The sequence below is a fragment of the Castanea sativa genome, chromosome 12 (assembly GCF_040712315.1).
Source record: "Castanea sativa cultivar Marrone di Chiusa Pesio chromosome 12, ASM4071231v1".
NCBI classification, from domain to species: Eukaryota; Viridiplantae; Streptophyta; class Magnoliopsida; order Fagales; family Fagaceae; genus Castanea; species Castanea sativa.
The window spans coordinates 930,332-1,001,917 of record NC_134024.1 but is presented as its reverse complement, the minus strand read 5'-3'; the positions used below and the strand labels follow the sequence as shown (position 1 = coordinate 1,001,917).

At 34.4% G+C, this 71,586-nt stretch overlaps 2 protein-coding genes, 2 long non-coding RNA genes and 1 pseudogene across 7 annotated transcripts; all 5 read left to right on the top strand.

Moving 5' to 3' along the window:
* Window positions 1-7,309: 7,309 nt before the first annotated feature.
* Window positions 7,310-16,010, top strand: LOC142618514 (TMV resistance protein N-like; annotated as a pseudogene).
* Window positions 16,011-30,787: 14,777 nt separating this feature from the next.
* On the top strand, window positions 30,788-34,875 carry LOC142618516 (uncharacterized). 4 transcript variants are annotated; one of them, XR_012841303.1, is made up of 6 exons: window positions 30,788-30,919; window positions 31,754-32,082; window positions 32,478-32,550; window positions 32,657-32,837; window positions 33,448-33,639; window positions 33,851-34,875. It is a non-coding gene; the product is annotated as an uncharacterized LOC142618516 (long non-coding RNA). The 4 variants fall into 4 exon arrangements; XR_012841302.1 differs by having other exon boundaries at window positions 32,657-32,746; window positions 33,851-34,872; XR_012841304.1 differs by lacking the exon at window positions 32,478-32,550 and having other exon boundaries at window positions 32,657-32,746; window positions 33,851-34,871.
* A 1,874-nt stretch (window positions 34,876-36,749) lies between these two features.
* Window positions 36,750-54,655, top strand: LOC142618512 (TMV resistance protein N-like). The gene is made up of 6 exons (XM_075791457.1): window positions 36,750-37,476; window positions 37,828-38,926; window positions 39,022-39,330; window positions 39,416-40,495; window positions 40,570-41,253; window positions 54,553-54,655. The coding sequence occupies exons 1-5, from the start codon at window positions 36,956-36,958 to the stop codon at window positions 41,206-41,208; spliced, it is 3,648 nt and encodes a 1,215-aa protein (XP_075647572.1). The 5' UTR covers window positions 36,750-36,955; the 3' UTR covers window positions 41,209-41,253; window positions 54,553-54,655.
* Window positions 42,615-47,201, top strand: LOC142618288 (uncharacterized). Its single transcript, XR_012841238.1, has 3 exons — window positions 42,615-42,806; window positions 46,256-46,340; window positions 46,849-47,201. It is a non-coding gene; the product is annotated as an uncharacterized LOC142618288 (long non-coding RNA).
* Window positions 54,656-61,238: 6,583 nt separating the features above from the next.
* LOC142618509 (TMV resistance protein N-like) lies at window positions 61,239-67,596 on the top strand. The gene is made up of 6 exons (XM_075791455.1): window positions 61,239-62,055; window positions 62,372-63,464; window positions 63,560-63,868; window positions 63,954-64,979; window positions 65,064-65,893; window positions 66,043-67,596. Exons 1-5 carry the CDS (start codon window positions 61,520-61,522, stop codon window positions 65,640-65,642), a joined length of 3,543 nt encoding a protein of 1,180 aa, XP_075647570.1. The 5' UTR covers window positions 61,239-61,519; the 3' UTR covers window positions 65,643-65,893; window positions 66,043-67,596.
* The last annotated feature ends 3,990 nt before the right edge of the window (window positions 67,597-71,586 follow it).

The window sequence follows — 71,586 nt, the reverse complement described above, 5'->3', positions numbered from 1 at the left end:
ATAATTAAAAAAAAAAAACTGTCCAACCTAATCCAGGTGGGTTGGGTTGGATTCTTATGATACGTTGAGTTGGATTTTTTTTAACCCACCATAGTGGATTGAGTTAAAAAAACCTCTCAACTTGACCTATACACACCCTTGTGGCCCAGTGACACTTATGATGTTACTCTAGAGGTTCACAATGTCTAATGAAATTAATGAGGTCTTGGTATGAATGTAAATAAACAAAACCATTTATAAATAACTCGACTTGGAAAAAAAACTTGTATATGTTTGTTATTTGGCAAACAAGACAAGATCAAGCCCAAATTTTGGCTTGACTATTAATCTAGCCAAACTCAAACATATAATGTATTTGTAAACGAGCTTGTGAACATGAGACTCGATTTAAGTATATATAATATTATATGTTTATATGTGTAAATATATAAAAAAAATATACTTATGTAGACTTGAGACTAGATTGTATAAGTTCATAAGATATCAAATTATTAGTTTTAAGACACTTATAACATAAAATAGTCAAATTCATAGTAAACATTATATATAATTTTTAACACTGCAATGTTTGTGAATCTAATTTTTATAATTGCATAAATAAAAATCATTACATCTAATTAACTCAAATAATATAGTTTTAATTTTAATTTAATTATTAATTACTTTGCAAAGATTGATAAAAGGTTACAAAATATTATTTGTGGTGTTTACTATTATGGGAAAAAGAAATTTTTTTTTTTTTGAGAAACTGAGAAAGAATAAGTTAATAAAGAAGTTTGCAAGTAAGCTTGAGCATGTTCAATAAAAAAAAAAAAAAAACTAAGCTTGAACATCCAATATAGTTCAGTAATGAGCTCAAATTTAGCTCGTGTTTATAATAAAATTAAATGAACAATTATGAACTTTTAATACTCAACTTGACTCGTATACAATCCTAAGTTTCGGGTTCAAAAGTCCTTATCAATATCTTAGGCCACCACTAAAATATTTCTCCCATAATTACATGTTACGCGTGGAATGGGAGGTTACAGCCAAATTAGTAGTAAAAAAAAAAAACTTCAAAACTCCTTATTTACATTAAAAATAAATAAAAGAAAGGAAAAGAAGGGAAATTGGAAGAGAAAAACCTTACTTAAACTTATAATTATACCCTTTATAAGAAAATAATATATTCATTATATTTGTTGAAATTATATAATGGTTATTTCTAAAATGATATTTATCATCCGTTTCTTTCATCAAACCATTTGAATTTATTTTGCATATCATTATAATTACACAACTATTTTTTTTCTTCACGGTTATCTCTTCTTGTGAGAAATAAAAATAATAATAAATAAAGAACTAAACAATGAAACATTGAGAATATATATATATATATATATATATATTAATATTTCAAATTAAAATTCAATTAGAGTCTAATTAGAGTCTAATTTTGCACCATGTGTTCCGTCTAATCTAACTAAGTTTTAAAATTTTTGTGTCAAGTGAGTTAATTCAGTGTAAAATTTGAATTTCAATTAGAGTTTAATTTTGAGCCACAAATCCCATCTAATATAAGTTTTTTTTATTTAATTTTTGTACGAAGTGAGTTAATTCAATATAGAAAATGAGGAGCCCAACATATATATATATATATATATATATATATATATATATATATATATATTGTGTGCGTGTGTGTGTGTGTGTGTGTGTGAGCGTCAAAAACTATCCTGAGAACTAAGTATACAAATAGTAACTCCGGGATGGTGTTTAAATGACAATCACAATTTATTTATCTAAAAAAAGTAGGGAAAACACTCCACAATGGGAAACTCAAAAAATTGATTTAATGAACATCGCTTGTATTTCAACTGAAACTAGCACATTACAATAGGAAAAACTCTCTTTCCCGTGGTGTTGCACTATAACAGATTAGAAGTTCTTTCTCTATTTCTCTCTCTCCTCTTTTTCTCTTCCCTATCTATTTGCCGGTTCCCTCCTTTATATAGGCACATCTTCTGCCTTTATCCTCCCAGCAGTCTTGTCTTTAGTTGGATTCTTAGGGATATTTTCCATCTTCTTTATCGGTTTCCTCCTCTTCCTTATCTTGGAACATGACTTTTGGTGGGTGTTTGCATTGTTCAAGTTGTCTCATATGCATTCAATGCGACATAGGTTAGGTGGAAGTCCCCTCATTAATGCGAAGGTAAAGATCTCTGCCATTCTTATCTATTCTGGAAGATTTCCCATGGTTCAAAGTGCCAGCTATAGGTACGTCATGGATTATCTGCATACATTTCCTCTTATAAGACTTTGCTTCGTGTATTTTATTGCCAACTTCGCGGGAACGATCCGTGAGGATTCTCTTTGCCTCCTAGATGCTCAGGTTGGCCTTATTCCACTTCACAAAGGTCTTCTAAGGTATTGGGCCTTACCTTAAGTGTATGGGTCTAGTCCATTCCATTCCACAAGGTCCAACAGGTATTTAGGCCTCAGGCCTGGGTGAGGACTCTTCCACTCCCCACAATATATATATATATATAGCCAAAGTTTAGATAAAATTCAATTAGATTTTAATTGAATTCTTAATTTTGCACCAGGTGTCCCATTTAATTTTTAATTTTGTGTCAAGTGAATTATTAAGTGTAAAAATCGAAGAGTGCAAATCCAATTAGATTCTATACTAAATTTCAATTGGAGTCCAATTATATATATATATATATATATATATATATATATATATATATATATATATATAATAAGAAAATATTACATATTTTAGAAATTTATAGTTTTAAAAAAATGTAAGTTAATATCGTGTATGAGTTGAAGTTCTTCTAAAAAATGTATAATTTGAACTATATAATTGTGATTATTTTTAATTGTGCCCATATAAATAAACTATTATACTAGGCTACACACTAGTATAAATAAACTATAAAAAGGACCTAATCATATATTTAACTCTATATATAAAATTAGAAGAGAAGAGTGTTTGAATGATTCTATATTTATGGGTCATTTTTTGTGTAACTAAAAATAATTCAAATTTATAAGTTATTCATGTAATATACAATGATTATATACGGTTCATTACTAACTAGGCAATATATATATATATATATTAAAACTTAAAGAAAATTTAATCAGAATCAAAATTAGATTTTGCTTTTGTTAGCTTTCCATAAAAATTAAATTTTTTAGATTTTTGCTGTTATTTTTTTAAAAAACTAATGAGCATATTTTTTATACTGTTTTTATTCAAATATTTTGTATGCAAAGATCTTGAACCTAAGAAATCGCAATTGAACTGAACGATCACATGCACATTTTCTCATTCAATTCAGGAGATATTATTGAACAAATTTTTTTTTTTTTTTTTTTTTGTGTTGTATTTAGTAGAATTTCACGTACAGTGATTGTGAATTGATAATGTGTATGTAGTATCCAATAATGACCAGGTTAAAGGTTTCCTTAATTGCAATTAAAATTTTCCGCAAAGATATGATTGCTGTTGCAGTTTTAAACTCTATCCAAGAATCTATTTAATCCTTTTCTTAAATATTCTGTTTCTTCACCTTCTTTGAGCTGAACCATTTTTCATCTGATTGACATTAGGTATAATACCAACTGATACCGTTTAAACAAAAATTAGGGACATCTAATCAAGTAAATTATTTTTCTATAAAATTATAGACTTTTGACCCATAAAATTTAGGTCAGGTTATATTTTAGTCTATAAAATTTGAATTAAAAAAAAAAAACTCTAAAACATTTGTGAATATATCAAGTTAATCCTTGTTTACTTTCTCAAAAAAAGAAAAAAGAAAAAAAAGAAGAAGTCAATCCTTGTTTATGTGAACTGGCTCGATGGGTTCTAGTTGGGCTCAACTAAATATAAATGGTCCACCGAATATTTGGGGATTCAGCTCAATTGGTGTGGGCTGTGCTCTTTACCTCCTTAAAGATCTTGGCGCATTTGTGACTCGGCTCATTTCCCCCTCTTTATTGTTGGCGAATGTAACTTTGCCTCTTTATTATAGATTTTTTTTGTTCATTTTTCCTATATAATATATTTTCCTACATAGTACACGCACACGCATCGTTTTATTATAGATTTCTCTATTAGGCTGCGTTATAGTTTCTTTCTTGTACTTCACCAATGAGCCAACATTCATTCGTCCACACGGGATTCTATTCCAATAAGATCGTTGTCTGTATTGCTTTCCAATTAATTTCCATTTTCCACCACTCTTTACTTAACCTATGATCTGTTTGCAGGTCTTCCTAGCTAGCCTTCTTACACCCACTTCAACTTTATTTACAGACATGTATACACTACTTATCTCAGAATAGAAAATTATTTTAGTCATTATAGAAGCAGAAGTGGAACCCATATGTTTCAATAATTTAACCAGGAAGATTCCTGGAAGATATGGTGAGGCCACTTGCAAACTGATTATGTAGAAAAATTAAATACTCCCTGTCTCACTTTTCTCTTCTGCTGGTACTGATTAAGTTAAACAAGTATTGAATCTACAAATTCTTTATACTCGACATGTCGAATCAGATCTTCATTTCTACTGTATTTTTTATTGAAGCAGCTAAAAAATTTAAACTTAAAAAAAAAAAAAAAAAAAAATTGATTTATGTGTACATGATTCTTCAACATGTTTTATTTTTTGGTCTTATGGTACGTGGCATTGTTCAATTCTACAATACAAGATCATTTGGATTTGAATTTTCTTTTCGTTACTTGATCATGTAAATTTTATATTTAATTATCATTTTTATATAGTAAGAATTAACACTTTACAGCCCAATTTATCTATATTTATTTATATTTTCATTTATTTTTTGGTACATCTTACTATATGTTTCCAAAAATATAAGTATATCTCTTTAGTAAAATTTCTTTATTTTCCCCCCTAAAACTAACTCCCTTTCATTTTGTAATTTGAGAATTAGGGATACATGAATGCATGGATTTTTTTATTTTTTAGAAAAGATGCTATAAATTTTATGGCTACAAATTTGAGACATGTTATACATTGCAACCCATAAACAAAAAGAAAAGTTTTCATTTAATGTTATTGTGGGAGTAAAAGGACTCAAACGGGTATTTGGGCCCTCGGGCTCTAGCAAGGAGGGCCGACCTCTTCTTGGGCCAAGAGTTGGTTAGTACTGCGAATCGGCCCATACGCCGAGGGTCCGAGGACACATCCGAGGGTGGATTCCTCCTCAGACAGACCCAAGAGAACTCGGAAATTCACTACGAAGGTCAAGGCAATACTCCGGAAAGACTGTTGGTTAAAAGGGGGAAACCCTAAACCTTCGAGGTACACCGGTATTAGAAAAATACCAAAAACAAAGGCTGCCACCTCCACATTAAAGACTTTGCACCTACCCCCTGGCCGCATTAATGGGGAAGTGACCCCTGAACAGTAGAACTGAAACTTCTGGTCACTATTCAAAGGCACGAAGAAAAGAAATATCTAGGAAGAAGGGGGTTGGAGCAACACGTGGATAAAGTATCAGGAAAGAAGTATTTAAGGGGGAGGAACGCCAAAGAGAAGAGGGAGGTCTCTGAAGAACTAGGAAAGAAATTAAGAATTGTAACCTTTAAGAAAGAAAGAGAAATAATACGGGGAAAGTCCTCGGTTTTCCGTCCGAGGAGGTCTTTTTGCAATTGTCGTTTATCATTTACAAGTATTTGTAATTTTTAGGCTTGTTATCAAGTCCTTCGCACTTCTAACCTAAATTTCAAACTCACACTCTACAAATTTCATTGTTTAAGGCTCATTGGGCTGCCATAACCTTCTTTGAGTCCAGGTGCAATTGTGCACTTACAGTTATGATTATATTTCTATGATATTTCTTTGTATATTAAGGCATATAAAAGTGCCAATTATTATTTAATTTTCTTTAAATTAATTGATTTATATACATTTTATGTTACCTAAAACTTTTTTTATTTATTTATAAAGTTTCAACTTATGACATTTTTATTAATTGACCTAACTGGAACTCATAAAAAATTAATACACTCTAAAGTGTAATTTTTAATTCATTTAACAAAAAATTATTGATTTGTATAAATTTCTACCTCCCTCACTAATTAAGCAGGAAACTAATATTTCACATGCATTGGTCTAATGCACAATCATTGAGCTCAATTTTAGAGTTTAATATTAATCTTATCATGTCTTAGTGCTATACATTCATTGTGTTTCAGGACTAGATAGTGCATTTCTGACTAGGAGCATAACGCGCGTGCTATAAAGTTAGTATATTTTAATAGTTAATGTACAGTGTAAATGCTCTAACAAAATCCAATAGTCTATTTAAGAATAAAAGTTACGCTGCTTTAAACTCAAGCCGTTTCTTTTTCTTTATATGTGTGAATGGTTAATTGGTCAGACATGTGAACGCTGTCTCATTTTTACTTTATTCTTTTTAGGAGACTTTATTCTACAGGTTAAGGAATAAAGGCACAAAACGGCAGTGTCGGACTTAAATGAAGTCACAAGAGCAGCACGTGCACAACTTAACACCAGAAACAGTTACTGAAGCTGTCCAGGTGTCATGACATGATTGGCTCCGTGTAGTTAGCGCTAGGTAGTTAGTTTGTTAGAATTTTGGCGCCGTCTCTTTTCCCTCACTTCCTTTGATCTGCTCTGATGTATATATAGCAGAATAGCAGATATTTATTTGTACTCTCAAGTATAAAGAAATATAATTTGCCTCAAGTATATAATTAATTCCCATGCTGTAAAAAAAGTCTTCAGTTACCTTGCAAATTACTCAGTGCCTATCATTTTCTAAAAAATCTTTTTCTTATTTTATTATACATTAAAAAAAAAAATTTTGATTTTTCTTATATAAAAATCTAAATTTTTTTGCTACAAAACAGATCTGATTTTTTTTTTTTTACATACAAGCCAAAAACCAATTTTTTCTAGTTCTCAAAAACAAATCTGATTTTTTAAAACCAAAAGACTTTGTTTTATTTAATAAAAAACATATTTAGCTTTTCTTTACCAAAAACTTTTTTTTTTTTTTCGTATACAAAAACAAATCTGATTTTTCTAAACCAAATCATATTTTTTTTATAACAAGGCAGATCTGAATTTTCTCAAAAGAAGAGGATGCATTCATAAATAGACTTATGTGACTTGGTTTATTTAAGTGTTCATGTGTGACCACCGCTCCCCCTTGGTGCGGTGGTCACTGTACAAGTATAAATACTTGTGGAGTATGGGACTATGGGGGGCAAGGGTTGTGGTTCAAGTTTTCAGGAGGGAGCTTCACACATATATACACATATCTTCCCTTTCTTTGCAGCTCAACGCTAAGCTAACCCAATTCTCAATTTTCAACCTCACTTGCTTTCATCTTCTAAGATTTTCCCGTCAACAGCTTTTCAGTTTACACACCGAAATCTATTTCTTGTTTCTTTTTTTCAGTGACTGAAATTTTTGGTCATTGATCTAATTTCTTCCATATCCTTCTATGTCCACTCAAACAGCTTCCTCCTCCTCCTCTTCTTCTTCTTCTTCTTCTTCTTTGAAATACGATGTGTTCCTTAGTTTTTGCAGAGTTGACACCTGCAAGAATTTTACAGACCATCTCTATATTGCTTTGAGACAAAAGGGTATTATCACCTTCAGGGATGATGATGAGATACTTGAGCAAGGAAAGTATATTTCTTCGCAGCTCTTGAAAACAATAGAAGAGTCCAAGTATGCAATCATCATTCTCTCAACAAACTATGCTTCTTCAAGGTGGTGTTTGATTCAACTAGCTAAGATTGTTGAATGCATAGAAGAGACCAAGTTGACGAGTTTTGCCCATCTTTTACCATGTTGATCCCTCCGATGTACGGAACCAAACGGGTACTCTTGCTGAAGCCTTTGAGAAGCATGAAAAAGATCCCAAGATTAACAAAGAGGATGTACGAGCATGGAAATCTGCTTTGAAAGAAGTGGGCGATATCTCTGGATGGGATTTACATGATGGGTAACATTTGTCTTTTGCTAGACTACTTTTTGTTCACATTATTATCAATATGGTAACTTTTCTACACTAAAAGCTTTGCTGACTTTCCCGTGGAAAAACATGGCAAATTTTATTTGCCTTTTCTAATCTGATTAATTAGAGAAAATTTCTGCTTGTCCCTTGTATGTATATTATGACTTAGGGAATTATAAGCTCAAGTTTCACTTTGACTTAGGGAATTATGCAAGTTCTAATCCCATATATACTTCTATTCATAGTAGATTTCTCATATGGTCATACCTATATCATTTTGCGTTTGGCTCGCCTACTGTTTAAAACCCTCCCATTCTGTCCAATTTTTATTTTGATGGATGACACACGGCAAATAAATGATATAAAGGTTAGAAAAATGCCATGTCAGACACAATTTATTTCTCACTACATCCTCCTCTTCTTTGCCTTTCTTTCTTGCAATAACCAAATTTTAATTGTGGTAATGATTTAGACCCCAAGTTGTAATTAAGGCTAATTCAAATTTTTAGCTAATCTATCTATTTATAGCCCAATGGTGTACATCATTAGCCAATTAACAATATAGCAATATCAAGCATGGATATTCAAAAAAAAAAAAAAAAACTCAATCACAAAAAAATAAAGAGCACAATAACACCGCATTTTCATCTAATTTTTATTTCTTGTAGAATTTCTTCTTTGAGCAGTTAAAATGTTCTGGGAAAATGAATAGGCCAGAAGCATAAATATATAGTAAATAATTAAATACTTCAACTGGTCTATCTGTTATATCTTTTTTCTTATTGTGAAGATTAAAGAAATAGAAAAAAGGAGTATGAAAATTAAAATCTGAGAAACTACCAAAAATGACATTAAAATTTGTCACACTCTAACTATCAGCTTATAAAAAAAAATTAGGAACACTATTAACTCATTAAACTATTACAATTAGAAGGAGACGCACCGATAAGGCTGCTAACATTGCCATAGAAGGTCCAATTTCTGGTGAAGTTTCTCTCTCCCTAGCAACTACTATTTTTTGACTTCAAATGGATTCCTACTGCACTAAGGTCCTGCACATTGCAAAATGATTGCCATTTTTTGTTGTCAGATTTAGGACTAATGTCATGAGTGCAGCCTAGAAGTCTGTTCCACTGTAGATCCAGAAGATGAATTGGTTCTTTATTGGGTGGCTTTTTCTCTATTTTTCTGCACATGGTTCTCACAGACTGTCCAATGTGACAAACAAATCAAACCTCAATTACGATGCTATATTATGCACTTTTTGGATTCCCCTTTTGTTAAATGAATCTAAGTTTGTATTTTGAATGTTCAGTCTCCTGTGTTTATGCTATATATTATACAGTCATCAAAGTTCTTGTTTTGCTACCTTCTTTGCAGGCATGAATCAAAAATTATCCAAGAGATCCTTGAAAGGATATCTAGTGAATTGAATCTTATATTTCAAAGTACCATTTCCAAGGAACTTGTTGGAATAGAATCCCGTGTGATGGAAATGTTGGATTTATATTTAGTTGAAGGGTCGGGTGGTGTTCGCTTTGTTGGGATTTGCGGGATGGGTGGAATGGGTAAGACAACTCTTGCACTAGAAATTTATGAAAGAATTTCAGGCGGCTTTGAAGCTAGCAGCTTTATAGCTGATGTAAGAGAAAAAACTATAAATCATCATCTAGTTTCTTTACAAGAACAACTTCTTTCTAACATCCTTAAGGGAAGTAGAAAAAATATATCGAATGTTTTTGAGGGGATCAATGTTATAGGGAATAGACTACGTAATAAAAAGGTTCTTATTGTTCTTGATGATGTGGATGGAGAAGAACAACTAGAAGCATTAGTTGGGAACCATGATTGGTTTGGTTCAGGGAGTAGAATAATTGTAACAAGTAGAGATAGCCACTTGTTGAGAAGACGTGGTATGGATGATATATATACAGTCAAGGGATTGAATAACAACGATGCTTTGCGGCTTTTTAGTTGGAGAGCTTTCAAGAAACCCTATCCTGAAGAAAATTATGTGGATTTGTCTAAAGACTTGGTGAATTATGCCAATGGCCTTCCTTTGGCTCTTAAAGTTTTAGGTTCTTTATTGTTTGAAAAAAGAATAGATGAATGGAAAAGTACCTTATATAAACTAAAACAAGAACCTGATAGTAACATTGTAAATATACTTCAAATAAGTTTTGATTGTTTGATGGATACCCAAAAAGATTTGTTTTTGGATATTGCATGTTTTTTCAAAGGAGAGAACAAAAATTGCATAAGAGATATACTAAAAAGTTTTGGATACTATCCAGACTACAATATTGATGTTCTTATGGACAAATCGCTCATAACCATTAATAGAGAGGGAACTTTGTTGATGCATGATTTGCTACAAGAAATGGGTCAAGAAATTGTTCGTCGTGAATCCCCTGAAGAGCTTGGTCGTCGAAGTAGGTTATGGCTTTGTGAGGATGTTCTTCATATATTGAAAAATGATACTGTAAGTTGTTTATTCTAGACCTAAACTTATAGAAGTTTATATATTCTTATGATTTATTCTAAAGATTTGCCAATTACTCTAATTTCATTGTTCTTTTCATTAGGGAACAGAGGTTGTTGAAGGCATAATGCTAAACATGCCTATTGAAGCAAAGGAACACTTGAGTGCTAAAGCCTTCTCAAAGATGAAAAATTTGAGATTGCTTAAAATTAATAATGTGCAACCTCCACAAGGCCTTAATAGAGGTCATATCCAACTTCCACAAGGCCTCAATTATCTTTCTAATGAGTTATGTGCTATAGATTGGCATGGATATCCCTTAAAATCTATGCCGACCAATTTCCAGCCAAACAAACTTGTTGAATTGAGAATGCATTGCAGCGGCATCAAAAAACTATGGAAAGGAATCATGGTAAGATTTTTACTTATGCAAATGTGTATTTCTTTCATTTTCATGAGGGCTTTAGTTTGTTTAATTATTTATTGGTTTATAACAGATTTTAAACGAGTTAAAACTCATTGACTTGAGTGACTCTCAAAATTTGATTGAGATCCCGGACCTTAGTGGAGTCCCAAATCTTAAGCAACTAATTCTTCGACGTTGTACAAGGCTATATATGATTCGTGCATCTCTTGGAGATCTCAAAGAACTTATTCGCTTGGATTTGAATGGTTGCAAGAGTCTCAAAAGCCTTCCTCACAAGATCAACTTGGAAGCTCTTGAAATTATTGATCTTGGTGGTTGTTCAAGGCTAAAGAAATTTCCGGAGATTACGGGAAATATGTCACGTTTGTCAGAACTTTGTTTAAGTGAGACTATTATAAAAGATCTACCATTATTATTGGAACATTTAACCAACCTTACAAAATTGGATCTAAGAGAGTGCAAAAACCTTTCAAGTCTTCCTAATGCAATGTGTAGTTTGATGTCTCTAAAAACTCTCAATTTATCTGGTTGTTCAAGACTTGACAAATTGCCAGAGAACTTGGGAAATGTTGAGGGCCTAGAGGTGTTAAATGTGAGTGGAACTGGTATACGAGGGCTACCTTCATCCATCATTCTCTTAAAAAATCTCAAAAATCTATCTTTTAGTGGATGTGATTTTCTATTATCTAAACCATCCAATAAGCTCCTCAATTTTCCTTTATTTCAAAGGAGTCCAGATGCCATGGGCATGTTAATGCATACTTTATCAAGCTTATCCTCTTTGAGAGATCTTAATCTAAGCTATTGCAATCTTCGGGCAGTCCCTGATGTTATTGGCTGTTTGTCCTCTTTAACTTTTTTACAGCTAAAGGGAAATAATTTCGCTAGTCTTCCTAAAAATATCATTCAACTATCTCATCTGAAAACTCTTCATTTGTGTGGTTGCAAGGATCTTCGATTGTTGCCCGAGCTTCCATTGAATATTAAGTATATTAATGCTGATGGTTGTATGTCATTGGAAACATTACCCATAAGACCAGAAGATGATTTTCGTCCTTGTCTCTCTTTATGTAACTGCATGAAATTGATCAACAATCAAGGTTACAATGATATGTTCTTAACAATGCTAAGACGTTACATTCAGGTGACTCTCTCTCTCTCTCTCTCTCTCTCTCTCATTAAGTTCTAAACATCTTGATTTGTATGTTTCAGGGAGCGTATTTGGGTTATGAATATTTTCTTATTCCTGGAAGTGAAATTCCGAAATGGTTTAGCCATCAAAGTGTGGGGACTTCACTTAATTTGCAAGGGCCTTTAAGTTTTATGGGAATCGTTGTGTGTGCTGTTTTTATATTCCGCAAGCATCGTCCACTTCCCACAACCCCTTGGGGATTTACACATTATCTTCATTTTTCCTATAATGTTATAGGATCTGAAATTTCTGATAGCCATGGCATTATTTTTCACGAACAATCTGGTAAGATTGGTTCATCTCACCTTTGGTTGAAATATTTTCCCTTTGAGAATTTCCAAGGGAAATCAGGCAACGAATTGAGTCAAATTGATGCTAATGGAATTAGTCAGATTGATGTTCAAATTGAAACTGAAGGTCCAGGCTTGGAGGTGACGAAATGTGGGGCCCGTTTGGTATACAAGCAAGACATTGAAGATCTCAAACAAACTATGGCTGGGAGCAGCAGGTGCAGCATCAGTCCTTATGAGGATGATCTTGATTATTCAGCGAAAGATACAAAAATTAAGCGTAGTCGTGATGACTTTGATGGGGATGAGGCTGGACCTAGTGGAGAAGCTACCGATAGTGAAGTAGACATACCACACCCAAAGAGGATACGGCTCCCTAATCTAATTGAAAGATTCATTCCACATTTGGCAAATTGGATTGGGAACTCAAGCACACAAGAAGGTGACTCTAATTGTGAGGAAGAGAAATCCCAATAAAATTGATAGATTTGATAAATCTGCAAGGATGATACAATATTTTTCTCTCGATCTTTTTGTAAGTCACCATCTTCCTTCTCTCTTCTCTCATGGAACTTTTTTGTGGCTATATATTGCTTTTTTCTTTTAGTTCCTTGGCATTTCTTTTCTTAAATAGGGCCTAAGGTTGTTTGATTGTTAATCCAGCAACAAAACTTGCCCCTTAGCTTGATGGACTTGCAAAAGGATTTTGCTGTCAGCTATGTGTGGGATGGTAGCCTCTAAATATTCGGTATAATAGTTTTCATCATTAGAAGTTGCTTAGGGCCCAAATTTATCTAGGTCTTTTTAACAAGTACTAAGAATTAATAAATATGATGATGACCCAATGAGTACTGAACATACTCAATTAGAATGCCATGTGATATACCTTTTGGTTTGCCATGCATGTGGCATTCTCTTGTTCATTATTTCTGAGCCTAGCTGGATTATGAATTTTCTTAGTTTTTGTTAGGTGCCGTAACTTTCTATAATATTTCACCCTGCTAGCCTGCAACAACTTAAAATTACATAGTATTGGTAAAATTCTTCCATACAAATATAGTTCCCAGTTGTCTATTGGTCATGATTACCTAAAGTTTCTACCTCCCTCACTCATCAGGAGACTGATATTTACATGCATTGGTTTGATGAGCAATCATTGAGATCACTTTAGAGTTAAATGTTAATCCTATCAGGCCTTAGATGGTATACATTCATTGTGTTTCCACATTAAACTGTATATGCATGGTGGGTTTCTACAGCTTAGTGACTAATTGGCGACCTTCTTGTGGATTTGGCTATGTTAGATTAAGCTTCAGAAAATTCTTAGGTATTAAGCTGTTAGACAATTATATTTAATCAAGGTAGGTTGAGCAAGTGGACATTCTTTCCAATTAAATTATCTAATATTCATGCTGTCCGACTCAAAAAATGCTTGTGGCTCAACATACCCTTAATGGAATGACACTTGTGGTTCGAGTTACTACCCCAAAGGCAAGTTCTGTTCCTAGCTTAAAAGAATTCTTACTTTACATGTATTACCCACTTGTTGTTACCTTCTGTATTTTGTTTCAAATCTTTGGTTTTTCATTTTTATGTTTCCATTGTCTTGTGATATACTTCTCTACAGGGGAAAAAAATGAGACAGCAATTATATGCTTGGTCCTTGTGAGTATTTGGTTGAACTTCAAATAATTGTAAATTATGTTGCTTGGTCCTTGTGACCAAGTGTTAAGACTTATATCTACGTGGATGAAGTGTTGCCTAATGTCTTCACTTTCAGTATGTTGATGTTATATTTGTGAGGAGCTCTTGAGTGTCTTTCAAATGTAGTAATTTTGGTGGAACAACCAGAATACCCCATGTTAACTTATAAAATTCACCATTCATTCTCTTGAAGTCGACTCATCGGTATCTATCATGACCAATTTGTTACAAAGATCAATTAAGTTGCCTCTTACCAGATAACTTTCTCTTATTGTTTTTTAATATTATTATATACTATGTCAATGACAGTGAGTTCATTCAAAAGAGAGTATAAAACATATAATGCTAAAGAAAAAGCTAGCCATGAGTGTTCCTCCATTATTGATACAATAATAAACACAATTTAGAAAGAAAAATGCAGTACAAAATACCAAAATAGTACCACGACCTATGAACGCATATAATCCCCATGGAGCATCTTACCAGCGAGTGCACTGCTCTTGGCTAGAAAACTCACCTGCCCTTTACAATAGATTGGACAAATTATGTCTACACTGGCCTGCTTAAAATGTGAATCTATTGAGCCCAAGAGTATAAGCTTAGTATGTTTCTATGCTGAAACCCTGTATCAAGTGTTGATCATATACATTGAAATGTTTCTTCATCTCATGGAAAAATGGCCTATCGCAACAGAATTTGTAAGTTTTTTATTGCTTGACATTCTGTGGGAGTTTCAAGAAAAACTCCAATTCTAACTTGATAGCCTTTATTGACATCTACACATTCTCTTTGTTAGACCTCCTGTGACTATTTAAAGCTCAGAGCATAGATTGCTATTTTTCCCATGGGAGTATCAGGAAAACTCCAATTTTCACCTACACGTTCTCTTTGAGAGACCTCCTGTGACAATTCAAACCTCAGGGTATAGATGTCTATTTTCCATTCTTAAACTCAGTCTTGTAGAGTTATTTTCACATGAGGTCTGATTGATGAAGAATTAAATGTCTATGAAATACTTTCACAAAGCCTGATCTACGAGCACCCTCCATTGTCTAAGTGGAGAATTCTCATAGATTTCCCAAATTGAGTAAGAACCATGGAATAAAAGGCTTGAATTGTACAGCTACAACAGTTTGGCTAAGATGATGATAATGTTAATGCACTAATACTTATTTACTCCATGGGGTACGAAGTTGGCTTTTGCCTTGGCATTTTTCTCCCTAGATAATTTTGTAGCTTCGTGGGATGATCTAATTGAAATTGTATTTTACTATAAGTTCATGAGAAAAAGCTGTCTATTATTCGCTTGGCTTACAAAACATTTACTAATTGTTTTCAATAGGAAGAAATGGTATCAACTGCCGAGGGTAGAACCCAAGTTTTTGTTGCTAGAAAATACCTTCAAGTATCATAAATGATGCTTTTTGCATGAATGAAAATTTCCCTTGATCACAATCACCACCTCTTGTGGCAAGGTGGATTGCCGTGTATTATCTATGGCAACTAGGGAATGCTATCATCCACTCAAGGAAGATAAAAACTGAGGAGCAGAATGTTAAGGATATCAAGAGGGATATATCAAAGTCAGAGTGGAGAGAAAAAGTAGAGCAGTTGACTCAGTCCTTAACAGAATATTGTGTTGTAAATGGGGCATTAACCCTGCTTTTGTGTGTAAAAGGCCATTTTAGGTTGTCTGTGCTTGCTGCTGTCGTAGTACCTTGGGTCGTTGTGTAACACTGTTTGTTTTGAAATAATATGGTTACTGATTAATATAAAAGAAAAGAAAAAAAAAAACAATCTATCAAACATAGCATGGGCATATGCTGCATATTTGTTGGTATTCCAAGTTGTCTGTGTCGGACATATTTCTAACATAAGTTGTCTCCATGCTTTATGATTGGTTTGATACCACCCCTTTTATTTTGTTCAAAGTACTTATTCATATCATCCACTAATAGTGCTGCTGCTGCCTCCATAATCATTGAGACCAACTCACATATTGGCACTGCATCTACTCAATTTCCATCACCATTGTCTTTATAAGTGGTCATGTGAACACAACCATTTTATTGAAGCAACCAGTATGCTGATGATTTGAATCGATTTTGAAGAGGAGAGAGAGAGAGAGAGAGAGAGAGAGAGAGAGAGAACGAATACTACGTGGCACACAGCAAGAAGCAATCTTAATTAATATTCACAGCCTCTATTTTATTTATTTATTATATTCGTATATATTTTGGGACTAAGACTTTAGGACCCGTTTTGGATAGAGGGGGAAGGAAGGAGAGTTGAGGGGAGTAGAGTAAAATTGCCTGAAAATATGCCAATTTTGGGCTAAATTTACTTTACTCTACTCTACTTCCCCTCTCTCCCCTTCAATCCAAACAGATCATTATTGTTATTGTATATGTTTTAGTCTATCAGCCCTTTTAAGATAATTTTAGTTTACAAATGGTGTCCCAATAAATAATAAAGCAGCTTTCTAACAGTAGAATCTATCCCCACCAAAATTGAAACATATACTTTTAACAAATAGCAACTTGAGGGGTAGGGCACTTGCTTACTAATAATCTATGCACATGACTTCCACATGCATGTTTGATGTTCCCATCAACAACCAATATTTAGTTTTGTTTAAGTAGTTGTTGGACCAGGAAGGTACCTGGAAGAAGAGGAGTGATACTTACACACCAACTCAATTTAAAAAAAAAAAGAGTTGTTGACTTGTAGTCGCATCCTATACGACAAAGATTAACTACACTTAAGCCTGTTGTGCATGTCAGCATGTGAGTGCGAGTTGATGTTGCATCTTAAGTCTCTCCAATGAATAAAGAAAGATCATTTGCCTCAATATTCATATACTTGTCTTGCAAATTCCTCAATAATAATACTAATGTAGATTGATTTTTTTTTTCATGTGTTTAAAACGACTAGTATGTTACAATTACATCATTTTGAGTTTATTTGGTACTTTACATAAATATCAACATTGAACATGAGAAGAAACTTCAAATAAAATGCTACGTAATGTTATTAGTCCAAATATTTAAAAGTTAGGGGATATATAATAAATGATTAAACTTCAAGTATGTAAATGGTTTTAGCCCAAAAAAAAAAGTAAATGGTATATATATATATATATATATATATATATATATATATATATATATATATATATATTTTGAGAATCATGTAATGGGACGAACTACTTATTTGTTGACTTCTCAAAAAACTTAATAACTTTTAAGGAAGTGTGTGGCAAATTATACTACATATAACACGCTCTTAAGTAATATGAGATAATTATCTATTCTTTTTTAAAATGAATAGAGGGAATTTTAACACATTATTGTATTTATTTTACATATTATCAAATTCTAATATTGTGATGGTAAATGCTTTTTTTTAAAGAACAACGAACTCTCCAACACAACAAGAATTCGCAATAGTTTTGCACTTTCCCTAACTAGTAACAAAATCCAATCGGTATATTTTAGGGTAATTATTAGTGAGATTTTAACATATGTTTGGAAGGCCTTCCTTGTCTTTACCTACTTCATTGCTACTATAATTCTTCGTTGTTAAAAAGAGGACACCTACTTCAACTTTACACATACGCAACTGTGTCTCAGAAGGAAATTGCATAAAACTCAAGTAGTCAAGCCATTTTCTTTTTTAAATGAGAAGATGGGAAGGGAGGGACACTTTATTATTTATTTATTTTTGAATGATGATGAAGGACTTGACTTGCATTTCTCTAAGTTCACTTGTAGCCTTACTTAAAATTACTCTATTTTACCATTAAAATCTTCTAAATTTCTTAGAAATTTTTTAAATCTTATGATGTTATCCATTTATATATATATTTTTAAAGCATCTCAGCAGTGAGTCCACTGCAATTGGAACTTTTCCTTTACGTAATTTGCACCGGAAGACCATGGTCAATAGTGCATGAGGTCTTCGCTCTTTCTATCCCTTATTGCACTCTAGTTCCAAGTCTAACAAAGAATAAAGAAACCCAACAATGGGTTAATGATGAATTTCATATAATTCAGCTCTACAACTAATCAAGTTTGCTACTTTTAATCAAATGCAATGGCTTGCTTAACGGGTTGACGACATGTATAGTCAGTCGCGAGGAAAATGCTAGAATTATAATTTTTGTCACAATTTTTGTTACAATGTGCTCACGTGACAAGTTATGAGTAGTGAAATAAAAGTAGTGGATTCATATGAGTCCACAAATCTCCCACTCACAACTCTTTACATAAATAAATTAGGACAAAAGTTGTGATCTCATCTATGACTACTATAGCATTTTTGGTTTGTCAAACACTTCTAAGTGGGAAAGCGATCACATCACAAGCCAAAATCATAGTGCCTAGAGTGTTTCATTCCTTTTAGAGTGTTTCGTGTCAAGCGGGTTGTGTGAAAAGCGGACATTGTTTTGTGCGTGTGGACCGTTGTTTTGGACAAAACTTGGCTTGGAGTTTCGGAGAATGACTCTTGAATGTCCACCCAGTTTTATTTTTATTAACAATTTTCATTATTTATGTTTAAGTATTCTAGAGGATAACAGCTTTGTTGACTGGCTGGTCAAAGAAAGATTAGTTGCAAATAAATTAAAAGAAAAGAGAAGAAAAAAAAAACAATCTTGTTTCAAAAGGAAATGGTGGAAAGAAAAGGCTATCTTATAAGATATGCTATCTTATAAGATACGGTATCTTCAAAGCTAAAATCATAGTGCCTTCTAGCCTAACCTTTAACTTGACTTGACTTGACTTAGGTCATGATTACCGGTATTATGTGGGTAAGCGGTGAGTGGTAGTGAAATAAAAGTGCTGGGTCTACATGAGTACATAAATCCACCATTTATAATTCTCCAAGTGAATAAATTGTGACAAAATAAAAAAATTTAATGAATAGTTCTACCTCTTATTTAATGTTTATGTTATGCAAATCATCAACCGACAAATATATGATAATGGTAAAAAAACGTTATAGACAAGATTATGAAAAATATGATAAAACTATTTTTTTTTAAAAAAAACCTCTTTATAAAGTTTAGGGACTAAAATAGTATTTTATCTAAAAAATTATTACGCGCAACGCGCGGGTTTGCAACTAGTTATCATAATGATCAGTCACTTGTAATATAATTTGATAATATCTTTTTAAGTTTCTTGATTTTATGTTGCCCTACATTGAACTGCATTCTCACTTTTTTTTTTTTTTTTTTTTTACATCGAAACGTGGAAATTTGAAGTTGCTTTCATGAGGAAGGCTTTTACTTTCTAAATTTTCTAACTCCCATTCAACCAACCTTATTCCAATTTGTTTTAGGAGAGTCTATTAGGCATCTCTTCATAACTTCCCTCCATAATCATTTTGACAAACTGCATTTAAAAAATATATGGTCTGGACTTCCTATGCTTCTGCAGAAAGCACACAGATTATCACCTTGTGTCCCCACTATAAGAGTTTATCCCAAGTATGTAATTTGTTTTTCTTAGCAAGCTTAGGGATGAAGCATGTTTAGGAATGGTGGTACAAAACCAGATTAGCTTCCACTAATTAAGCTCAGATAACCTCAATCAAAATTTGATTCTAGGTTTCTTAGCTGGCATAAATGCCCCCCTTGGCAGGAACCCAAATAGGTCTTTCTACGTCTCCAATGTCCACCAGAGGAAGTTTGCTCTGTATAGAACCAGAGAATTAGACCTAAGTAGCTTCCAGACAGCTTATTTCCTTCAATGCACTTGAAACTTTTGCCTTAAGATTACTTGCAACATCATATACTATCTATGACCATACTCATAAGATAATATTTTTTTCCATCCCCCACAGAAGATCATATAAACTTTCTTGTTAACTCTCTAATGTAGAGGAGTTTCCTCCGTTTTCAAAAGAATTTTTGAGGGAGTTTAGCATCCAAAAGGATTGATCTCAGCAGCTTTTTCTCTTGTCCAAGTCACCCCAATTGAGCAAGTTTGAGCAAAAACATTCCATGTATGCCTCATCATTTTGCCTTGTTCGAGTCTGCAACTCTCCTGCACCCCAAACCTCCAGCACTCTTTGTCCGTATATTGAATTCCAAGCTACTTACTTCATGAGTTATCACTTCAACTCCATAGAATCTGCTAAATTGCTGCTTTATCAGCATAATGACTTTTTTAGGCAGTAAGAAGATGTTAGATCAGTATACTTATTGTTTATAAAGCACTAAGTATAGCAATTGCAGCCTCCCAACAAAGGAAAGTTTCTTAGCTCCTTAGGAATTGATTCTTGCATCTCTCAGACGTAGTCTTCATTGTTTGATTTCATATATTTGTCATTTTATTTAACAAGAAGAGTGATTCTGGCTGAGTCAATATGCATGCATTTGAATTTAGAACAATCTAAACATGATGTTGTAATTACATTTAGGTCCATTTCTAGACCCACTTTTGTCTAATAAGTTCTGTTATTATTATTTTTTTTTGTTGGTTTCCAATAGGGAGGACTGAACACTGATGACATAGCAGTTATTAGTGTTGTTGGACTGTGATTGGATTGATAGGACAAAAGGATAGCATTTTCATCGATTATGAACTTCAATCCCAGTAATCTTACAAGTATACTTTTAATATGTTGGATATGAACGAATTAAATGTCTAATTTTTTTTTTCACAATTGAAAATAAGATAAATGTACTGTAATCTAGGAAGCACAGACAAGGATACGAATATGGGTATTTGTACGACACAGAGTCACATCAATTTTTGAAAAATTAGGACACGACATGGAGTTTTGTATTACCCTAAAAAAATCGAACCCCATTGAGTTTGCACTCAAAACCTTCATAGAGAGAGGGCTTTAATAATTAGGCTATTTATGAATAAATCAGACTCAGCTAAAAAAGAACCCATATATTTCTATAATTCTAAATATTTTATTTCCTAGAAGATTCCGGGGAAATGGAGAGGCCTTGCAAAGTGATCATCTTAAGACAAAACAAAGCAAAGAGATAAAATGTCCTGTATGTTGATGGTTTTAACTGGTGTTAAGAAGCTCTTAGGATGTATAAAAGGCCTTTTAGAAGAGGCAAAATGTAATTTAGTTTGGAAATTCGTTGCCTCTGCACACTGATTTTATTGTGAATATATGATATATGTTGCCAACCTATGCTATCATACAAAATCAACAAGTAGCATGGAAAATGCGGATAATTTAGGACTTGAACATGGAAAGAGCACAATTATGGGAAAGATATAGAAAACTATTTGAATGAATTATAATGAAATTCTCCTTAACACAGTTAACATATTTTCTTTCATACACGGTAGTTATCATATCATCCAATAACAGTCCCGCTGCATCCATGATCATTAAGACCAACTCACGTATTGGCACTGCAGCATAATTGCTTCAACTCAATTAGTCAATTGCCATCACCAGTATCTTTAGAAGCATCTTTACAAGCGGTAACCATTTAATTGAAAAAATTGTTGGGCCGAGGCCAAGTGGGCCGAGTCGAGCATCTTGCTAGCGGCGGAGGCTGGGATAAGATGAGTCTTAGTTGGCCCGTTGACATTAGGCTGCCACAAATACAAAACCCACTAAGATATTTTATTTAGAAATAGTGTCCCAATAAATCATAAAGCTTTAAAATTTAAATTTCTCCATCCTATTTTTTTTTTTTTTTTGAGGGTCTCTCCATCCTATTGTTAAACAAAAGGTCGGTGTCCTTGAGTAATTTGTTAGTAGACAATTTCTAGAAAAATTTTATACTACTTTTATTGGCATATGAAGAGTTGGAAAAATTAAAGGCACGTTTTGTACGTGTGTTTAAACAACAGTTTTTAGTTTTTTTGAATATACATATGGGTGAAAAAGTGTGTAAAAATACGTATAATATTGTTTAGAAACTGAAAACATATTCTTAAGTTCATGTACCAAACATGCCCTAATTTTTAGGTAAAAACACTATTTTGGTCCTTACATTTTGGGGTAATAATCAATTTGGTCCCTACATTTTGATAGCGATCAATTTGGTCCCTATTATTTTCAATCTAGGGTCAATTTGATCCCTACCGTTAACTTACTGATGAAAAATGTCTATGTGGCAAACAGATTGTATGGTTGGCACATCAAAGCTTATGTGGCCAATAAAATATTAATAATTTTTTTAAAAAATAACATTTGAAAATGCTGCATAAGCATTTGAATGATAAAAAATTCCACATCAGAAAAAAAAAAAAGAAAAAGAAAAAAGAAAAAAGAAAAAGAAGCTAAAAGAAAAAAAAAACTTAAAAACACAAAAATTAAATAATAAAAACATAGAGTCATCAAAGGGCAAAAAAAGAACCTTAAAATTAAAATGAATTAACTTAATCTTTAATCTTTAAACAAGAAGAACACGAAATATAAAAAACAAATAGGAAGAACAAAATTTGTAATCTTGAACCCTTTCATCAAAATTTTCTATCTCAATACAGAATATCTATACAAATTATTCCAAAAATAAAATCAATTTAAACCAAAAATTTCTCTTTCACGTAAATATGATTCAACTAAATACATATTCAAACTTGTACAGCCTATACATATTTAAATAGAGAAAAGAAGAAAAAAAGCCAACATTTGCGATAACCTGCATCTTACTCCCCTAATTCCTTAAACATTCATCTTAGAATTCTTAGCAAATTTAGAAAATCACAACAAGTGAAAGGGAAACGATAACCCAAATATGGGCAAAGGAGACGGAGCTTGGAGTCACTCGTCCATGGCAGATCGGCGATCTCGACCATGACAGATGAGGTTGGCTACGACATGGATGGCAATGACACAGATGTTTAGATCTCGGGTTGACTAATCTTGGCATTGCTGGTCGGGTTAAGAACTGTGGCTTGATGGATTTACTTGTAGTCATGGTTTTAAAAACTGGTTCGATGAATTATATAAATAATTTAATTATTATTTATTTAAATTATATAAATAATTAATAATTTTTTAATATACTAAAACTAACAAACCAATAGTAATAAATATGTTTCCTTAAAAAAAAAAACAAGTATATAAGTATATAACATCTTTTTAAAGAATTTAACATAATAACATTACAAAACAATCATCCTTAACATAATAAACTTTCGACAAAACCAAATAAATAAGTTCATTAGTCGTTACATTTACATTCAAATAGCAAATAACAAATAAGTTCATTACATCCAAATAGCAAATAAGTTTTAAAGTTTCAAACAAACAACTACTAAGTTTTAAGACCCAAGCCTCATTTGTTATGAAGAAAATTGAAATCAATATCATCATGTGAACCAAATGCTCCACCACTAGTATCATTATCATCATTCTCATTCTCATCTTCTTCATCTTCAACTTGAATAGGATGGTTTTTATCTCTAAATCTGGGAGGAGCATCATCTTCATCACCAAATGATTCCAAATTGATGTCATCATCACCCTCAATTACTTCATTGTCCATATCTATACAAATTCCAACATATACAAAACCACAACATACTCTGTAAAATACTCTATAAACTATATTTCACAAACAATAATGCTCTGTAAATCAATTCCACAACATACATAAAATCCACAACATACTCTGTAAACTAATAATTGAAAGATAGAAGTTACCACTTACTAGTGAAGTCACAGAACGAAGAACCTAAGATGAAGCCGAGAACATGAATGGAGAATCTGAGATGAAACTAAGAAAAAAGAAAAGAAAAAAAAAACCGAGAAAAGAAAATGATCAAAATCAAGTAATCAAAATCAAAAGAAAAGAATGTTACCTGATGAAGCTGAGAACATGAATGGAGAATCTGAGATGAAGCCAAAAGAAATGAAAAAAAAAAATAACCGAGAAAAGAAAATGATCAAAATTAAAATCAAAAGAAAAGAATGTTACTTGATGAAGTTGAGAAGCAGAAAGCAGAGCACTTCAGAGGGCGAGGGCGAGACTGAGAACAAGAAGGAAAAAAGAATAAAAAAAACCCAGCACTTCAGAGTTCAGATCAGACCTGTGAGTATGAGAAGGAAAAAAAATGTTTGAGAGGTGTGGGTGTGGTGTGCGTGTCATTTAGAGAGGCAGAGAGAGTGAGCTTGAGTTAAGTGAGAGTGAGGCGGAGAGGGCGAGGCAGAGAGGCGAGATAGGCGTGAGAACTGAGATGAGAGTGTTAGGACTTAGGACTTTAGTCTTTAGGGTTAGTTTTTAGACCAAAACGACGTAGTTTTAGGTTGGGAAAGGACAAAAAATGACCAACCGATCAGTAACCAATTCGACCAGCTGGTTTTCAGTTCTCAAGTTGAACCGGCTGGTGTTCACTATTTATCAGTTTTTAAGCTATTTTTGGTTTGTTGCCATAACCAGACCGGATTAAAGGCTGGTTCCGAGTTGAACTGGCCGGTCCGGTTTTTAAAACCATGTCTGTAGCTCAATTAACTCGTGGTGGAGTGGTTGTCAGCGGTGCTAGGATTTGAGATTTTTGTAGGATTTGAATTCTTAGAGATTTTACATTTACCCATAAAACTACATGCACTAAGTTTGAGAAAATAGATGTTGGGTTAATTTTAACTCTATGTTTTTTATTTTTTAATGTGTTTGATAAATTTTTAAAAAACGTTTTGGTGAATTTTTGGGTTATCTTTTTCCTGACGTGAAGTTTTTGATCATTCAAATGCTTATGTGACATTTTTAAATGTTAATTTAAATTTTTTTTATTAATATTTTATTGGCCACATAAGCTTTAATGTGCCAACTAGGCAATCCGTTTGCCACGTAGACATTTTCCGTCAGTAAGTTAATGGTAGAGACTAAATTGATTGCAGATTGAAAATAACATGGACCAAATTAATTGCTACCAAAATATAAGGACCAAATTAATTGTAATCCCAAAACATAAGAACCAAAATAGTGTTTTGGCCTTTTTTCTTCACCCATAAAAAGTTTTTAAAAAAAATTTCATAAAATAATATCCATCCATTAACTTTTCCCTTAAAAATACATTAAAAAATAAAAACATAACTAAAATACAGATACTACTCCACAATTATCATTTAAAAAAATGACTACTTCTCAATTATCATAAAAAAAGAAAAAAAAAAAAAAAAAAAAAGACAACAGGAACCTGGACAACCCGCGACGTGTTGACCTCCTATACGCTGCAACACGGTTGTATTTAAATCTCTCTAAACCCAATGTCGGTGATTCTTACCTTCCTTATATATATATGTGCGGAAAATACAGATAAAGGCCGGTTGAGGCCATATGGTTACAGTGATAAACACTGGCTAGTGTAATACAAAAATAAAATTGAGCCATCTGATTACAATGCTAAAGGTTGTAAAGAGGAGGCAAAGCTGACTAAAAGGGGAGTAAGTTACAGACTAAGGCCGGTTGAGGCCATGTGCAGAAAATATAGATAAAGGCCAGTTGAGGCCATATGGTTACAGTGATAAACACTGGCTAGTGTAATACAAAAATAAAATTGATCCATCTGATTACAATGCTAAAGGTTGTAAAGAGGAGGCAAAGCTGAGAAACTCTTGGTTGGAAGAGTGAGGGAATTTTGGAGTTGCTGAAGTTGCTCCTAAAATTGGACCTCTGAAGTATTTCGTTGTGAAATTGGACCTGCCTCAGAATGGAGGAGAGGCTGCCTTATATAGGCTGGAGGGAGCCTTGGATGCTGTCTGAAGACTGTTGGAATCACGGAGGGTGAAATACTTTTACTGGGGTGAAAACTGTCTCCACCGAAAGCAACAGTAATTTGAATGATTATGTCTGTGAATAGTAACTTTTACTGTTCCAATGAATAGTGACTTGTCCTCTTGCTTTTCCGGATTTGGTCACTGTTGAAATAGTATCCTGTCGGGGAATCTGCTAGGTGTTGGTACTGTTCATGATGCAGGTACTGTTCATATCAGTGGCTGGTGTTGATTTTGAATAGTAACCGGACTGGGATCTTATCCTGAGTTTGCTTGGTCAGGATGCTTTTTAATCGCTATCCAAATTATACCCACTGTAAGGATTTTGGGAATCCTGGAAAGGGTCAATTGGATTATGATTGACTGATGCTACTGAAGCAGTAGGAGAAATCTGTTCTTCTGATTCTAGCTGCTGTGAGTGAGCTATTAGCTGCTGGGCTAATTCCTTTAACTCTTTGCTAGATTTTCCGGTGATTTGAACAGAGTCTAGGCTAGACTGAGACCTTGTTCTATAAGCAATGGGTTGATGGATTGGAGGAGGATAGTCTTTATAGGCTTGGTTGATGATTTGTTCAATCCTTAGACTAAGAGATTGGTATTGATCTTGTAATCCCATTTGCTAATCCAGTGGATTCTGTACCTTTGGGAAAAAAGCAGAATTACTGGAAATTGGGAGCGGTGGCTCGAAGTCTTATATCTTGAATCAAAATACCTTAAAGCATCTTGCAAGGGTTCAGGAAAGATCTGAGGGATTGATCCAAACATTTCCCACCACTTTAGGAACCAGGAAGGAAGCTGGCCGAAGAAGTCTCTGCTAAACATTAAGAACCATGAATGGTTGAAATTCTAATTCTGAATGAAGAGAACTTTCTCAAAGGCATCAATGTAGTCATAATAACTATAATAGAGTGCTGAGCCAGAAGGGGATCTGAAGTTCTTGAGGATCCTTAATTCAGAAGGATGATGTCCCCAATCTTGACAACTGACAAATCCTGTGATAATGAATTTGTGGTAGAGGACTACTGAGGGGTCCCTGCCATTGAAGATGTTTTCTACTTGGACTGATTTTTCCTGGCTGAGGATACTTTTATAGAACTTGATATTTTTCTCTGGATGCTTGGGTAAGAAATGCCAACCTTGTGGCAGAACTTCCATGGCTAGGACAAGAGGATTTGTTATGTGAACTTGGTGGGGCTCAATATAAGAGATATGCTGGAGAAAAGATTTCTTAACATAAGAAGAGTTTCCTCTCCTGGTTGGATAAGAAGGCTTTTGGGTTTGGATAGGGCCAAAAGGTTCTTCTACAAGATAAGGGTTGGTTGCTTGTGGTGCTGGAGAGGCTAAGGCTGAACTGTAACTGGGCTGACCATAAGGTGGCCTTTCATAATTTGGCTTTGGAATTGTTGAAACCAAATAACGATTGGCAATGGTTGAGGGTGAAGCAAGGTTATCTTGTCTAGGGCTTTTTACTTGGGATAATGGGACAATTTGTCTAGGAGTGATTGGTACGAGCTTTCCTGAGTTCTATGCTTGGCAAGTACCAACAGGGTTTTGCTGTTTAGGCAATTTTGGGGGCTGGGGCTATTGTACGGGTTTCTTCTCGGACATCTTGGCTATGACTCTACAAAAATTCACGGGTTAGGAAATCAGGGATGCTGTTCTGGCTTCCTTCAATGAATTCTAAATCAAAGTCAAAAACTAAAAGGATGGCTTGCCATCGTGCAAAAATCTGTTTTGATGCAATGTTTTGAACATCTTTTTCTAAAACATGTTTTGTTGATTTACAATCAATTCGGATAAAAAACTTTTGATTCAAAAGATCGCTTTGAAATTTTGAAATGCATAGTACTATAGATAGTATTTCTTTCTTAATAGTACTATAGTTAATCTGAGTGGGAGTCCATATTCCCAAATAGAAACAGACTATCTGTTCAGGAGAATTGGAACCAACACGCTGGAAGAGGATGCCACCATAACCTATGTTTGAGGCATCAGTTTGGACAATTTTGAAAGAATTGTTAGAAGGAATCCCTAAACAAGGAAGGGTTTTGACATAATGTTTGATATGCTGGACGACTGTGGTATGGGTTGGAGTCCAGGGGGATGGATTAGTTCGAAGTCTATCAAAAAGGAGTTTGCATTGTTGTCTGAGATTTTGATAGAAATCTGAGATGTAATTGAGAGAACCTAGAAATCTCTGAAGCTGGGTTTTATCTAGGATTTCATTTGGAAACTTATCTGCAAACTGGATAGCTCTATCTATGAGCTTGATTACACCATGGTGGATATCAAAACCTAAGAAACGAACTTTAGTTTGGAAAAGTTTAATTTTGGGAGCTAAAACAACAAGACCATTGAGCTTGATGGTATTGAGGAATGCTCTTAGGTGCTTCCGACGTTGTTCCAAAGATTCTGAGAAAATGAGTACATCATCGATGTACATAATGGCATGACTGGAGAATGGATTAAAAATCTCATTCATGATATTTTGGAATTCAGAAGGTGCATTTTTGAGACTGAAGGGCATTACATTCCATTCGTAATGGCCAAAGGGTGTGGTGAAGGCTGTTTTATACCTATCAGGCTCTCTGATTTGTATTTTCCAAAATCCACTCTTCATATCAAACTTGCTGAAGACTACTGCCTTACTAAACCTATTGACTAAGTCTTTTTTGTTGGGAATTGGATACCTTACCCATTCTAAGACTTTGTTAAGGGGCTTGTAGTTGATGACTAGTCTAGGAACACCCCTTTCTATCTCAGCATTTTTCTGGACATAAAAGGCTGGACAAGGCCACGGTGATCTAGACTTTTTGATGATTCCTTTCTTAAGGAGGTCCTCTATCTCTGCCCTGCAAATATCCATAAGTTCCTGGTTCATTTGGATAGGTCGAGCTTTGGTAGGGATATCCTTTTCATTGAAATCTTTGACATATGGGAGAGCTACCTTGTGTCTCTTTCTATGCCAAAAAGCTGTGGGTAGATCAGAGCAGACTTCCTGCTTAAGTTTTTCTTCAAACTTTCTGAATAGTGCTAATGTTTAAGGTTTTGGAGACAAAGTTTGCTTGGATAGTGCTAATGTTTCTAGGCACTGGTCCACTAAGAAACTTAAACTTGATGGTTTGGCCAAAGGGTTGGGTAGTAAGCCCTTTACTATCCACTGTGAAAGGGTAAAGGATGCAAAGGAAATGATTTCCTAAGATGACCTTGTTTGTCATATTTTTGACAAGAACAAATGTGGTTTTGAAACACATGTTATCTTAGCAAACATGGGCTTTAGGAAGTTTGAATTCAATCTTCATTTTTCCGCCACTTGCGGATGTCAATCGTTCCCTAGACTTTTTAAAGTATTTGGAGGGAATGATTCCTTCTTGAATGCAGTTGAGATCAGCACCTGAATCAATTAAGGCTATGACCTCGAATTCAAAATCTTTGCTAATGACAATCCTGACTTTAGAATGCCATTTATGAAAGTTAATCCTAGTGATAGCATCTAAGAACAATTCTTTGCCGGGTTCATGGATGAGATCAACTGTAGGGTCAGCTGTTTGATTAACTTCATTATCTGAGGGATCTTCCTCATTGCTTTGATAAGAAGTGTTTTCCAAGGGTTGAGTTTTCTGGAGGGCTTTTAGACTTTGCTTTAAGGTTCTAATTTCACTCCTGGTTTCCTTGGTTTCTCTTTGAAGGTTGTTGATCTTAACTTCCTTCTTGGACTGGACAACCCTATTGTGTATTTGTACTGGATCAACCTTGGGTTGTTGGTTTCTAGGCTCAAGTTTGCTAATTTCCTGTACTAAAGGTTGATGGGTTAGGCTAGGCTTCTGAGGCTTGACAGCTGGGTCATCTGTTCTTATGTGAGAGGATTTGGTGCTACAATCCTTCTTGAGATGGTCACGCTTGCCACAACTGAAACATTTCCCTGGTTTAAGTGGGACATGTTTTTCAAGCTTCCTAGCTTTTTTGTAGTATACTCTAGGGTATAAGTCTGTGGCCGAAAATATATATATATATATATATATATATATATCTCAAACGACGTGTTCAAGTTGGATGAGACTAGACTATAAAGCTGTGTTTGGATGGATGTAAAATGTTTTCCAAGTGTAAAATATTTTCAGAGGAAAATATTTTCGGGAAAGAAAAATATTTTTAGATGTTTGGTGGCATTTTAAAAAATATTCTGAAAAATATTTTCAAGTGTTTGGTTGTGTTCTTAAAAATACTATAGAAAACACATTTTCTATTTATTGCTCATATTTTCTCACATATTCTCAGCATCCAAACAAATAAATAATATAATTTCTCAGTGCATAAACACAATTTCTCAATACATAAACACAAAAGAAACAAAACCAAAAAAAAAAAAAATCATCAAATTCGGTCAGAGAAGAACGAAGAGAGAGAGAGAGAGAGAGGCGACTGGGTTCGACGTTGAGGCGAAGGGTGATCGGCGATGGTGAAGGCGAGATCGTGATCGGCGATGGCGAAGGCGAGATCGTGATCGGCGATAGCGAAGGCGAAGGCGCGATCGGTGAAGGCAAAGGTGTGATCGGCGAAGGCGAAGGCGCAAATCAGATCGGCGATGGCGAAGGCGCGATCTTGCCGGTGCTGGGGTGTGACGAGACCGGTGCGATCTGGGGTTGGAGCCAGTGCTGGGGTGCGACTCGCCGGTGCTTGGCGCGATCTTTTCTTTCTCTCTCTCTCTCTCTCTCTCTCTCTCTCTCTCTCTCTCTCTCTCTCTCTCTCTCTCTCTCTCTCTCTTTGCAAGTTTGTGAGCCCGGAAATGGTTTGAAGTGAAAATAAGAACAGAAATGGTTTTACAGGGTTTTGGGGCATGATTTATAGTCAACGGAAATCATTTTCCGTTTGACTGAATTTTCCAAGACAACCCAAACACGCCCAGTGGTGTAAAGCTTTTTCCGGAAACTATTTACTGCCGAAACAAATGCAGCCTAATTATCGGATTCTGAGGCTTCCAGTTCAGAATAATATCTCGTGCTTCTACGGCGTCGTTTCGTTCTAGGGTTTCGCATCGTATTCAAATCCAAGTGCATTAACCATGTCAAGAAACTCAGATTGCAAAGTTTACGTTGGTAAGTTCCATTTGAATTCCTTTTCACCCCGAAAAGCCTTATTGAATTTTGTTAATTTTGTTTTGCTTGGGTTGGTTAGAAAGCTTTAAAAAATTTTATTTTTGGTTTTTGAAAACCAAATTGCTAAAATTGGTTTGATTTGAGTGCTTTTTTTATTTTTGGGTTTCTGGGTCCCAAAATTTGAAACTTTTAGTTCATTATTCTATGTTTTCATTTAAACTGTTTGATTTTAGGTATGAAGTTTAGTGTAGAAATCTCTGTGTATGTGTGTGAAAAGTGAGCTCTGTTTGAGTTTGTAGAGTAAAGCTATGTGTTATTGATTTATTTCCTTAAATTATTTGTAGTTAATGGATTCTCTGTTATCAATTGAATGTCATTAGTTGTGTTATATCTGGTCAGAATCATAGGTATTGATGTACTTCAACACAACACTTTTATTTAATTAATTAATTAATTTGTTTGTTTTGGTAATTAATTAAGTTGTCTGTTTATCACACTTTAATTATGTGATTATTTCATCCCACGTGCGTGCGCATCATCTAAGTGTCAATGTAAGTGCTGTCTATACATAAGTTTTTGGGTCGAATGCAGGTGTTTATTTTTGTAGTTTTTGAAGATGTACCGAATAAAGCATTAAGCCTGTGATATACTTAATTTTTTTTCCTGTTTTTGTATGGTCTTTTATTCTGATACATTCATTGATATTAAAAAAGCTACCTATCAACAAAAAAAGAAAAATTGATATGCAAAAAGCGTATTTGATTCAAATTGTTAGTGAGGCGGGGCTTCTCTTGCCTTTGTTCTAACGCGGTTATTATTCGTTTTCTTACGAAGGTAATCTGGATGAGAGGGTGAGCGATAGGGTCTTGTATGATATATTGATTCAAGCAGGGCGGGTGGTAGACTTGTACATTCCCCGAGACGAGGAAACTGATAAACCTAAAGATTTTGCGTTTGCAGAATACAAATCTGCAGAGGTTGCAGGCTATGCCGTCCAGCTTTTCCCTGGCCTTGTGTCCCTCTACAATCGAACACAGGACTATATTGCTCATCACAGTAATCCTTAGGTTACTATCTATCAAATGTGCTATACAACAAGCCATGCGAGGAAGCGGCTTTTACACAAGTTGCTAGTATTGCTCGATGGGATTTACACCATAAAAGTAATATTTTCTTTTCTAATAATAATGTTACTTATTATTGTCACTTTAATTTTTTCACGGTCCAAATTTGGTACCTTTTGTTCCTTATATATATTTAATGAATCAAAACTTGTTATAGATTTGTTGAGAGTACCTAGTCTAGATTTGTTGCTTAAGAATAATTTAATTCTTGGTTTCTATGTTCAGCATATGTCCTCTGTTCATGCAAGATAATTCTATTGGTGGTTAACTCTCTCTCTCTCTCTCTCTCTTTGTTAGGAGCCTTAACTGTCTATATTATTTTACCCTCCTACCCAACTGGAACTTAAAATTTCATAGTTTTGGTAAAATTTTTCCATACAATCGGGAACTTCTGGTTGATGATTACCTAAGTTTCTACTTCTCTCACTAAACAGGTGACTAATATTCTACGTGCATTGGTTTATTGAGCAATCATTGACCTCACTTTTAGTGTTAATCCGATAATGCGTAAGATTGCAGAGATTCGTTGTGTTTTCCGGTTAACTGTACATTGGATGGCAGGTTTCTGCAAATTGGTGACCAATTGGTTTCCGTTATGGTTGTTGGATCACAGGGCAAGGCATTCTCTTGGATTTGGCTGTCATATTTGGCTCCTCAGAAGATTCTTAGGTGTTGAGCTGCTGGACAATTAAATTTAATCAAGGTAGGCAGAGGAAGTGTATCTGATATTCATGCTATCATGCTACCAGACAATGCTTGTGGCTCAATATACCCATAATGGAAGGACAACTGAGGTTCAAGTTGCTACCCCAAAGGATTTTTCTGTTCCTCGCTTAAAAGAATGCTTTTCTTCACATGGATTACTCTCTTTTTGTTTTTGGTACCTCCTGTAATGTGTTCCAAATCTTTGGTTTTACAGCTTTCTGATTTCACAGTCATGTGATTAAAATTTGAAGTTGTATACTATATTGTGTGTGTCTGCAGACAGGTTGGTCTTCTATTAACCTCAGTATTGCCTAGTCTGTTTTCAGATTCAGTAGACTGGCTTGTGTCTGGAACATATGAACATAAGTGTTCTACAGTTGCTGCAGACTTAGTAACTCCAAAGAATGTATAGTTTAATTTAATTCTTGTATTGAAATTTGAATCAAGTCCCTGTTAAGGTAATCATAGACCTTAACCCCACCAAAAAATAAAGAAAAGTGATGGTAGACCTGCATGTTCCACTTGCAATAATTTATGTATGCATATATTGGCAGTAGCTGCTATATGTTGGTAGTGGTTGTTAGCATTTCCATGGCTTTAAGAAGTTATTTGGATGCAGAACTGCTAAAGTTTTAAATTTCAGAAGAAGCAGATTGTAATTGCTCTTTGCAGCCAAAATTTAACTATTTGTTCTATCAGGAGTGGGAATCTACTGCTGCTGCTGCAATGGCCATAGCCCATGACTACAACAGAAGACTGATTTTACTGTGAATACCATGACATCTGCTGCCAACCTGTTTTGTCCTGTTATGAACATTGGCTACCAACATGATACAGAATCAACTAGCAACAATAGGACCTGGACATGGCAAGAGCCAAAGATCAAACAAGGTCAATGATTGCATTTTTATTCTTATAAAATTATCTGTAAATTAAAGGCAGACACTTATGGCAAAGATGTAAAAATACTACATAAAAAATAAAAAAAAAATTGCGGTACTTCATATTTCATACTCAAAGAGTAGCCTATATCTCCCTTTGTTCCATTAAAAAAAAGGGTCTTTTACAACTATTAAAACATTGCTTTGTTTGATCTCAAAAGTTAAATGCAGTTGGCTGGAATTGTTTGAATTGGCTATCACTCATCTCAAAGGCAATAGCTTTAAAGCTGCTATTTGAAAATTGGCTTGGTGGGCTGCTGTGTATTATCCATGGGAGAAGAGGAATGCTATCGTCCACTCAAGGAAGATAAACATTGGAGCAGATAGTTAAGGATATTTAGAGGGATGTCAAAGTCAGAGTGGAGAGCAAAAGTAGAGAACTGACTCAGTGCCTAACAGAATATTGTGTTGCAAATGGGGCATTAACCCTGCTTTTCTGTGTAAAAGGCCATTTTAGGCTGTCTGTGTTTGCTTCTGTGTATCTGTGTATTAGTCTCTTGGTACCCTGTTGGTGTTAGGGTGTTGTGATGCTCCGTGTTTGCCATGTTGTGGCTTAGATTATCATATTACCTTGGGGCCTTGTGTAATCTTGAAGATTGTAGTGCTGTACTTCTGTTCTGTATCTGGTGTTACAAAGGCTTGCTCATTCGCAAGCTGTTTGGTGCCCTTTGGGGCCTTGTGTAACACTGTTTGTTTTGAAATAATATCTTTTCTGATTAAAAAAAAACTATTAGGCATAGCTTGGGTATATGCTGCATATTTGTTGGGTATTTCAAGTTATCAATGTCGGATAACATAAGTTGTCTCCATGCTTTGTGACTGGTTTCTGATACCACCCCTTTTCGTTTGTACAAAGTTGTTGTCATATTGGTTATCAGGAAGAAAAAAGTTATTGTCATATCATCTACTAACAGTGCTGCTGCCTCCATGATCATTGAGACCGACTCACATATTGACATTGCATCTACTCAATTGCCATTACCATTGTCTTTATGAGTGGTCAGGTGAAAACAACCATTTTAAAGAGGAAAACCAACAAGCTGGCGATCTGAAACGGTTTCGAAGAAGAAGGGAGATAGGGGACAACGAATCCTACGTGGCACACAGCAGGAAGCAATCTTAATTAATATTAAGGCCTCCAATTTTTATATTTTTGTATATATTTTGAGACTAAGACTTTGTTATTGTTGTGGTATAGTTGTTGTGCAGGGGCGGAGCTATAGTATGGCAAAATTTTAAAAAGTTATATTATATTATGTATAAGTATTAAAACTTTAAATATTTAGCTACAAAAATAGAAGTTGGCCCTCCAAATGTTTGAGTTAGTCCAATAATGCTTTTAAAACCTAATAGAATTTGTAAATTGGTCTAGTAGTTATAAGGACAAGGTAGTTTTTGTTTTCTCTGATTCATTTTTTGTACATGTTTAATATCAAATTAAACAGTTTTTGTATACTCATTGGAATTTAAAAGATCATAATTTCTCCCTAAAAAATTATCTTGTGATTATATATATTTGAAAGTTGTTAATTTTATATACAATATATTTATAAATTATGACCTACTCTAGTATCAAAATATTAATGTTTATATTTGTGTATGTACGTTTACACATGTGTACGATGGTTTATCCTGACTCGAAACTAATATATTAATACCAATATTTGACCCCCCAAACAAAAGATCCTAGCTCCGCCCCTATTGTTGTGGTATAGTAGTCGTATGTATTTTTCAGTTTTCCTTACTCCCATCCCTCTTAAGATAATTTCTAACAGTAGAATCAATCTTTTAAGAAATAGTAGCTCGAGGGGTAGGGTCACTTGCTTACGTACAATCTATGCACATGCGAAGAATTCGATAAGCTAGTTCCCATTAACAACCAATATTTAGTTTTATGTAGTTGTCAGACCATGTAATAGGAGGGCCGCTACTTGCACACCGACTCTATTAAAAAATGAATTCTTAATCTGTGAAGGCCGCCGCCGTACCCTCTGTCTCATAGTGATAGTGCCCATTCGCAATACACCTGCAATTTCCTAATAAGTTGTTCCCATATTTACAATTGCTTCCATGACCACACAAACACAAACAGTCTCTTCTTTTTCTTAACCAATGCACATGCGAAGACTTCCATATGATGCTAGTTCCCATTAACATTTAACAGCCAATATATTATATTATATTATGTAATGTTTAATTTAAGTAGTTGTTGGTGTAGGAAGATACCTGGAAGACAAGGTTCCGTTAGTTTCTTAACTAACTTCAGCAATGAGCCAACATAACTCCACGCGGACTTTTAAAAAGGTATAACTTTCCACTTTCCACCAGTTTTTATTATCCTATAAATTTGTATGCAGCACTTCCTAGTTTTCTTCTTACGTTCATTGCTACGATGTTTCCTTGGTGAACCGCGAGAACTGGTGCGTACATCCACTTCAACTATGATAGTTACACGTACGCTGCTTTGACTCCGAAGGGAAATTTACTTTTAAATTTTTAATTAAGGTCTTGTTTTTAACTTGACGCTAAAGTAAACATAAATATTTCCAAAAAAGAAATGTCTACTACATCAAACCTTGTTCACAAAAAAGTTAGAAGAAGAAAATAAGCTCTATCCATCCTTTAGAAATTTCCAAGCAATGACATACATTTCTTCCAAAATAATTTTGGTTTTTACAATTAGAGGGCGTTTGGATTCAACGTCCAGCGTCCACGTTTTGGATTTTTTTTTTTTTTTTTTTCAGCGTGCCTGTCACTGTTCATTGGCCATGAACAGTGATTTTAGGCCAATGAACAGTATTTTTTACACATTTAAAAATTATTTTGCTACAGTATTTTCAGTTTTCAGTTTTCAGCAATAAGTTCTATCCAAACAGACTCTTAGTGTCGTGATAAATCATAAAGTTGCTTTCTAGAATCTTGTCACCGCCAAAATTGACTCATATAATAGGATCAGTCTTTTAAGAAATAGCAGCTAGAGGAGGAGGGCCACTCGCTTACGTATAATCTATGCACACATACGAAGAATTCCATATACTAGTTCCCATTAACAAACAATACTTAGTTTTTAAGTACGTATATCAAAATTCTATGAACTCACTTTTCAAGCACGTATATCCATCTCCTTTGTTCTTTTCCACTTCTTGAAATTAAAATCCAACTCAAATTTGCTTTCTTCTTCCTCAATTTATATTTTCTTTTGTGTGTTAAATTCTTCAAAAAACTATTTTAATATATTTTTAATACATATCTCTAGCATATTTCCAATGGCTTTTCTGGCCATAGAAAACGCCTCCTCCTCCTCCTCCTCATCTATTCTTCCTTCTTCTACCCCTGGATGCAAATACGACGTGTTTCTCAGTTTCAGAGGCACCGACACCCGTAACAATTTCACAGACCATCTATACTATAGGTTGAAGCAAGTAGGCATATCCACATTTAGGGATGATGAGAGGCTCGAGCAAGGAACAGAGATTAACTCAGGGCTCCTAAGAGCAATAGATGAATCGAAAATCGCTGTTGTCGTTCTATCCAAACAATATGCTTCGTCGAGTTGGTGTTTGATCGAGCTAGCAAAGATTGTTGAGTGCATGACCAATAAGAAGTTGACAGTCCTTCCTGTGTTCCACCATGTGGATCCTAGTGATGTCAGGTATCAGAGAGGGTCTTTCGCGGAAGCTTTTGCAAAACATGAAAATCAATTCAAAGATAAGATTGATGATGTAAAGACTTGGAGAGCAGCCTTGACAGAAGTTGCCAATCTCTCTGGATGGCATCTAAAGGATAAGTAGGAATTTCTTTTCTTTTCTTTTCGAATGATAGTTTTTATTTTTTATTTTAATTCCTGAATTTTCTTATCGTTACTTTCTTTACTTTGCCACACGACATCTTTCTTTTACTTAGCCCCCTGCATATGACAAATCTAGGAAATTATAAGCTCGAATTGGACTTTGGTTGAACAACATCGCATGCATATATTGTTTGTACCACGTACATACTATACACTTGTAGAGTTCCCTTTTTTTTTTTTTTTTTACTGAACGAAGCTTAGATTGTATGTTTGCTGAATATTTTGTCTCTAAATTAATGTATCTAGCTCTGCCTCATCGAAATTGTTGTTCTGCTATATTCTTTGCAGTTCTGAATCAGAAGTTATCAAAAAAATCATTCAAAGAATAAATCGTGAGTTGGATCGTGAAGTCCCATTTGTTTCCGAGCACCTTGTTGGAATGGACTCCCGTGTGAAGGAAATGTTGGATTTATGCTTGGGTGAAAGGTTGAATTGTGTCCGCTTAGTTGGGATTTGTGGAATGGGTGGAATCGGTAAAACAACTCTTGCCCGAGAAATTTATAATAGAATTTTTTGTGACTTTGAAGCTAGAAGCTTTATTGTTGATGTTAGACAAGTGTCTGAAAGTCGAGGTCTAGTTTCTTTACAGCAAACTATTCTTTCTAAGATCCTCATGGGAGCAGAAAAAAATATTTTAGATGTTGAAGAGGGAAAGAAAATTCTAAGGAAAAGGCTCTGCCATAAGAAGGTTATTATTGTTCTTGATGATGTGAGTGATGATAAACAACTAAAAGCATTAGTTGGGAAGGATTGGTTTGGTCCAGGGAGTATAATCATTGTAACAAGTAGAGATAGTCATTTGTTGAACAGTTATTGGGATGGGGTGTTTTATATATATACAGCTAAGGAGTTGAATAATGATGACGCTTTGGAGCTTTTTAGTTTGAAGGCTTTTAGGAAACCTCATCCTCAAGAAAATTATGTGGATTTGTCTATAAATTTTGTGAGTTACGCTAAAGGCCTTCCTTTAGCTCTTACAGTTTTAGGTTCTTCATTGTTTGGTAAAACACTTGATGAATGGAGAAGTGCTCGAGATAAATTAGAAGCAAAACCTAATAGAGCCATTATGGATGTACTTGAAATGAGTGTTGTTGGGCTTGACGATACACAAAGAGATTTGTTCTTAGATATTGCATTTCTCTTTAAAGACATGGACAACTATTGCATAAGAGATACTCTAGAAAGTTTAGGTCACTATACCTACGATATTAGTGTTCTTCAGGACAAATCTCTTATAACCATTGCCGTAGATGGAGCTCTTGGGATGCATGATTTACTTAAAGAAATGGGTCAAGACATTGTTCGTCGTGAATCCCCTGAAGAGCCTGGTAGACGTAGTAGGTTATGGAGCTATGAGGATGTCCTGCATGTATTGACAAGTAATGCTGTAAGTTGACAAGTTTAAACTTGAATTTAGAAAAGTATATATGTTCTTTCAAATTCTTCTAAAAGTTTTCTAATTTCGTTGTTTTTGGTTACTAGGGAACAGAGGTAGTTAAAAGCATAATGCTAAACATGCCTATAGAAGCAAAGGAGCGCTTGAGCGCTGAAGCCTTTTCAAAGATGAAAAATTTGAGATTTCTTAAAATTGGTTATGTGCATCCTCCACAAGAGCTCATTGGAGGTCCTATCCAACTTCCACAAGGTCTCAGTTATCTTTCTAATGAGTTACGCATAATAGATTGGCGTGGATATCCTTTAAAATCCATGCCAACTAGTTTCCAACTAAACAAACTTGTTGAACTAAGAATGCGTTACAGTGACATCAAACAACTATGGAAAGGAATTATAGTAAGATTTCTACTTATGCAAATGTGTTTTTCCTTCATTTTCATTAAGGCATGAGTTTGTCTAATTATTTCTTGGTTTATAACAGATTTTAAATGAGTTAAAACTCATTGACATCAGTGATTCTCAAAACTTAATTGAGATCCCGGACCTTAGTGGAGTCCGAAATCTTAAGCAATTGATTCTCCAACGTTGTACAAGACTCTATAAGATACATGCATCTCTTGGTGATCTCAAAAGGCTTATTCGATTGGATTTCAATGGTTGTAAATGTCTCGAAAGCCTTCCTCACGAAATCAACTTGGAAGCTCTTGAATTTTTCAATCTTAGTGGTTGTTCAAAACTAAAGAAATTTCCATATATTGTGGAAAATATGCCACATCTGTGGAAACTTTATTTGAGTGAGACTGCTATAAAAGATCTATCATTATTAGTGATACACTCAACTTGCCTTATAGAATTGGATCTAAGAGATTGCAAAAACCTTTCAAGTCTCCCTATTGCAATTTGTAGTTTGATGTCTCTAAAAACTCTCAATTTATTTGGCTGCTCAAAACTTGATGAATTGCCAGAAAATTTGGGGAAAATCGAAGGTTTGGAGGTGTTAAACTTGAGTGGAACTGCTATAACGGGCCTACCTTCATCCGTTGTCCACTTAAAAAATCTCAAAGTACTATTTCTCTATGGATGCGTGGGGCTATCATCTAATAAGCTCACGAGGTTTCCTTTAATGCAACCTGGAAGAAGTCCAGATCCCATGGGCATGCTAGAGCGTTCTTTAATAGGCTTATGCTCTTTGACCTCACTTGAACTAAGTTATTGCAATGTTCAGACAATTTCTAATGTTCTTGGGTGCTTGTCATCTTTAGAATTTTTAAATCTAAGGGGAAATAATTTTGTTTGCCTTCCTGAAAGTATCATTCGACTATCTAATCTGAAATGTCTTTATATGGGTGGTTGCACTCATCTTCGAATGTTACCCAAGCTTCCATTAAATATTGAGTATATTGATGCAACAAAGTGTACCTCACTGGAAACATTATCATTAAGACCAGAATACGATTTTCGGCCGAGTTTTATTCTTCTCAATTGCGACAAATTGATCAAGAATCCAAGCTATGGTGACCTAGTTTCAACAATGCTTAGACGTTATATCATTAATATCCAGGTTTGTCTATCTCTCTCCCTCTCTCCCTCTCTCTCACATGTGAAGTTCTGAGCATCATGAATTGTATGTTTCAGGGTCATCAAGATGGTTCTGGTTACCAGGTTGTGATTCCTGGGAGTGAAATTCCAAAATGGTTTAGCCTCCAAAATGTGGGGGATTCAGTAAATCTGCAAGTGCCCTCAGATTTATTAGGTAACAAATTAATGGGAATCGCTGTGTGCGCTGTTTTTGTATTCCGTAAGGATCATCCACTTCACCAACTTCATATTCCAGATTATGGAGATACGATAGGTATGCATTATCTTGGGTGTTCCGTTGGTGGACTTGAAAGAGTGAGGCTTATTTTATCCGATGAATTTGGTAAGATTGAATCGTATCAGCTTTGGCTGCATTATTTTCCCTCTACATGCTTTGGAGCAGACTGGAAAGAAATACTGAATAAAGTCAACGCTAACGGATTCAGCCAAATTGAAGTTAGATTTGATCCCGAAGGTCCAGGATTGGAGGTTACAAAATGTGGGGCCCATCTGGTATCTGAACAAGACATTGAAGACCTAATAAACCAAACTAAGGCTGGACCAATCAATTGCATCATCACTCCTTATGATGAGGATGGTTTTGAGGATTCAGAAAAAGATACAAAAATTAAGCGAAGCAGTGATGACTCTAATGGGAAGGGGCTGGACCTAGTAATGATGAACTACCACACCTAAATCTAATTGAAAATTGGTTTGGGGATTTACACGCACAAGGATAAGGTAATTCTGATTGTGAGGAAGAGGAATCTTAATGAAAGTTATAGCTTTTATGGAATCTTCACTGCCGATCAACTTTTTTCTCTCTGATTTTGTTGTGAGTCCCCATCTTTTCTCCCTCTTACGTGAGATTGTTTGTAGCTGTGTATTTCTTTTTTCTTTTTGAAAATTCATTGCTAATTCTTTTAGTTTGGTAATTTGTTTTCTCATTTTTGCTATATACGGAGAAGTATTTGGACTTTGTTGGAAAGGAGAAACTGTCACATTGCTAGCTGATGAAAAGGCATGTGGAACCGATTGTATGGTGGTCATTTTTGTTCAATTGTGTTGGATGGTATATTCGGAACTCTCTGTTATTGCTCTCTTTTTATAGTATTTACTACAAATTTCCATTGGAGAAAGCAATAGATGCATGGCACTCCAGATTTGTAAAATCAAGTGGAATGAAGAAAACTTGGGCCTCTATTTCCAAGTGAAGTTAAATTGCAGCAAAGTAGATAAAATTATTTGCAAAGCTTTCTTGTTGTGTACAATAGAACTAATGCAACTATTTTATCATTTAGAAGTAGGACAACTATTTTAAAACTTAAAGGACCCGTCTTTTCTCTTTTTTATTTTATTTTATTTTATTTTGACTTCACACCACACCACCCACTGTTTGGTTGATTGGAAAGCTATTGAAATTTTCCTTTTTGGTATTTGTATTTTGTGCTGAGTTTGTCCTTGAATTAGGCCTGAAACAGTTGAATTAGGTTCCTGAGTTCTGACTTGTTTTTCTTATAACAAGCTTCCAAAATATCATTATTTTCTGTTTTCATTTAAACAATTTTATTAAGGATGAAATTTAGCCTAGATTTCCTAATGTGTGTGTGTTTGTATGACAAGTTAGCTCTGTTGATTATTTTCTTTGGATTTAGAATATTAGCAATAGATGGCTACGCTACCATCTATTGAATATCATTCGTTGTGTTCTTGCTGGTCAAAATCAGATTATTGATGTACTCAGCAGTCAGTGTGAAACTTTTGCTTTATTTGTTTTTCCCTGTTTTTAATGTGCTTATTTTTCAATCTGAGCACCTAGCTATCATCCTTGACAATTTGGAATTAGAAACTTCTCATTGTCTTATTTGTCATTTGGGTGTCTTGTTGTTCCATCTAGGTGCACTGATGTGGCTGTCCTATATATTGCATGGGATTATTTCTAGAGTGTTTGAATCAATACAATTGCATCGAAGCTTTAATTGCTAGCAGTTGCACAAGTGCAGGAGCATGGCATTTGTCACTTCATGGGTTTGTTATCTGATTATTTTGGTTTCAATTGTCAACTGATGATTGGCGATAGAGAAAGAAATAAGCAAAATTGTAATGGAAAAGCAAGACCCGATAGAATTAGAAGCTGTGATGAGGAAGTTCTTTTTTGTTTTGATAGGTAATATGGAATTCAAATCAGCTTTGGTGTTCTGTTGATTCCATGCTTAAAGACGGGAAAACAAGCTATAGAATAACCTCTCCTCTGCTTGCACTGCTGCCTTTATTACTTCATATCTAAGTTCATGGTATGTCACTCACCCCATAGTCTTCTGTCATAGATTTATAAAAATAGCACATTGATTTCCTCTTTTCTTTGTGATTTGATTAGATGTAACATTCCCATGCGAAACTTCAACTTACATTACCACTACCCAATTTTTCTTTTTCTTTTTTCCAAAATTTCCAAATTTAACAATTCACAGAAATTTATACCAAAAGTAGGCATTTTCCTTTATTTAAATTTCTTGTCAATCAAATTTTCGAAAGTTGCATACCTACATGATCTTGGACCAGGTGATTTTTTTTTTTTTTGGATGAATGAAAATATATAATTAAGAGAACACTCAATTCAGGTCCACACACAACATCACTGTAGTAACAACAAAACAACTAGTCACAATACACACAAATTTGAAGCAGAACAAAACTTTCGTCAAACTAAAGAAACACTTTCTAACTTTTCCTAATGGCGTCTTGACCCTTACTAGGACATCACATACAAAAAATGGCTTCACTTGGAAAACAGATAATGGAATATTTTAGCTAATACACAGATATCTCTTTATTCAAGATTATTTGAAATTCCCTCTAGCTTCCATCCTTGCACCAATTTCCATTTCTCCAACATCTGCTCCTCACTTTAAATATTCCCTCCCTAAATTTTGCATTTCTCTGACTCCATAAATGGTAAACCACACCCCCATGCTAACTTAAACGAGGAAGCTTTCAGCTTACCTTTTAAACTTTCCAACCCCCATTTAATCCAATTTGTTTCAAGAGAGTCTATGAGGCATCTCTTCATTACTTCCCTCCACAATCTTTTTGACAAAATGCATTTAAAAAATAAATGGACTAGACATTTTATGCAACTTCTATAGAATGAAAACAGAATATCCTCGTATACCCCCACTATAACAATTTATCCCAAATGGATAATTCTTTTCTCATAGCAAGCCAAGTGATGAGTCATGTCTAGAAAAGGCAGTAAAAAACCAAATTAGCTTCTACCAATTAACCTCAGACTACCTCAATTGAATTGGACTCTAGGTTTCTTAGCAGGTATAAATGCTCCCCTTGGCAAAAACCCAAATAGGTCTATCTACTTCTCGAATATCCACAAGAGGAAGTTTGCTTTGTATAAAAACCAAAGAATTAGACTTAAGTGGCTTCCAGACATAGCTTTTTTCCTGCTATACAATTGAAACTTTTCTACAAGACTACTTGCAACATCATATTCTGCTTTGTAACCATACCTAGTATAAAGAATATCATCAGGATTCCACCAATACACTGAAAACTTTTGCCGTAAGACTACTTGCAACATCATATACTTCTCTGTAGTGAATATCATCAGGATGCCATCAATTACACTCTTGATGTTACCTCTTGTATTGTGGTCCATATATTTGGTTTTACAGCTTTCTATTCCTATTGTCTTGTGATTTAATTTTATAAGGGGGGGGGGGGGGGAACAGAAAATCAACTAGCTATACATTTGGATGATTGGGCAAGTTGTTCTTTAGAGATGGATCTTATAGTTGTGTTGCCTTCTCACTAAAGGAGTCCTCAGTCAGCTAAATGAGATTACTAGTATTTATTTAAGTTTTGTCCGTTTGTTTTCTGCAACATAGCTTGCCCAGAATTAGTTGCCTATAGCTCTATATAAGAGCCCAAGTTACAGTCTTAAGCATCCAATCATTTGATTTGCGTAAGTGTAAAGAACCTATGACCTTAGTTTTGTGCTAAATTATCTTTGCATTAAACTAAGTCATGTGTGTTTAAACTTGATTGGCATGTTGTTTTACTCCCAACTCTTTTTACTTCCTTCTTTAACTAATGTTTAGTTGCCACAAAAAGAAAAAAAAAAGGTAAAAAAATCTTTGGTAGCTGGTAGAAAAAAGCTATTTCTACTTTGAAATTGAAAATTAATTGATTGAACTTCAAATAATATTAAATTATGTTGCTTGATCCTTCAGATTAAGGGTTAAGACTAATATCTACATGATGAAGTATTGCCTAATGTCTTCACTTTCACTTTCACATCCTCATAGGAGATTAAGAAAAACTCAAATTTTCAGTTTGTAGCCTATACCAACACCATCTAATGACTTTCCTTGTATGACTGGTCTTCACCACCTTTATTCTCTGTTGCAGGCCTCCTAGAATTTCTGAATTCTTTGAGTCTTCACCAGTTTTGTATTCTATTGATTTTGATTTTTCACTTTCCTAATTTTCTTTTATCTTCTATTCTGTGTAATACTCTTATGTATGCAATCCCTTTACCAGGGTAGCACCTTTTTTCGATCAATGAATTATTTACTTATCAGAAGAAAAAAAATGTTGAAGAAATATTTGATTTGGTTTTTCCATTATAGAGCTATAGCAATTTGCTTGTTTGATAATAATGATAATGCACTAATGCTTATTTACTCTGTATGGTTTTTAGACCCCTTAAACACAAAAAGATTAACCTAGTTATTTAGCCAAGTGATTAACTTAGGTAAATTATACAGATCTAGATTAACACAAGTAAATCATATCATTGACAAGTGCGGATAATAAAGAACAAACGATATGATAACCCAAGAAAATCAAACCGGTAAAAAACCTAGGGAGGATTTAACTTAGCTATCCTCAAGGTAAAACAAGATCCAACTATGAAAGAATTGAAGTTTACACAATAGCGACTTAGACCACTAACATCCTATTGCTGACTCGAGTAGGAAACTTACTATCACGACCACGTGACAGCTTCAAGTCCACAGACTATTTCTTTCTCAAATCCACAACATTCACAAGTACACCACTTGTATTTCTTGAAGTTTTTTATGCAACAACTGAAATGACCATCAAGCTCTCGACATCAATCTTGATCTTGATAACCCTAAGTATGTATGAAGGCAAGCACATCTAGATCTCACAAGAGATTCACACCCACAACATAAACAACTACACTAAAACATGGCTAGGGTTTTCCTATTTATATGAAACATAAAACCTTACATGCCAAATGGGCTTAAGCTGAGTTGGAAAATTCTGCAAAAAAACAATTTGCACGAGCTTCGATCAAAGCCTTATAGAAAGTGAACAATAATTTTTTGCAATTACTCAATTCCAACTTTACATTAAACATACTTTGAGCAGCCTAAATCTAGACTCTAAGTTTTGATCATGGTTTGCCAACATTACACATTGAAGTTCTAATACATTTAGATCCTAAATCCTTAGAACCTAACATACTCCATGGGGTAGACGTTGCCTTTTTCCCTTGCCATTGTTTTGCCAGGATAATTTGTAGCTTCTTGGGATAATCTCTTGATTATTTATATATATATATATATATATATATATATATATATATATATATATATATATATATATATAACTCTTAAAATTTAATTTTACAATATGTTCATGAGAAAAAGCTCTCTTCTTCACTTGTCTTTACAGAACATTTACTCACCGTTTTCAACAGAAAAAATGGTATTAACTTCCAAGGGTGGGACTCAAGATTTTGTTGCTAGAATACCGCCTAGTGTCACAGGTGATGATTTTGGCAGGTATCAAATTCTTGATCACATTCACCACCTCTTGGTGCAATTAGTAATATCTAGCAGCCGTAAATGTTTCAAGAGCCGAGTGCATCACTAATTAATTCTGTAGGATTGTAAAATACTTAAAATTGGATGGGTTGTTGTGATTGTTGCAGTTACTTTATGAACTATAATTCACTTATAGATGCTTACACCTAAGGCATATATGGTATCCTAATTCTCTTAACTTTAACGGTAATTTCAAATCTTTTCATTTTATCCAAACATTTCCACTTCTAGGTTTTGATTTTGAGAAACTTGGCCTTGCCAAGTTAACAAAGTTGAGTGTTATTGGTGTTTTTGACATTTCCTTTTCAGGTTTAATAAGCACTTACACTAATTTATAATAATGATCAGTTATTTGTAATCTAATTTGTTATTTTGTTGGAGTTTCTTGCTTATATATTCTACATTGAACTGCATTCTCACTATTTTTAGATTCAAATATTGAAATTTGAAGTTGCTTGCATTTCAGGATCCAGTGACAAAACATGGAATTGGATTTGTAATGCATGAAAATGCAGGAAGTGGAGCTTGAGTCTTAAAGTTTTGTATTTTGGTTTTTTGTTCAAGTGAATTTGTAGAATACAGTGTTAATCAAGAGATTGTGAACTACAAACATAGTGTTTGAGGTGTCATTTGGAAGATCAATAATTGTGGAACTTCATCATTTGTTGTATTGGTCTTCCATTTTACCTCATAGTATTGTCTGGTCTGTTTTCAGATTCAGTATACCGGATAATGTCTGAATCATATGAACTTCAAAGGTTCAACGGTTGCTGTGGACTTAGCCATTCCAAAGGTGTGCTATTATTTAATCTGCTTCTTGTATTTAAAACTTAATCAAGTTTATGTTATGTTGATGGTAGACCTGTATGTTCCTCCTGCTGATGTGCCTGTTATATAGGAGTAATGCTTGGTTAGCATTTCAAGAGATTGTTTGGATGCAAAAAAGATAAAGGCTTAAAATTTTAGTAGAAGCGAAGTGCAATTTCTTTTAGCCGCTAAACTTAAAACTTTTCCTTCAAATGCTTGTTCCCATTAACAACCAATATATTAGTATACGGTTTAACAATTTAATTTAAATAGTTGTTTGGCCAGGAAGATACCTAAAAGAGGAGGGTCATGTAACACAAATTCTAATAGAAAATGAATTGTTGACCATTAAGTGCATGTTTGTTTCGGCTTTTGTAGCCCCAAAATGCGCGTTTTGAAAAAGTAAACGCTATTCTTCCATTCGGTGAGTTGACAAAGTTGACTTTAATGTAAAGCTGTGTTTCTCTGCTCTTCACATAACGTGCATAAATATTATGGGTGTCTTCAGACCATTTTGGAAATGTGGACTGCGCGTTATCAATGTATCCGTTAGACCACTGGTGATGTTACGAAATTGCCCTTGCTTTACCCTTTCTTAATTTACCTTTCTTTCTCTCTTTTTCTCATGCATTCCTCACAGAGCCTCTCATCTCTCATCTCACTGCTCTGCCCTCTCTCAAGACTCATCACGCCAGCCTCAAAGCCTTGTTTATTTATTCAAGGTACTACCTAACAGAGGGTTGAGATGAATAGAAAAAAATATATATTAATAAAAAAAATTGAAAACCTATATTTTCAGGAAAAAAGAACCAGTTGTAGCGGCGGAGAATTTTTCGTCGATGTTGACGGAGAGATCGAAGTGCGTGAGCAATGGAGGGAGGTGTTGTACCACCTTCGTCTTCTCCGATGGCTCTTTCATCGATTTCGTCCCCAAATCTCTCTCTCTCTCTCTCTCTCTCTCTCTCTCTCTCTCTCTCTCTCTCTCTCTCTCTCTCTCTCTCTCTCTCTCTCTCTGTTTTATTTTTTCTCTTTATGTGTGTGTGTGTGTGTGTGTGTGTTTGTGTTTGGGTGAGGAAGAAGACCTGAAGAAGAGAAGACAAGAACACTAGTGGAGGAAAAGTAAAGTTTTTTTATGGGAATGGGGGAAGAAACAGGTGGATGAGAAAAAAGGGAAGGAAAAAAACATTTGGTGGTGAGTGGGACATATAGAGATGATGAAGGGAAATTTATTAAATAAAAATTACAATTGTGTTAAAACACAACAAATTTTCATAACAGTTGAGGTATTAAATATTTCATATGTCAAAATAACATTAAATAAATTAATAAAATATTAGACTAGGATTGACCACAACTTTCATAACAGTTGAGGTATCAAATATTTCATATGTCAAAATAAAATAAAATAAAATAATAAAATATTATACTAGGATTGACCACAACTAAAAACAAAGAGTATTGTAAACATATTGTGACATTTTATTATATTTCTAAATTTTTTAAATTAGTACTATTTTTTTTAGAAAAAAAATAGTGCTATTGACAGAATATTTTTATAACAATTTCATAATAAAGTTTCCATAATAAGTTGTTATTGGTTCTCATCTAAACCTACTAGTGACATTATTATTATTTTTTTTTCCTACCATTAACAACTTGTCATATAAACTTTATTGTGAAATTTTTGTGAAAATAATGTGTCCATAGAGGTAATTAAAACAAAGAATTCTCTTTATATATATCTTGTCCTTTTTGGTAATTTACAACTCAAACTGTCACTTTTATAAGTATTAGTCAAACACTCAGTTTTTTCAAAAAGCACTTTTTAACAGTTTTTACCAAATACTCAGCTTTTTCAAAAAGCCCAGTTTCATACCGCACTTTTTGAAAACTCCACTTTTTCAAAAAGCCCAGTTTCAAAAAACTGAACCAAACTCACCCTAAATGCTGCTCCCTTGCCTCATAGTGTCCATTCAAAATACACGACATTTCAAGTGGCCTTCTGAGTTTATCAATCTAAATCTGTAAACTCATTGTTCAAGCACATCAATTTCCTTTATGCCTTTTTTTCCATCAATATCGTCTTCCTTTGTACAGAAATACGATGTCTTTCTGTATTGTGTATATCTGCACACAAATTGGTCTTCCATTTAACCCCATAGAATATTTGGTCTGTTTTTTAGTACTTATGTCTGAAATTCATGAACTTAAAGATTCTACGGTTGCTGTGAACTCAGCAACTCCAGAGGTGTGCTATAATTTAATTTGCTTTTTGTGTTGAAAAATCAAATCGTCTCTTTTAAGGTGATATTAGACCTGCATGTTCCACTTGCCAAAATTTGTTCATGCATAAATTGGCACTAGCTGTTGTATAGGAGTAACGCTTGGTTAGCATTTCCTAAACTAATTTCTTCCCCAGCTGAAAAGGCAAAACAAAGCAAATAAATAAAATGTCCTATCTATTGATGGTTTTAACTGGTGTTAAGAAGCTATTAGGATGAATAAGGTAATAATTTCAAAAGAAGCAAAATGTAATTTAGTTTGGAAATTCATTGCCTTTGCACACTAATTTTATTGTGAATACTGTGATATAGTTTGCCAATCTATGTTTATCATACAAAATCAACATGCAACAAAGCAAGTCCGGATAATTTAGGACTTGAACATGGCAAGAGCACAATTATGGGAAAGATATAGAAAACTATTTGAATGAATTATAATAAAATTCTCCTTAATACAGTTAACATATTTTCTTTCATACACGGTAGTTATTATATCATCCAATAACAGCCCCTCTGCATCCATGATCATTAAGACCACCTCACATATTGGCATTGCAGCATAATTGCTTCAACTCAATTAGTCAATTGCCATCACCATTATCTTTACAAGTGTTTCTCAAAAAAAAAAAAAAGTATCTTTACAAGTGGTAAGTGGTAACTATTTAGTTCAAAAAATTGTTGGATGGAGGCCAAGTGGGCCTAGAATAGGTTGAGTCTCAATTGGCCCGTTGGCACTAAATTGCCACATTTATAAAGCACACTAAGATATTTTGTTTGGAAATAATATTCCGATAAATCATAAAGCTTTAAAATTTAAATTTCTCAACCTATTATTAAACAAAAGGTCGGTGCCCTTAAGTGTCATTTACCAATAGACAATTTTTAGAAATTTTTTATACTACTTTTATTGGATATATAAAGAGCTGGAAAAAAATAATTTTTTCTTTACCCATAAAAAGTTTTGAAATAATATTTCATAAAACAACGTCCATCTATTATTTAAAAAAAAAGGAAAAACATAAATAAAATACAGATACTACTCCTTCTCAATTATCATTAAAAAGAAAAAAGAAGAAGAAAAAACAACTTCTCAATTATCATAAAAAAGAAAAAAAAATTTATCAAAAAAAGAAAAAGACAACAAGAACCTAGACAACCCGCGACGTGTTGGCTTCCTGTACGCTGCAACATGGCTCTATTTAAATCTCTCTAAACCCAATGTCGATGATTCCTACCTTCTTTATATATGTATCTCAAAGGCGAAACTACACTATTAGTCCCTGAAGTTTACCCTATGTGCGCAATTGGTCCCTCAAGTTTGAAGCGAGCACAATTAGTCTCTTAAGTTTTAAAACTGAGTTGTATTGGTTCTTTTACTAACTGCTGTTAACGGTGTTACTTATGTAGCTAACAGAATAATGATTTGACATTTTTTTAATGACGTGGCATGTTTTTAATTAAAAAAATTACAAACTAAATTTACATGGGGGAAAAAATATTCACGGGTAAATTAAAAAAAAACTCTCTCTCTCTCTCTCTCTCTCTCTCTCAAGAAAACACCATGCCTTCTCTCTCTTTCTTCTTCACTCTCACTCTCTCTTCCCTCCTCCAACTAACAACCTCACTCCCAACCCAACTGGCGTCACATACTCCATCGCCACCTCCACCACCAAGCCGTCGTCGCCGGACCAAATCGTTGCCGCCCTCTCCACTCTCAAACTCAACTCCCTTCACATCCTCAACCCAGACCCAACTCTCACCTGCACCTTCACCTACACAAACACCCCTCTCCTCCCCACGATCCCCAACTCCCTGATCCCTCCCATCTCCTCCAACCGCTCTGTCGTGCTTCGCTAGCTCTACCTCCACTTCGTCCCCTTCTACCCTTGTGCCAAAATCACCACCATCTCCGTCGGCCACGACTTCCTCGACGAATACTCCTCCCCCCCCCTGCCCTCTCCTCCTGCCTCCTCCCCACCATTTGAAACGTTCACCTTGTCCTTCGCGACCTCGGCATCCACCGCATCTCGGTCTCAACCACCTTTGCTTTCGTCAACATCATCTCCACTATGTTCCTGCCTTCCTCCTCCGAGTTCCGACCCCCTGCCTTCGAGAGCTTCATCAAGCCACTGCTCTAGTTCTTGCGTGACACCAACTCCTCATTCCTGATCAACATCTACCGTTACTGGGAAAAAATATTCGCGGGTAAATTAAAAAATTACTTTCCCATGAATATTTTTTCCCATATGTAAATTTACTTTGTAATTTTTTTTAATTAAAAAAATGCCAAGTTAGCCACATAAGTAACACATTTTACAGCCATTAGTAAAAGGACCAATACATCTCAGTTTTAAAACTTAAGGGACTAATTGTGCTCGCTTCAAACTTAAGAGACCAATTGCGCACACAGGGTAAACTTCAAGGACCAATAGTGTAGTTTCGCCTATCTCAAACAACGTGTTCAAGTTGGATGAGACTAGACTATAATTATTGGATTCAGAGGCCTTCAATTCAGAATAATATCTCGTAGTTCTATGGCGTCGTTTTGATCTAGGGTTTTGCATCGTAATCAATTCTGAGTGCATTAACCATGTCAGATTGCAAAGTTTACATTGGTAAGTTCCATTTGAATTCCTTTTCACCCCGAAAGCCTTATTGAATTTTTTTAATTTTGCTTTGCTTGGGTTGGTTAGAAAGCTTTAAAATTTTTGATTTTTGGTTTTTGAAAACCAAATTGCTAAAATTGAATTTTGCATGTAATAGTTCATTAGGCTCCTTTTGATTTGAATGCTTTTTTATTTTTTGGGTTTCTGGGTCCCAAAATTTGAAACTTTTAGTTCATTATTCTATGTTTTCATTTAAACTGTTTGATTTTAGATATGAAGTTTAGTGTAGAAATCTCTGTGTATGTGTGTGAACAGTGAGTTTGAGTTTGTAGAGTAAAGCTGTGTGTTATTGATTTATTTCCTTAAAATTATTTGTAGTTAATGGATTCTCTATTATCAATTGAATATCATTAGTTGTGTTATATCTGGTCAGAATCATATGTATTGATGTACTTCAACTTTTATTCATTTAATTAATTTGTTTGTTTTGATTTTTAATTAATTTGTCTGTTTATCACACTTTAATTATGTGATTATTTCATCCCACGTGCGTGCGCATCATCTAAGTGTCAATGTAAGTGTTGTCTATACATAAGTTTTTGGGTGGAATGCAGGTGTTTATTTTTGTAGTTTTTGAAGATGTACCAAATAAAGCATTAAGCCTGTGATATACTTAATTTTTTCCTACTTTTTGTATGGTTTTTTATTCTGATACATTCATTGATATGAAAAAAGCTACCTATAAAAAAAATTGATATGAAAAGATCGTATTTGATTCAAATTTGTTAGGTTCTAAGACCTTTAGGTTTAAATGTATTAGAACACTAATTTGTAATGTTGGCAAACCATGATCAAAACATTTTAGTCTTGTTTAGACTGCTCAAAGTATGTGTCTTATATGTAAAATTGGAATCGAGTTGCTGCAGAATTTACTGTGCAATTCTGCCTGGCTCGATCAATCGAGAATTAGACTCGACCGATTGAAGCTCGTGCAGATTGTTTTTCTGCAGAATTTTCCAACTCAGCTCAAGCCCATTAAGAATTAGGATTTTAGATCTATTTCTCCCACTATATAAAAGAAATACAAAGCACGTTTTTAAAGGCTTCTAAGAGAGAGAAGAGGGTGCCTCTTTTTGGATCTAGGGTTTGTATCCAAAAGCTCTCTAGAGTCTTTTTTTTTTTATTGTTATTTGTGTGAATCTCTTGTGAGATCTGAGAGGTGCTTGCCTTCACACAAGCTTAGGATCACTAAGAAGGAGATTTTTTCAAGAGTTTGATAATTATTCAATTGTTGCCATAAGAGCTAAAAGATACACAAGCGGGAGTGCTTGTACTTGCTGGAGAATCTAAGAAAAAAGGAGTCCGTGGTCTCGGAGCTTGCACATGGTCGTGTCAGTAAGTTTTCTACTGATGGGTAGCAATAGGATGTTAGTGGTCTAAGTCGCTATTGTGTAAACTTCAATTCTTTCATAGTGGATTCAGTTTTACTTTGAGGATAGCTAGGTTAAATCCTCCCCAGGTTTTTTATCAATTTGGTTTTCCTAGGTCATCATGTCTTTGTGTTTTTTATATTCCACACTTTACATTGATATGATTATATGATTGTGTTAACCTAGATCTAAAATTTGGATTAAGTAATAACTTGGCTTGTTAACTAGGTTAATCCAATTGTGTTAAATGTCTAAAAAACTCTTACAAAATTGTTAGTGAGGCAGGGCTTCTTTTGCCTTTGTTCTAACATGGTTATTATTCGTTTTCTTACAAAGGTAATCTAGATGAGAGGGTGAGTGATAGGGTCTTGTATGATATATTGATTCAAGCAGGGCGGGTGGTAGACTTGTACATTCCCTGAGACAAGGAAACAAAGGTTTTGCGTTTGTAAAATATGAATTTGCAGAGGTTGCAGACTATGCTGTCCGGCTTTTCTCTAGCCTTGTGTCCCTCTACAATCAAACACAGGACTATATTTCTCATCACTGTAATCCTTAGGTTACTATCCATCAAATGTGCTACACAACAAGCCATGCGAGCAAGCGGCTTTTACACAAGTTGCTAGTATTGCCCGATGGGATTTACAACATAAAAGTAATATTTTCTTTTCTAATAATAATGTTACTTGTTATTGTCACTTTAAGTTTTTCACAGTCCAAATTTGGTACTTTTTGTTCCATAGATATTTAATGAATCAAAACTCATTATAGATTTGTTGAGAGTACCTAGTCTAGATTTGTTGCTTAAGAATAATTTAATTCTTGGTTTTTATGTTCAGCATATGTCCTCTATTCATGCAAGATAATTCTTGTGGTGGTTAGTTCTCTCTCGCTCTCTCTCTTTGTTAGGAGCCTTAACTGTCTATATTATTTTACCCTCCTACCCAACTGGAACTTAAAATTTTTAGTTTTGGTAAAATTTTTCCATGCAATCGGGAACTTCTGGTTGATGATTACCTAAGTTTCTACTTCTCTCACTAAACAGGCGACTAATATTCTACGTGCATTGGTTTATTGAGCAATCATTGACCTCACTTTTAGTGTTAATTTGATAATGCGTAAGATTGTAGAGATTCGTTGTGTTTTCCGGTTAACTGTATATTGTATGGTGGGTTTCTGCAACTTGGCAACCAATTGGTTTCCGTTATGGTTGTAGGATCACAAGGCAAGGCATTCTCTTGGATTTGGCTGTCATATTTGGCTCCTCAAAAGAATCTTAGGTGTTGAGCTGCTGGACAATTAAATTTAATCAAGGTAGGTAGAGGAAGTGTATCTAATATTCATGCTACCAGAACATGCTTATGGCTCAATATACCCATAATGGAAGGACAACTGAGGTTCAAGTTGCTACCCCATAGGAAATTTCTGTTCCTAGCTTAAAAGAATGCTTTTCTTCACATGGATTACTCTCTTTTTGGTACCTCCTGTAATGTGTTCCAAATCTTTGGTTTTACAGCCTTCTGTTCTCATAGTCATGTGATTAAAATTTGAAGTTGCTTGCATTTCAGGATCCAGTGACAAAAGCACCACTGAATTGGATTTGTAATGTATGAAGTGCAGGAAGTGCAGCTCGACTCCTAAAGCTTTTGTATTCTGGTTTTCTTCAAGGGAATTTTTAGAACATGTTATTTTAATCGAGAGATTTAAAACTACAAGTATAATGTTTGAGGTGTTGCTTGGAAGATAGACAATTGAAAAGCTCCATCCTATGTCGTATACTATATTGTGTGTGTCTACACACAAATTGGTCTTCTATTAACCTCAGCATTGCCTAGTCTGTTTTCAGATTCAGTAGACTGGCTTGTGTCTAGAACATATGAACATAAGTGTTCTACAGTTGCTGCAGACTTAGCAACTCCAAACAATGTATAGTTTAATTTAATTCTTGTATTGAAAATTGAATCAAGTCTCTGTTAAGGTAATCATAGACCTTACCCCACAAAAAAAAGAAAGGTGATGGTAGACCTGCATGTTCCACTTGCAATAATTTAGGTATACATATATTGGCAGTAGTTGCTATATGTTGATAGTGGTTGTTAGCATTTCCATGGCTTTAAGAAGTTACTTGGATGCAGAACTGCTAAAGTTTTAAATTTCAGAAGAAGCAGCTTGTAATTGCTTTTTGCAGCCAAAATTTAACTATTTGTTCTATCAGGAGCGGGAATCTACTGCCACTGCTGCAATGGCCATAGCCCATGACTACAACAAAAGGCTGATTTACTATGAATGCCATGATATCTGCTGCCAACCTGTTTTGTCCTGTTATGAACATTGGCTACCACCATGATACAGAATCGACAAGCAACAAGGCAGATCCTGAAAAATAGGAGCTGGACATGGCAAGAGCCAAAGATCAAACAAGGTCAATGATTGCAGTTTTATTCTTATAAAAGTATCTGTAAATTAAAGGCACACACTTATGGCAAAGATGTAGAAATACTACATGAATCAATATAAAAATAAATAAAAAATTTGCAGCTCTTCATATTTCATACTCAAAGAGAAGCCTATTTCTCCCTTTGTTCCATTAAAAAAAAAAGGGTCTTTTACAACTATTAAAACACGGCTTTGTTTGATCTCAAAAGTTAAATGCAGTTGGCTGGAATTGATTGAATGGGCTATCGCTCATCTCAAAGGCAATAGCTTCGAAGCTGCTATTTGAAAATTGGCTTGGTGGGCTGCTGTGTATTATCTATGGCAGAAGAGCTGTCATCCACTCAAGGAAGATAAACATAAGAGCAGATAGTTAAGTATATTTAGAGGGATGTCAAAGGCAGAGTGGAGAGCAAAAGTAGAGCAATTGACTCAGTGCCTAACAGAATATTGTGTTGTAAATGGGGGGCATTAACCCTGCTTTTTTGTGTAAAAGGCCATGTTAGGCTGTCTGTGTTTGCTGCTGTGTATCCATGTATTAGTCTCGGTACCCTGTTGGCGTTAGGGTGCTGTGATGCTCTGTGTTTACCATGTTGTGGCTTAGATTATCATAGTACCTTGGGGCCTTGTGTAATCTTGAAGATTGTACTGCTGTGCTTCTGTTCTGTATTTGGTGTTACAAAGGCTTGCTCATTCGCAAGCTGTTTAGTGCCCTTTGGGGCCTTGTGTAACACTGTTTGTTTTGAAATAATATCTTTTCTGATTTTTTTTTTTTTTTTTTAAAAAAAAAACTATTAGGCATAGCTTGGGTATATGCTGCATTTCAAGTTATCAATGTCGGACACCATAAGTTGTCTCCATGCTTTGTGACTGATTTATGATACCACCTTTTTTCTTTTGCACAAAGTTCTCGTCATATTGGTTATCAAGAAAAAAAGGTTCTTGTCATATCATCTACTGACAGTGCTGCTGCCTCCATGATCATTGAGACCGACTCACATATTGGCATTGCATCTACTCAATTGCCATTACCATATATTGTCTTTATGAGTGGTCAGGTATAAACAACAATTTTAAAGAGGAAAACCAACAAGCTGGCGATCTGAAATGGTTTCGAAGAAGAAGGGAGAGAGGGGACAACGAATCCTACGTGGCACACAGCAGGAAGCAATCTTAATTAATATTCAAGGCCTCCAATTTTTATATTTTTGTATAAATTTTGAGACTAAAATTTTGTTGTTGTTGTTGTTGTGGTATAGTTGTTGTATATATTTTTCAGTCTTCCTTACTCCAATCCCTCTTAAGATAATTTCTAACAGTAGAATCAATCTTTTAAGTATTAGTAGCGGGATGGGTAGGGTCACTTGCTTACGTATAATCTATGCACATGCGAAGAATTCCATATGCTAGTTCCCATTAACAACCAATATTTAGTTTTATGTAGGGAGGTGGCGCAGTTGGCTAGCGCGTAGGTCTCATAGCTTCTGAGTTTTATGTAGGGATGGCCGCTACTTGCACACCAACTCTATTAAAACATGAATTCTTCAGTCAAAAAAAAAAAAAAACATGAATTCTTCAGTCAAAAAAAAAAAAAAACATGAATTCTTAATTTGTGAAGGACGGACCCTCTGTCTCATAGTGATAGTGCCCATTCGCAATACACCTGCAATTTCCTAATAACTTGTTCCTATATTTCCAATTGCTTCCACGACCACACAAACACAAACAGTCTCTTCTTTTTCTTAACCAATGCACATGCGAATACGTCCATATGATGCTAGTTCTCATTAACCTTTAACAACCAATATATATATATATTATACTCTATTATGTTTAATCTAAGTAGTTGTTGGAGAAGGAAGATACCTGGAAGACTATGCGTTAGTTTCTTGGCCAAAATGGGCATATGCCCTTTTCGTGCAAAAAAACCAGCGTTTTGCCCCCTTTCCAAAACTAATTAGGGAAATATCCCTTGTTTTGAAACTCAGTTTGTAGAAAATCGAGTATGGGGCGATCAAACTTAAAATAAATAAATAAAATTTGCATGGAACTCGAGTTTATGAAGCTCGAGTTCCATTTGAAACGCCACTATAGGGCTCCCTGAACACAGCTATATGATCAAACTTAAAAAAAAAAAAAAAAAAAAAAAAAAAAAAATTGCATGGAACTCAAGTTCACGAAGCTCGAGTTCCATTTAAAACGCCGCTATAGGGTTTTAAAACGCCACTATAGGGCTCCTTGAACGTAGCTATAGGTATGGAGCGATCAAACTTTAAAAAAAAAAAAAAAAAATTTGCATGGAACTCGAGTTCATGGAGCTAGCTGGAGTTCCAGAATTTTTTTTTTTTTTTTTTTTCAGTTTGTTATAACTCGACTATCTAAAAATCGAGTTTCAAAATAGGAGCATTTTTCTAATTAGTTTAGAAAATGTGGCAAAATGCTAATTTTTTTTTTTTTTTATATAAAAAAAGGGGGCAAAAACTCATTTTCTCCTTAGTTTCTTACCTAACTTCAAGAATGAGCCAACATTACTCCACGCGGAATTTTAAGAAGGTATAGCCTATAAATTTGTATGCAGGACTTCCTAGTCTTCTTCTTACTTCATTGCTACGATGTTTCCTTGGTGACACGCGAGAACTGGAGTGGACATCCACTTCAACTATAACATTTACACGTACGCTGCTTTGAATGGAAATTTACTTTTAAATTTTTAATTAAGGTCTTGTTTTTAACTGGACCGCTAAAGTAAACATAAATATTTCCAATAAAGAAATGACTCCACGTGCTACATCAAACCTTGTTCACAAGAAAGTCAGAAAAAGAAAATAAGCTCTATCCAACCTTTAGAAATTTCCAAGCAATGACATACTTTTCTTCCAAGATAATTTTGGTTTTTACAAATAGTGTCGTAATAAATCATAAAGCAGCTTTCTAACAGTAGAAATAGGATCAATCTTTCAAGAAATAGCAGCTGGAGGATAGTGCCACTTGCTAACGTGTAATCTATGCACACATACGAAGAATTCCATATGCTAGTTCCCATTAACAAACAATACTTTGTTTTTTAGTAGTTTTTAAGAGGAGGAGAGCTACTTGCACACCAAGTCTATTAAAAAATGAATTGTTGACTTGTGCAGGCCAGACCCTCCGTCTTATAGTGCCCAACTGCCCATTCGCAAAACACCAGCAATTTCATAAATCTGCGGTGTCATCTTTCGACCATAGCAACTAGACTATATATGTGAGTTAAACGAGACAATAGAAACCCGAACCATTTAAAAATAATTAAATAAATAATTGGGGTAAAGAAATAGAATAAAATAAAGACATTATTGGCTTAATTATTATTTGATGTAACTTGTGATCTTTGCAATACACAAGTCAAACTTAATTGGCAATATATAATAGACATTAATTATTATTATTAATTTTTTTATATAAAAATATCAATTTTTAACATATTTTGGATAATGGCGTATATTCAAAAAAAAATATTTAACATCGTTTAGATACAATGGCTTTAAGGAAAAAAATTAAAACTTTTACATAACTGCCATGCAAATAAATTGAGGAATAAATGGTTGAGGCATTCTGTAATGAATAAATTTTCATAAATATCAAATAACAAAGTATATGCTAAGATAATCTGATTATAATAGAGTTAAAAATATATATTTAAATTTAATGACATTTTTTAGAAACATTCATAAGTGTGAAAAGAATGGAACCAAAGTATATCAATGAAATTAACATAAATTATGAATGCTTAGGGTCCGTTTGGGATCTACTTATTTTGTTAAAACTGAAAACTTTTTGCTGAAAGTAATGTAAATAAAGGTAAAAGTTAACTGAAATAGTACAGTGGGACCCATGAATAGTATAAAAAAGTGTAGTGGAACTCATAGATAGTAGCAAAAATAAGCTGAATAGTAAAATAAGTTGGCAAAATTTATTTTGCCAAACTCACACTTAGTCTTATTTTTTAACAATTCATATGTAAAACAAGCGGTTTTTCAAAATAAATTATAATATTTTCTGAAGTATGTGTTATTTAACAATGACATGATATTTATAATAAAAAAAAACTATGTATAAAAAATAAAGAATTAAATTGAAATAGAGTGCCAACCACAATTGATATTAGATTATAAAATTAGTTTTCCAGATTATAAATTTCTTATATATTTTTATTCTTTGTCAAATTAGTTATTCAATAAGGCTTTTGTAATTTTGTTTTATGTTTTGGGATGTTAGTATTGTATAAAAATGAAACTTTTGTGTTTGTTTTAATTATATTTTGTGCAATTTTGTTTTAGTTAGTAATGTTGGAATTTGTATAATTTTAAAATTATTGAACAAATATTAATTTTTTTAGCTGAACACATTTTTTTATATGAGTGGTGAATTTAAAATAATGCATTTTACATCAAGTAATTTACTGCATTACTTTCCAAATGAAAAATACATTATCTTCTTTAAAAAAAAAAAACATTTGAAAAAATAGGGGTCATTTTGACCTGCTTCGCAACCTAATTGACCCGACCCATTCCTAACTTACTTAAAATGTCTTTTTTTTTTTTTACCTGGAATGAACCCAACCCAAATTTTTGCCACGTCTATTTCTTGTTTCATTGGTAGGATGGTTAGAGCACTCCCATCAGTTAATATATAATAGAAAAATGTATAGAATTTACACAATTTTGCCTAAAAATAACCCACATTAGTCCGTGTATAATTGTGTAAATTTACAAGTTTTTTTTAATAACTGTGTAAATTTACGCAGACATTATTTATTTTTCATTTAGTTATTTATTCTTTAAGAAAAGATTGGATGATGGTTGTTGTGTGCGAAAAAAGATTAAAAAATTAAAAAGTTAAAAAAATTTGATATTTTAATAAAATGTTGTGAAAATTAAAAAAGAAGAAGATAATTTGGTGTTTTGAAAATTGAGTATATAAAATAAAATAAAATTTTCTTACGCTAAAATACAAGACTCTTAGTCACGAATTCAACTACCACTACGCAAAGATCACTTTAATTTAAAGTTTCAATTAATGTATGCTCTCAGCTATACATTAAGAAATTTTTTAAGAAATTTTTTTATTAATAATTAAAAAAACTTCAAAAAGTTTCATAGCTTTTTCAATTAAGTATAAAAATTTCCTTAAAACCCTTAATTTAATGCCTGCTCCTCTCAAGTCTCAATCATTCTGTCACTTACCAAAAAAAAATAAAAATAAAAATCATTCTGTCACTTACCAATACTCAACTCAAGACCCCGTCCCATTTCCTTCTTAGTTATGAAGACACTTTTTATTGTAACTGATTCATGAATCCAGCGTTATTTCGAAAGAAATTTTTTGAGCTTTTCGGTCACTCTTCTCTGCAATTTCTTAAAAATCTGTGAACTCACTTTTTCAAGCCCGTATATGCATCTCCTTTTTACTTTTCCACTTCTTGAAATTAAAATCCAGCTCAAATTTGCTTTCTTCTTCTTCAATTTACATTTTCTTTTGTGTTGAATTCTTCAAAGAACTAGTTTAATATATTTGTAATACATATCTCTAGCATATTTCCGATGACTTTTCTGGCCATAGAAAACACCTCCTCCTCCTCCTCCTCCTCCTCCTCATCTATTCCTCCTTCTTCTACCCCTGGATGCAAATATGAATACGACGTGTTTCTCAGTTTCAGAGGCACTGACACCCGCAACAATTTCACAGACCATCTATATGATAGGTTGAAGCAAGAAGGCATATTCACATTTAGGGACGATGAGAGGCTCGAGCAAGGAACAAAGATTGACTCAGGGCTCCTGAGAGCAATAGATGAATCGAAAATCGCTGTTGTCATCCTATCCAAACAATATGCTTCGTCGAGTTGGTGTTTGATCGAACTAGCAAAGATTGTCGAGTGCATGGACAAGAAGAAGCTGACAGTCCTTCCTGTATTCCACTATGTGCATCCTAGTGATGTCAAGAATCAGAGAGGGTCTTTCGCTGAGGCTTTTGCAAATCATGAAAATCGATTCAAAGATAAGATTGATGATGTAAAGACTTGGAGAGCAGCCTTGACAGAAGTTGCCAATCTCTCCGGATGGCATCTAGAGGATAAGTAAGAATTTCTTTTCTTTTCTTTTCGAATTATGGTTTTTATTTTTTTATTTTAATTCGTGAATTTTCTTATCATTACTTTCTTTACTTTGCCACGTGACATCTTTCTTTTACTTTGCCCCCTGTATATGACAAATCCAAGAAATTATAAGCTCGAATCGGACTTTGGTTGTACCACGTACATACTATACACTTATAGAGTTCCTTTTTTTTTACTGAAAGAAGCTTAAATTGTATGTTTGTTGAATATTTTGTCTCTAAATTAATGTATCTAGCTCTGCCTCATTGAAATTGTTGTTCTACTATATTCTTTGCAGTTCTGAATCAGAAGTTATCAAAAAAATCATTCAAAGAATAAATAGTGAGTTGGATCGTGAAGTCCCATTTGTTTCTAAGCACCTCGTTGGAATGGAATCCCGTGTGAAGGAAATGTTGGATTTATGGTTGGGTGAAAGGTTGAATTGTGTCCGCTTAGTTGGGATTTGTGGAATGGGTGGAATCGGTAAAACAACTCTTGCCCGAGAAATTTATAATAGAATTTTTCATGACTTTGAAGCTAGCAACTTTATTGCTGATGTTAGAGAAGAGTCTAAAAGTCGACGTCTAGTTTCTTTACAGAAAAATATTCTTTCTAAGATGGGAACAAAAAAAAATATTTTGGATGTTGAAGAGGGAAAGAAAATTCTAAGGAAGAGACTCTGCAATAAGAAGGTTCTTATTGTTCTTGATGATGTGAATGATGATGAACAACTAAAAGCATTAGCTGGGAAGGATTGGTTTGGACCAGGAAGTATAATCATTGTAACAAGTAGAGATAGTCATTTGTTGAACAGATATTGGGATGGGGTAATTGATATACATATAGCTAAGGGGTTGAATGATGATGAAGCTTTGGAGCTTTTTAGTTTGAAGGCTTTTAAGAAACCTCATCCTGAAAAAAATTATGTGGATTTGTCTATAAATTTTGTGAGTTACGCTAACGGCCTTCCTTTAGCTCTTAGAGTTTTGGGTTCTTCATTGTTTGGTAAAACACTTGATGCATGGAGAAGTGCTCGAGATAAATTAGAAGCAAAACCTAATAGAGCCATTATGGATGTACTTGAAATGAGTGTTGTTGGGCTTGACGATACACAAAGAGAATTGTTTTTAGATATTGCATGTCTCTTTAAAGGAATGGACAACTATTGCATAAGAGATACTCTAGAAAGTTTAGGTCACTATACCTACGATATTGATGTTCTCCAGGATAAATCTCTAATAACCATTGCCTCAAATGGAGCTCTTGGGATGCATGATTTGCTTAAAGAAATGGGTCAAGACATTGTTCGTCGTGAATCCCCCGAAGAGCCTAGTAAACGTAGTAGGTTATGGAGTTATAAGGATGTCCTGCATGTATTGACAAGTAATGCTGTAAGTTGACAAGTTTAAACTTGAATTTAGAAAAGTATATATGTTCTTTCAAATTCTTCTAAAATTTTTCTAATTTCATTGTTTTTGGTTACTAGGGAACAGAGGTAGTTAAAGGCATAATGCTAAACATGCCTATTGAAGCAAAGGAATGCTTGAGCGCTGAAGCCTTCTCGAAGATGAAAATTTTGAGATTTCTTAAAATTGGTTATGTGCATCCTCCACAAGACCGCATTGGAGGTCCTATCCAACTTCCACAAGGTCTCAGTTATCTTTCTAACGAGTTACGCATATTAGATTGGCGCGGATATCCTTTAAAATCCATGCCAACCAATGTCCAACTAAACAAACTTGTTGAACTAAGAATGCATGACAGTGACATCAAACAACTATGGAAAGGAATTATGGTAAGATTTTCACTTATGCAAATGTGTTTTTCCTTCATTTACATTAAGGCATGAGTTTGTCTAATTATTTCTTGGTTTATAACAGATTTTAAATGAGTTAAAACTCATTGACCTCAGTGATTCTCAAAACTTGATTGAGATCCCGGACCTTAGTGGAGTCTCAAATCTTAAGCAATTGATCCTCCAACGTTGTTCAAGACTCTATAAGATACATGCATCTCTTGGAGATCTCAAAAGGCTTATTCGATTGGATTTGAATGGTTGTAAACATCTCGAAAGCCTTCCTCACAAGATTAACTTAGAAGCTCTTGAATTTTTCAATCTTAGTGGTTGTTCAAAACTAAAGAAGTTTCCAGATATTGTGGAAAATATGTCACATTTGTCAAAACTTTGTTTGAGTGAGATTGCTATAAAAGATTGCAAAAGCCTTTCAAGTCTCCCTATTGCAATTTATAGTTTGATGTCTCTAAAAACTCTCAATTTATCAGGCTGCTCAAAACTTGATGAATTGCCTGAAAATTTTGGGAAAATCAAAAGTTTGGAGGAGTTAGACTTGAGTGGGACTGCTATAACGGGCCTACCTTCTTCCATTATTCACTTAAAAAATCTCAAAGTACTATCTCTCTCCAAATGCGTGGGGCTATCATCTAATAAGCTCACGAGGTTCTCTTTAATGCAACCTAGAAGAAGTCCAGATCCAATGGGCATTCTAGAGCGTTCTTTAATAGGCTTATGCACTTTGACCAAACTTGATCTAAGTTATTGCAATGTTCAGACAATTCCTAATGTTCTTGGGTGCTTGACATCTTTAAAAAGTTTAGATCTAAGTGGAAATGATTTTGTTTGCCTTCCTGAAAGTATCATTCAACTATCTAATCTGAGAGCTCTTCTTATGGGTGGCTGCACTCATCTTCGAATGTTGCCCAAGCTTCCATTAAATATTGGCTTTATTGTTGCAACACAGTGTACCTCACTGGAAACATTATCGTTAAGACCAGAATACGATTTTCGGCCAAACTTTTGTCTTCTTAATTGTGACAAATTGATCAAGAATCAAGGCTACGGTGACCTAGTTTCAACAATGTTAAGACGGCATATCATTAATCACCAGGTCTCTCTTGTTCTCTCTCTCTCTCTCTCTCTCTCTCTCTTTCTCTCATGTAAAGTTCTAAGCATCATGAATTGTATGTTTCAGGGTCATCAAGAAGGTTCTGATTACTATGTCGTGATTCCTGGGAGTGAAATTCCGAAATGGTTTAGCCACAAAAATGTGGGGGGTTCAGTGAATTTGCAAGTGCCTTCAGATTTATTAGGTAACAAATTGATGGGAATCACTGTGTGCGCTATTTTTGTATTCCGCAAGCATCATCCACTTCACCAACTTCATATTCAAGATTATGGAGATTGGATAGGTACGCATGAGATTCAATGTTCCATTGGTGGAACTATAGGAAGCATGTTCGTTATTTTATCCGAGAAATTTGGTAAGATTGAATCGTATCAACTTTGGCTGCATTATTTTCCCTCTACATACTTTGGAGAGGACTGGAAAGAATTATTGAATCAAGTCGACGCTAATGGATTCAGCCAGATTGAAGTTAAATTTGAACCCTTTGGTCCAGGATTGGAGGTTACGAAATGCGGGGCCCATCTAGTATTCGAGCGAGACATTGAAGACCTAAACCAAACTAAGGCTGGGCCTAGCAACCGTATCATCACTCCTTATGATGAGGATGGTTTTAAGGATTCAGAAAAAGATACCAAAATTAAGTGAAGCCGTGATGACTCTGATGGGGAAGGGGCTAGACCTAGTGGAGAAGCTACCTTTAATGATGTAGACGAACCACACCCAAAGAGGAAAAGATTCCAGAATCTAATTGAAAGATTAATTCCACATTTGGGAAATTGGCTTAGGAATTCAAGCACACAAGAACAAGGTGACTCTGATTGTGAGGAAGAGAAATCCCACTGAAATTGGTAGCTTTGATGACATTGGCTGATCAACTTTCTTGTCTTTGACTTTTTGTAAGTCAATATCTTTTCTCCCTCTTACGGAGCTTGTTGGTAGCAGTATATTTCTTTTCTTCTTTTTTAAAATTTGTTGAATTTCTTTTCTTTTTATTCTATGACAAGGTTCATTTTAGTTTGGTAATTTGTTTTCTCATTTCTGCCAGCTACCTCATACTGGATACGAAGAAGTATTTATTTGGACTTTGTTGAAAAGGAGAAACTATCATGTTGCTGGCTAACGAAAAAGCATGTGGAACTAATTGTATGGTAGTCATTTTTGTTCAATTGTGTTGGATGGTATATTCAGAACTCTCTGTTATTGCTTTTTTATAGTATTTACTACAACTTTCCATAGGAGAATGCAATAGATGCATGGTACTCTAGTGTTGTAAAATCAAATGTAATGAAGAAAATTTGGGCCTCTGTTTCCAAGTGAAGTTAAATTGTAGCAAAGTAGATCAAATTATTTGCAAAGCTTTCTTGTCATGTACAATAGAACTGATGCAACTATTTTATCATTTAGAAGTCTGACAACTGTTTTAAAACTTAAAGGGCCCTTCTTTTCTCTTTTTTATTTTGAATTCACACCACACCACCCATTGTTTGGTTGATTGGAAAGCTGTGGAAATTCTCCTTTTTGGTTTTTGTATTTTGTGCTGAGTTTGTCCTTGAACTAGGCTTGAAACAGCTGAATTAGATTCCTGAGTTCGGACTTGTTTTTCTGGGTCCCAATATAACAAGCTTACAAATTTTCATTATTTTCTGTTTTCATTTTAACAATTTGATTTAAGGGCGAAATCATGTCTAGAACTCCTAATGTGCATCTCTATATGACAAGTTAGCTCTGTTGAGTTAATAAAGTAAATCTATAATATTGATTTATATCTTTGGATTTGGAATATTAGCAATAGATGGCTACTCTGCCATCTATTGAATACCATTCGTTGTGTTCTTGCTGGTCAAAAATCATATTATTCATGTACTCAAAAGTCAATATGAAACTTTTTCTTTATTTGTTTTTCCCTGTTTGTATGTGCTTCTTGTTCAGTCTATGAGCATCTAGTTACCACCCTTGACAATTTGGAATTAGAAACTTCTCATCGTCTTATTTGTTGTTTGGATCTCATGTTGTTCCATCTAGGTGCATTGATGTGGCTGTCCTACGTATTGCGTGGGGTCACTTCCAGAGTGGTTGAATCAATACAATTGCATTGAAGCTTCAATTGATAGTAGTTGCACAGGCTTGACGGTGCAAAAGTATGGGCTTTGTCACTTCATGGGTTCTTTATCTGATAATTTGGGTCATATTTGTCAACTGATGGTTGATAATAGAGAAACAAATAAGCAAAATTGTAATGGTAAAGCAATACCCAGTAGAATTTGAAGCTGTCATGAGGAAGTTCAACCCATAAGCTCAGAACTTCCATTGATTCCATGCTTAACGACAAGGGAAAACAAGTTGTAGAATAACCTCTCCTCTGCTTGCACTACTGCCTTCATTACTTTTGAGCTCTTCATATCTAAGTTCATGGTATGTCATCCACCCCATAGTCTTCTGTCATAGATTTATAAAAGTAGCACATTTATTTCCTCTTTTCTTTGTGATTTGATTAAATGTAAGACTTGTAACATTCCCATGGGAAACCTCATGTAAGTTATTGATTAGGTATTTTCCTTTATTTAAATTTCTTGTGAATCAAATTTTCCAAAGTTGCATACCTACAAAATCTTGGACTGGGGTTTTTTTAAATATTTATTTTTTTGGATAAATGGAAATATATAGTTAACAGAACACTCAGTTCAGAGCCACACACAGCATCACTGTAGTAACAACAAAACAACTAGACATGATACAGACAAATTTGAAGTAGAAAATTTTTTTTGTCAAACTAAAGAAACACTTTCTAACTTTTCCTAATGCCATCTTGACTCTTACAAGGACATCACATGCAGTCACACAGCAGCACTACTACATAGGACTCCCTGGTCTCACTTGGAAAACCAATAATGGAATATTCCAGCTATTACACAGATACCTCTTCATTCTAGAGTATTTGAAATTCCCTCTAGCTTCCATCCTTACACCAACTTCTTTCTTCAACAATTGCTCCTCACTTTAAATATTCCCTCCATGAATTTTGCTTTTCTCTGGCCCCATAAATGGTAAACATACCCCCATGCTAACTTACATATGGAAGCTTTCAGGCTTTTACCATTTAAACATTCCACCCCTCATTCAATAACCCTATTCCAATTTGTTTGAGGAGAGTATGTATGCACCAGAATATCCCCTTGTACCCCCACCATAACAATTTATGGAAAGTGGATAATTTGTTTCTTATAGAAAACCAAGTGATGAGTCATGTCTAGCAAAAGGCAGTAAAAAACCAAAGTTTTTCCACCAATAAACCAAAGAAAACCTCAATTGAATTGGATTCCAAGTTTCTTAGCTGGTATAAATGCTCCCCTTATCAGGAACCCAAATAGGTCTATCTACTTCTCCAATATCCACAGGAGGAAGTTTGCTTTGTATAGAAAGCAGAGGATTAGACTTAAGTGGCTTCCAGACATAGCTTTTTTCCTGCTATACGCTTGAAACTTTTCCTTAAGACTACTTGCAACATCATATTCTGCTCTGTAACCATACCTCATGTAAAAAATATCACCAAGATTCCACCAATTATTGGATATATAACGATACATAGTTAATTACTTTTATAATTTAATTTATAATCTATGATATTAATTGATGTGTGGCTTTGTAGTAGATTAGTTTACAATTATTAAAGTTTCAAACTATTAGGGGAGATTAATCATCATTGATGATCTAACACATTTGCAAATTTTTTTAAAGCCTTGTTAGAAATTAAAAAAAAAATAGAAAAAAAAAAGGAAAATGTTAAAGGTATTACAAAATATTCACAATATAATGTAACAATAACAGTGATTGATGAACTTCAATGATGTAATTAATGAATATTTAAAATACTTTTTTGTGATTGGTAACATGTCAGTTTGTAAATCTATAGTAAAATTTGTAATATCCCTAACATCGCTAATAATAAAAAGTGCACAACAATTTGAAAAAATTCATAGTTTTTATAAAATTTTGGGCCTTTTACAATGGGATGGGGGCCTTTTTTGTAAAGGGTAAATATTTTTTTGTGGTGGGGGCCTTAGGCCGGCCCTGCACCAATACACTCGAAAATTTTTCCTTAAGACTACTTGCAACATCATATATTACTTTGTAAGAGTACCTAGTGATGTTAAGAGTGTCATCAGGATGTCATCGATCTCCCTCTTGATGGTACCTCCTGTATTGTATTCCAAATCTTTGGTTTTACAGCTTTCTGTTTCCACTGTCTTGTGATTTAATTTTATAAAGGGAAAAAAGAGACAGCAAATCGGTTGGCTGTATATTTGGATGATTGGGCATGTCATTATTTAGAGATGGATCTTATAGTTGTATTGCCTCCTCAGTCAGTAAAATGAGATAACTAGTATTTATTTAAGTTTTGTCCTTTTGTATGTTGCTTGTCTATTGACATCCATTAATTCCACAAAAATAATATATCAAACTCATATTCCCAATGCAACAAAGCTTGCCCAGAATTAGCTGCCATAGCTCAATGTAAGAGCCCAAGTTACAGCCTTAAGTATCCAATCGTTTGATTTGCAGAAGAGTAAAGAACCTATGACCTTAGTTTTGTACTAAATTATCTTTGCATTGCGTGTTTGAACTTGATTGGCCTATTTTTTTTACTCCCAACCCTTTTTATTTCTTTCTTTAACTTATGCTTAGTAGCCACATGAAGAAAATGGAGGCAAAAAATCTTTGGCGGGTGGTAGACAAAATCTTCAAATAATTCTAATTATGTAGTTTGATCCTTTGGATTAAGTGTTAAGACTTATATCTACACAATGAAGTGTTGCATAATGTCTTCACCTTCACTATTTTGTTTTTATATTGTGAGGAGCTCTTGAATTTCTTTCAAACATAGGACTTTTCGTGGAACAAACTGTATAGCCCACGTTAACTTATAAAATTCTTCATCCATGCTCTTGAAGCTTGCTCATAGATATCAGTCATGACCAATTTGTCAATAAGGTGCCTCTTACCAAAAAACTTTCTCTATTAATTTTTTGATTGTACAATATACTAAGTCTATGACACAGTTTATTTAAAAGAGAGTATAGAAGATACAATGCTAAAGAAAAGCTGGCCTCAAGTGGACCTCCATTTTGGATACAATAGGAAACAAATGAAAATACATCATAAAAGATGAGGAAAACAGCACAAAGACAAAAATAGTTCCAAGACCTATGAAGGCGTATAATCCCCCTAAAGCATCTCAGTAGTGAGCCCACTACTCTTGGCCATAAAACCCACCTATTTTTTACAATAGATTGTACAGATTGTATTCACAATGGCCTGCTTGAAATGTAAATCTATTAAGCCCAAAAGTATAAGATCAGTATGTTTCCAACTTTGTATGCTGAAAACTTGTACTAAGTCATGATCATCTGCATTGATATGTTTCTTTATCTCTTGGAATGTTAGTGTATAGCTTAGACTAGATTAGTCCATTGGGCTTAGCCTAGTATACTGTACTTATAGTTTACTCATATTACTTGTACTGCACACATACCACGCCTATATAAGGCTCTCTGTTATACATTATTATTTACACATCAATATACAAACTATTCAATCTTTCTCTCTTTATATTGTTAACATGGTATCAGAGACATTCCTCTGACTTTCTGGTTCCTGTGGAAATCTCTAGCGTACTTTTGCTGCCCTTGCCTTCATCCAGTAGTCACTATCAGAAGCTAGTCACCGTCATCATGCCTACAGTCCTTGCAACTCTTGGATCTCATCGCTCTGTTAGTCCAACTGCCAAAACAAAGGTATAGAGTGATAGAACAGCCAAAAGGACCTAACGCGCACCCACATGCAATGCCTAAAGTTTCTGACTATCGAACACGCGCTCCACGTGCTACCATGCACTACCAGCAGTGCACACGCGCTCCATGCACCGGACTTCGAGCCATCACACTCTAACACACCACTCGCTCCACGTGCCTGAGACTATCAGCGTTTTTCCACATCAGCCCTAAGCGGACATCATCCTACTTACATCATCATCTCACATCATCCGCCTACGTTAACACACGTCAGCAGTTGACTTTGACCGTTGACCACTACTGTTGACTTTTGCGTTGACTTTTTGGCCAAAGTAAAAAAATTTCAACAGAGCCTGTCTTGCTCAGTTTTTAGCGTAGATTTCGATTTTGGGCTCTGTTTCTGCATTTGAGGTCTCTAAATCCCACCTTTTGGTTATTTTCTTCATTATGGCTCAACAAAACGAATGAGATATCATACGTCCTATCATTATTACGTTGGATGGTCCTACTAGCTATCATGCATGGTCTCAGAATATGACTGTCTTTCTCAAGGGTCATAAACTGTGGAGATATGTGACTGGTTCAATTCCTAAGCCAGTACCAAAACCTCAGTCTAAAGCCATAGCTGCTGAAGATGCCTCCAAGACTGCTGTTACAACGGATTATTATGAAGATTGCCTAGAGGAATGGGAGAGTATTCAGAGTAAGATCTTGTCTTGGTTTATCAATACCTCTACTCCCTCCATTCATAATCTTTTTCCTCATATTGAGACTGCTGAGGCTGCATGGAAATTTCTGTT

Bases quoted from the DNA above. Each gene is read 5' to 3' on its own strand.
- LOC142618512 (XM_075791457.1), top strand. From the start codon at position 36,956: ATGGCTTTTCTGGCCATAGAAAACGCCTCCTCCTCCTCCTCCTCATCT. The intron at 37,477-37,827 runs GTAGGAATTTCT...TATTCTTTGCAG, and splicing joins GGATGGCATCTAAAGGATAA to TTCTGAATCAGAAGTTATCA. The intron at 40,496-40,569 runs GTTTGTCTATCT...TGTATGTTTCAG, and splicing joins GTTATATCATTAATATCCAG to GGTCATCAAGATGGTTCTGG.
- LOC142618509 (XM_075791455.1), top strand. From the start codon at position 61,520: ATGACTTTTCTGGCCATAGAAAACACCTCCTCCTCCTCCTCCTCCTCC. The intron at 62,056-62,371 runs GTAAGAATTTCT...TATTCTTTGCAG, and splicing joins GGATGGCATCTAGAGGATAA to TTCTGAATCAGAAGTTATCA. The intron at 63,465-63,559 runs GTAAGTTGACAA...TTTGGTTACTAG, and splicing joins ATGTATTGACAAGTAATGCT to GGAACAGAGGTAGTTAAAGG.